The 72,089-nt window shown below is 39.2% G+C and overlaps 1 protein-coding gene and 1 pseudogene across 2 annotated transcripts; both read left to right on the top strand.

The window, feature by feature from the left end:
- The window catches only part of LOC100602530, an 8,609-nt pseudogene extending 7,703 nt beyond the window's left edge, over positions 1-906 (top strand).
- Positions 907-16,497: 15,591 nt separating this feature from the next.
- EXO1 (exonuclease 1) lies at positions 16,498-57,085 on the top strand. 2 transcript variants are annotated; one of them, XM_030812609.1, is made up of 15 exons: positions 16,498-16,660; positions 17,032-17,330; positions 18,394-18,571; positions 20,303-20,422; positions 21,380-21,503; positions 23,944-24,081; positions 25,088-25,300; positions 27,104-27,291; positions 27,996-28,092; positions 33,364-33,589; positions 38,556-38,799; positions 45,279-45,873; positions 48,454-48,555; positions 52,161-52,354; positions 56,611-57,085. In XM_030812609.1, the coding sequence occupies exons 3-15, from the start codon at positions 18,411-18,413 to the stop codon at positions 56,744-56,746; spliced, it is 2,538 nt and encodes an 845-aa protein (XP_030668469.1). In that variant the 5' UTR covers positions 16,498-16,660; positions 17,032-17,330; positions 18,394-18,410; the 3' UTR covers positions 56,747-57,085. The 2 variants fall into 2 exon arrangements, with proteins under 2 accessions (XP_030668469.1, XP_030668468.1); XM_030812608.1 differs by lacking the exon at positions 16,498-16,660 and having other exon boundaries at positions 17,033-17,330; positions 38,553-38,799.
- The last annotated feature ends 15,004 nt before the right edge of the window (positions 57,086-72,089 follow it).

Below are 72,089 nucleotides of genomic sequence, written 5' to 3'. Positions count from 1 at the left end.
CACACACAAACTCTCTTTCCCATCTTGCAAGATAGTAGGTGAAACAATTGAGAAGCCAGATACCAAAGAGAAGAAACCCGAAGCCAAGAAGGCTGATGCTGGTGGTGAAAAAGGGTCACCTCAAGGCTAAAAAGCCCAAGAAGGGGAAGCCCCATTGCAGCGCAATCCCGTCCTTTTCAGAGGAATTGGCAGGTATTCCCGACCTGCCTTGTATTCCGGAAAGACCGTGTATAAGAGGAAGTACTCAGCCACTAAATCCAAGGTTGAAAAGAAAAAGAAGGAGAAGGTTTTTGCAACTGTTACAAAACCAGTTGGTGGTGACGAGAACGGTGGTACGCCAGTGGTTAAACTTCGCAAAATGCCTAGATATTATCCTACTGAAGGTGTGCCTGGAAAGCTGTTGAGCCACGGCAACAAACCCTTCAGTCAGCACGTGAGAAAACTGCAAGGCAGCATTACCCCCGGGACCATTCTGATCCTCCTCACTGGAGGCCACATGGACAAGAGGGTGGTTTTCCTGAAGCAGTTGGCTAGTGGCTTGTTACTTGTGACTGGACCTCTGGCCCTCAATTGAGTTCCTCTATGAAGAAAACACCAGAAATTTGTCATTGCCACTTCAACCAAAATTGATATCAGCAATGTAAAAATCCCAGAACATCTTACTGATGCTTACTTCAAGAAGAAGCTGTGAAAGTCCAGACCAGGAAGGTGAGATCTTCGACACAGAAAAAGAGAAATACAAGATAACAGAGCAGTGCAAGATTGATCAGAAAGCTGTGGACTCACACATTTTACGAAAAATCAAAGCTATTCCTCAGCTCCAGGGCTACCTGCGATCTGTGTTTGCCCTGACAAATGGAATTTATCCTCACAAATTGGTGTTCTAAATGCCTTAAGAACCTAATTAAATAGCTGACTACAAAAAACAAACAAAAACAAACAAACAAAAAAGCTCATACCTTTGACCCATCAATTTCTCTTCTAGGTTTCCATTCATAAATCATATTTTCACAAACAAAATAGAAGTACACAGAAAATCACTGGATTATTGTTTTTTATAGCCAAGGACTGAAAATAATCTAAATGTCTTTCAGTAGGAGACTAGACAAATCAACTATGATACATTCATCTGGTGGAATACTTTGTAACTTACAATAAAGCATACCTCCTTCCTACCTAACTGACCTGAGATGAAGAGCAAACCATATTATGTTAAGTGGTTATCGGTGATGGTTGTGGCACCTTAAGGCAAGATATGGAACAATTTGTATGGCATACTAGCATTTCTGTAAAAAAAAAAAAAAATCAGACATACCGATGGTAAGAAAGTGGCAATGACAATTAACTGTGGATGGTGACACTGGTAGGTGAGGAAATGGGAATGGGCTTAGGAGAGCAGAGTGCTTTCCAAAGAAACCCCTTAGTTGTGTGTGCATTTTCTATCTTGTGCACATACTTCTTATAAATGAAAATAAATTTAATTCATCAAAAGTTAAATAACTAAACTTTGTGAAATAACATATGGTATTTTTCAGTCCATCCTTGTAAATGTGCCCTTCCTGCTGTATGTACTTTATAGGTATTAAATCAAAAGCCAGCAGAAAACATATTCATTTGGAATATGTTCTTTATAATACAACTTGGCGTGTCTAAGATGTGTTTCCATTGATTTTTAAAAATTTTACCTTGTTTTCAATGCAAACGTAAATCTTTTATGCATTTATTTTGATTGATGTAAAAATAACTTCTTTTTATAGCACAGGCTTTCATATTAGATATGACGTAGCTGCCCTACTTATGAAAGGGCACCCAGAAGCCAAGATCCCCGCTGACAGATGCACCTTTGTAATAATAATAATAGTACCTTGCTTTTTATAGTGTTTTGCGTGTGGGCTATCATTTAATCGTGATCATTTTTTTCCAGGTCTAAATTATAAGCACCTCTGTCTGTATGTAAAGAACTGTTTTTTGCAGTTCTTTACGTTTTCATAGATAAGAGAATTGCAGTCTTGGTATTGGCCCACCCTTCCTCCTTCCCTCCTTCCTTCTTTCCCTCCTTCTCTTCATCCCTCCCTCTGTAGATATGTCTGCTTTTGAGTGATAAACATGATTTTAAGAATAAGCCTCAGAGAAGAATCAACTTTCAATGTCTGCTTGTAAGCCAGCTTGGTTCTTAAGCATGGTTATTTCCTACAGATCACCTCATTGGAATTAAAACAATGGATTTTTTTCAGTTTGGGAATTCTTTTCCACCCAGTTATCTGTGCAGGAACCCTACAGAATGGGAGGCAGGTTAGCCCCATCTCCTGGTTTTTCAGAGCAAAGAGGAAAAGGGAGAAAAAGCATTATTGTTTGCTGTTTCTTGTCACCTACTTTTTTGTTTGTTTGTTTTCTTTTTTTTTATGGAGTCTCGCTCTGTCACCCAGGCTGGAGTGCAGTGGCACAATCTCGGCTCACTGCAACCTCCGCCTCCCAGGTTCAAGTGATTCTCTTGCCTCAGCCTCCCGAGTAGCTGGGACTACAGGTGCCCGCCACCACACCCGGCTAATTGTTTGTATTTTTAGTAGAGACGGGGTTTCACTATGTTGGCCAGGATGGTCTCGATCTCTTGACCTTGTGATCCATCTGCCTCCGCCTCCCAAAGTGTTGGGATTACAGGCGTGAGCCACCGCGCCCAGCCTCGTCACCTACTTCTTATTTAATGACACTAAATGTGTATCTTGAGTAGAAGCTGGACCTTTTTTATTTCTATTTTAGTTTTTTCTTTCTTCTAAGTTAAATTTTTAAAACATTTTAAACTGTTTTAATTGGATTTTCTGCTTTCATTTTGTTTTCCACTAAAAACAGCTTTGAATCCTCTTTATATAACTTATTGTCTTTGAAAATAGCCTTTCTTTTTGTCCAGATTCTTCTTTCTATATCATTTCTAGACATCTAATTTAAATAGAAATTAGTTATTTTCTGTAAGGCTTTTTTTCAGCCAGTTTCTTCCCATTCAGAGAGGAAAAAAATAGGAGATTTAGGAAGGCATGCCAGTTTCTTTCAAGCAAGTGTTGGCCTCTAGTGGATCAAAAGTGCAACACACTTTCTGTCTACTTTGGCATTCTGTGAAGAACTCCATATTTTGAGGAAACAATAAAACAGATTGCTAGTACTGAAGAAAAAAAAAGGAAAATACACTTCCTTTTGACAAATAGCATAAATTAATTGATAAAAATGACAAAATAGCCTTAACAGAATCTGCTACCTGATAAATTTAAAACTTAGAAGTATAAAAATACATCATAAATAAAATTCTAAGTCAAATAACAAACTGGAAAACACTTCTAATAAATATGACCTACAGATAGCAAAACATTTTTAATATATTCAGAGTTTTTAGAAATCAACAAACTATAAGAATGGATAAGCTTTTGCATGGTTTCTACTTATAAGATCAACTTACAAAAGCCATAGCATTTCTCTGTAGCAGCAATAATCAACTAGAAAAATTTAAAAGGAGATACAATCTACAGAAATAAAACAATAAAATATATGGGGACTAACTGAACCAGAATATACAATATCTCTGGGGTTGGCGAAGCTTCTAAATGCCAGTAAAGGACACAGATGATTATATAAATATATGATTTAAAACAGGCTGATTTAATTTTCCAAGATGTCAAAGATTTTTGAGTTAGACTTAATTCACCTAAATCCAATTCAATCTCATTCAAACTTCCAGTTTTCTTTTAGATAAACTAAATAAATTTATTCTAAAATTTACCTGGAAGAATAAATGTCCATAAATAGGTCAACCCTTTAAAAAGAAGAGTATAAAAACAGGACGTGTCCTGTCAGATACTAAGACATAGAACAATGCCAATAATAAAAAGTATGAATTGTGAAGAACAAATAACTAGACCAATGAAACAGAATAGAGAGTTTAGAAACAGATCCATACACTCATGGGAACTTACGTATAATAAAAATAGCACCACTAATCAATGAAGAAAAGACATAGATTTTAAAACAGACAATGTTAGTGAAACTTATTCACGTATGGAAAAAAATAAAACTAGATTTCTACCTAACACCAAATAACAAAGGTGAACTTCAACAGACCAAAAACCTACATATAAAAGGGAAGAAACTATAAAAATTAGTGGAAGGTAACATAACAGAATATACTGGTGATCTAGGGTGGGAAAAGACTTCTTAAACAAAATTTGCAAAGCACAAATCATAAGGGAAACAATAAATGTATTTCAATCAAACTTGGAGATTTCTATACAATAGAGGAATAATGAGCAAATTTAGCAGACACATGACAGAACAAGAGAAGACATCTCAAGGTCTAAAACTGATCTGCATCTAATATCTAGAATAGTTTTCTCCAATGGAACTTTCTGCAATAATGAGTATGTTCTAAATCTACACAGTCCAATATGGTAGCCACTAATCACATGTGGCTATTGAACACTAAATGAAAATAAGAAGCAGAATTAAATGTAATACACAGTACCGTTTGATTTATATAAATTGAAAATGCATGTTTACAATAATACACATTTAGCAAGAACTCTTATAACTGAAAGAGTATTCATTGAACACACTAGGAAGCTTGGAAGCTTGCATGTGTGTCTGTGGGGCAGCGGGAGAGGAAAATGGGAATCAGGAATCAGGATAAAAGGGAATGATGCTGATAATTTCCAGGAAAAGAGGATATCATTTAACTCAATCCTCTGTAGCTGAGGTCTAACAAAAATGAAAAGAAAGAAAAGCCTTAAGAATCTAATAGAAAAAAAATGAACAGAATATAAAGAATTAACATACAAAATAGATGTAAATAAGAAAAAAAACACATGAAAGTCAATGTTCAATTTCTTATTATCCAAAGAAATAAAATGGAAAAGAAGAGTGAATAACATTTCCACCCATCATATAGTAAAAAAAAGAAAATTAGTAAAAATATTGTTCATTTTTGGGAGAATTTTCAAAGAAGCAGGCCTAAGACCCGGTATTTAAATTGACAAGCCCTTCCTGGAGGGCGATCTGTCAGTATATATCAAGAACATTAAAGATAAAAACAATCAAAGCTTTTAACTCTGCAATTCCTCTTCAAGGAATTAATCCTAAGTAGATTACTGGATAAGAAAAACAAATGTAAGTATGCCTACCATTAACAATAAAAGATAAAGACAAGCCGAACACCCAATAATAGGTGCAGAGTTAAATCATTATGAGTCATTCAAAATGAAGGAATACATAATAGGACATGTTCAAAGAACATGTACTGCACAGGAAAACACTCATGAAATACTGACATATGAGAAAATATGCAATATTTTATTTATATCTATTATAAAGCCAAGTTTTTTTTAAACATGCACACACACAGGCCTTAAAAACAGTGCCAGGAAATACAGAACATGTTAATAGTAGTTATTTCTGGATATAACAGTAGGATTACTAGAGATTTTTGTTTTCTTCTCGATACATTTCTGTATTTTCCTGTGGTCACTATCAAAAATATGTGTTTGTATTATAATTAGAAGATACACGTTGATTTAGGGCGCATGGAGGCATCTTAACTTGCAATAAGTGGGTAATTCGAGAAAGAAGGACGTGACATTTAGTCTAAGCAAAAATACTACCTAAGGATGACAAAGTAATTCCTAGCATCAGTAGGAGCCAGACCTTTACAAACTACACAGGAGAAAAGAAAGGTGGGCAGGACCCGTGGTCCACGAGGACTCCCACTGCTACAGCCAGATCTTTCAATGGGGCTGCAACGTGCCAGCAAAACCTAAGCCATAGATGGTCTGTGTTCTGCTCACGTTCACTCTCAAAAGGTCACCTAAACTGAGGATTTTTTGATGAATAGAGCCAGTGCCCTTTTCAAGAATGAAGGTGCTTTATATATAACTACAATTTCTACCCAAAACAAGATTTCTAAGTAGTTCTGATCATTTCTAGGAAGCTGTATAGCAGCATTTCACAAGTACGAGTTACAGATACCTGAAGGTTACCTGAAGGTTTGAAAAAGTCATTATAATAGTTGCAGAGTTACTGAAGATTGGCTTATAAAGATAAAATGGCAATGAGATTAAGGGACTTATATCTGAGTTACGCAAGCCCAGAAATGCTTTTGCCAAAAAGGATTTACGGAATTTCGCACTGCCTTACAGGAATTTTGATGTGGAAAACCTAAGTTTATGCCTAAGGGAGACAGATACACAGTGGAATGTAGTGGGTTCACTGTGACTAAGACATTTCTTGACCCAAGCCTCTGAGGTGACGATCTGGTCTCCAGTGAGCAGAAATAGCCTAGAGAGATCAGCTGTAGGTGGTGTGTATAGAAAAGGAATACAACTCCTAAACAACTCTTGATAGTTAATGAGCTCAAATTTTCATTTTAGAAGAGTAATTGAGTTTATCAGCAGTGGTAGAGGACAAAGGTCCTACCAACAAGGATACTAGACATCATAAAGGTACTCACAAAACAGTAGTGGAAGCCAGGTGTGGTGGCTCAGGTCTGTAATCCCAGCATTTTGGGAGGCTGAGATGGGAGGATCACTTGAGGCCAGGAGTTTGATACTAGCCTGGTCAACATAGCCAGTACCCCATCTCTTCTAATTTTTGACTTAAAAAAAAATAAAAGAACACTGAGCATCTCTTAGATGGAAAAGGGAGATTTCAGAAAGTAGGGGAGGGAACAGCAAGGAAGACTAGAGGGCACCAGTGTGAGAACAAGTTAGCTACCCATCCTAGTCTTGTGATAAAACTGGATCATAAAAAATTAGTAGAATAAATGAGATTTGCTTCTAGTTTCATTTTAAAAAAGAAAAAAACAATAGAAATTAAAAATACGTATCACTTTATTACAGACTGAGACACAAAGATTTATGAAAACCTATATATTTTATAAAATTATATATTTTTTAGTTTATGAAAACAAAGCAGAGTAAAAGTGAGCTCTATTACAACCTGGTAAGATTTTTTGAAAGCTAAATGAAACAAATGTTTAGAAAACGAATTTTTATTAATACAGGGAGATGATTCATAATGAAACAGCTCAAAAAAGCAGAAGAATGTTGCTCAAAGTTCAGAGGAAAAGACAGTAGGAACTTTAGAGCTATGAGTCCCTCTGTTTGCAAATGTGGAGCAAAAACTCTGGAGCAAAATGGCACCCTTGGATGTCATGACTGCCCACAAAGCTGGAGGCCAGGACCTGTAAAGCAAGATCATGTCCAGTGACATTTAGTTTGGTCGAGTAAGACCTACTTCATCCTTGTAATCACTCACTCTATAACTGTCTAATAAACACTTTCCATGTACCGGGCCCTTTCCAAGGTTTAACGAGATCACTGTTTCCCAGTGCTCTGATGTTGGAATTTGCCACAAGTCTAAGAAAGGTGTTTTTAGGGTGTGAAAAAAACCTTTCCCAATGCCCGCTTCCATACTGGGTCTCTCTTCCTGCCGAAGCAGATTTAATTGTTTTCATAGTACTATGTTCCCATTTCTGTTGTGATACACTTTTATTTCATAGTAAGCTGTTTGGTGCTTCGGGTCTGTCTCCCCTCTAAGCTGAGCTCCTCAGGCACAAGGACAACATTCATCCTTGTATTTGTGGATCTTAGGGGGTGTCTTGCACATTGTAAGCACTCTGTAACCATTTGGCAATATTCAGCTCTGCCTATAGGCCTGTGGCTCTTCCAGCCTCAGTTTCCTGATGAGTGAAGTGGATCTGACAATACCTCCTGCTTCACAGAGTTATAATGAGAATCGAGCAAGAGTCCTGTGGCAGCCCTTGGCACAGGCAGGTACTTGTGGTGACACAGGTCTTCTGGGCATTCAGCCCTTCCTCTCCTGGTAAAAGCACTTTGTTTTCTTTTGGGAAATCCCCTTTTTATTATTCTTATGCCATATGGTTTCAGTGTGCTGAAGTCTACCTGCCCCTTCCCCAGCCCTGTTTTCCAGAGTTGAGTATGTGCAAAGCCAGGTCAATTACAGCCGGTGAACATTTGCTCAGGGCCTTCTGCTGAAACAATTGGGAAAAGGTTCTCTGGAGTCACTGGGTAACTTAGATATTAAACTTTGAGCTGCAAATCTGCCCACATAAATAGCCTGCCTATGAACACCCTAAGGTTTCCTAAGATGCCATTAATTACAAGATATACCATTATTTTCTACACTTCTAACAATAAAGAAATGTAATAAGAAATTGTACATTGCATTTTGATTTCAGACATGTGAAAAAGGAAAACATGCATTTTAAAATTGATGAGACATGGTAAAACCAGCACAGAAGAAAAAGAGATGAAGAGACGCCAGTCCTAACAATATCATTTGATCCCTCAAGTCCATCTAAGCCTAAATTCTTGAGTTATTCCTGCACTTTTCAGGAACAAGAGAGTGTATTTGTTTGTTAGGGCTGCTGTAACAACCATAAACTGATTGGCTTAAACAATCAGAGTGTATTGCTTCATAGTTCTGGAGGCTAGAAGTCCCAGATCAAGGTGCAGGGTTTGTTTCTCCTGAGGGCTGTGGGGAAAGGATCTGTTCAACGCTTCTCTCCCTGGCTTGTAAATGGTTGTCTTCTCCCTACGTTATCTCACAGCTTCCCTCCATGTATATCTTTGCCCAAATTTTTCCTTCTCATAAAAACATCAGTCAAATTGGATTAGCTCCCCACCCCCAACCCTCCAGTAATGACCTTATTTTAACTTGATTACCTCTGCAAAGACCCTATCTCCAAATAAGGTCACATTCTGAGGTACTGGGGTTGTTATACAACCTATAACAGAAGGAATGCATTCCCTTTATACAAAAACCAAGTTGAGGTAGGTTTCTGTCATTTACCACCAAGACTTCTGCTCAGTAAAATTTAATTTCCTTCCCTAAGGTAACTAAAAGTTCTTTAAAATCCCAGCAAGTTTTCAGAAATGAATGATAACATGCATGAGCAAAATTTTAATTTAATCAGTTCCGTTCCTTCTGAGTCATTCTTGAGGGAGACCAGAGGTTCAGGACGAGATACAGTAGGATGAGACATGGGCTCTAATTTTGATTCTTCCATTACAAATGAAGTTGGCCAAATCAATTAAAAAAAAGAACAGCAATTTCATTTTAAAGGAAAGTAGCATGAGATTGTGAAGAGGACATTAATCTAAGGATGAAAATATCTCCTTTAGATAAAAGTTTCTGACTCTACCACTTGTTCTGTGACATTAGGTGAGCCACTAAATGATCCAGGCCTCGTCTTCCGAAGACCAAATGGAAATGCATGTGAAAGCTCTTGACAAACTATACATCACCGTCCATGACTACGTTTTGGAGGCTTTTTCTCACTTCACTACTGAGTGTCACAACACAGACACTAGACTCTATACAATTTAAATAGACTATCTCATTTAATCTTCATGATCTTATGAAGCAGTTCAATTAGATCTATTGTTCTTCCCAGTTTTCAAATAAGGAAAATGGAAAATAATTTATTTATTTTCATTTTATTCTGTTGATCAAATTATTGGGTCAATGTGCAATGGCTCACTTAGACTACTGTGGTCTTGGTTTAAGTCGTTTCAGAGGTTACATTATGCTCCGAGGTCACCCCAATCAAATAAAGAGTTGGGGAACTTTTTCTAAAGTCAGCAAATTAACAGCTAATACATTACACAGCCCAGATTTGAATTCAAGCAAGGTAGGCTTAACTGAGCTGGTATATAAGGGATAATGGAAGCTATCTATGGAGATATACTGATAGATGTATATATAGATATACGAAAGAACAATGGAAAAACTGGCCACAGATGTTTGTTAAAAATACTTATTAGATTTTAAATGATGGAATTAAAGCATGTGTTTATCCTCTGCTTCTGAAAATAGAACTGCTGGCTGGGTAAGTCCCCTGGAGGCTGAAAGACCAATAAGTGGACAGAAATTCATTACTCTTTTATTCTGAGACCAGCTGCTTCATGCAGAATCTGGCACTCACCACACAACGACCACTCTTAGCTTTATAATCAATGTGACACCTTTGTTTAAGCTGAGCCTCTCCATCTTGTATTTCTCCTCACTAAGCATTCTGTTGCTGGTTGTATTTCTCACTGTGTTGATGTATTGATGTCTGTTTCATTGTTCCAGGTTATATTTCACTGAGTTTTCAATAGAAATGTCCCTTTTTGCTACCTAGTGAGTGGGTGTCCTTCAGCAGCTTACCACTTTGGAACCATTATTCTTATATCCCATTGCAAGTCACACTTTGTCATTAAAGTCAAAAGAGCAATATCCATTTCACGCCTATGACTAAGTCCCAAGTTCACCAAGAAAGTGGGTAGCATTCTCTGAACTTTTTGTATTTTTAGTTTTTTTAAAAAAACAAAAGCAAAAAGTTGAAGCATGGAGATAAGCAAATTCACTTGGGCCATGAGAAAGTCATGGTAACACTGAAAATCATGACAGAAGCAAGTGCTGCTCCAACGTAAGAAGAGAAGCTTCCTCAGTCTGAACCACTGGGCCCAGGATGTATAATTTATTAAAGATCTCATACAAGAATGAAGAGTTAGCCTGGCTGTGATTGCAGAGGCCCTCTCCCACTCATTCACCTTGAGCTCACCTGGGAGTAGCTTTGAAGGCCAAGGTCAGAAAAATGTATCTTTGGATCCAAACATTCTCAGGATTGTGCCTATTGTCTTTTTGATTCCACAACTCCATGACAGCCTGCTACCAGCTGGAACTATGTATTCCTCCTCCTCTCTCGATCTTTGCTATTCACTGGGTACATTCTTCCCACTATGTGTCATAGTGAAGAATGTAGCCATTTGGAGTCAGACAGATACTAGCTTGAATCACATTTGAATCACATCACATAACAGCTTTAGGTCTATGACACTATTACCTGCTTCTCTCTGCTTCCGTTTTTTTCTTCTGTAAATGAGGGTAGCAATAGTTATCTTCCAGAGCTATTACGAGGATTACATGAGGTAGCACATGCAAAACACAGTAGATTATAAAAAAAGTTGTTCCTTTTCTTTCTTTTTCCCAAATCACCCAAAGGGGATTTAGTCAATTGGTAACTTTGAAAATGTTAACATAATATCTATCTATCCACAGATAAATACATATGCTAGCCATCCAAAGGTAAGTTAAAAGCACAGATTCCACAGCCAAACTACACAGGGTTCAGATCCCTTTGTACTTCAGTTGTCTCACTTGTAAAATGGGGATAACAAATGTGCCATCCTCATAGCATTGTTATGAGTGGTAAATAAATTAAGGATGTAAATATATACAACTAACCTGAAAAATACTAATTGTTCCCTAAGTGTTATAATTCAAGACTCTAATAGTAATGCTTATTATTTAGATAGATAGGTAATGTCAATGCTAATATATCAGTCACCTCCAAGACAGCTTTGCCAAAGACCTATGCCAGTTCCCCTAAAATGTATATTTTGGAGCCAGAGATAATATTTTTTCGAAGTGTCATTCTGCATAAATGCATTTCATAGGTTTGTTTTGGTGAAGGACAAAAACAAAGGCTATTTAAAATCATTTTCCCTCTGCAGTAGGGAATGAGGACAGCATTTATTCTTTCTGCATTCTCTGTCCTAGATTATTCAAATAATACTCATCCTGATAACTTTGGAGTTGTTTCACTGTAAAACAGCTTTGAAAATAGCTATATTGCCCAAACGTCTAAGTTCTAAAAACATCAGTGTCTATTTTTGATCCAGGCTGTTAGCTAATTTCAATATTCATTTGTCGATTCAACCAGAAGTTTACTGGAGTTTACTATGTGCCAGACAACGTTATAGAAGATAGGCAAAAATCCTTGCTCTTATAGAGCTTTCATTATTGTGAGGTGAGAGATGTTCGATAAACAAATGGATAACTAGAATACGTAATTTGTCCAATTATGGTATGTATCATGGAGAAAAATAAATCAGGGAAAGGAAAATTAGGTATCCCAAAGTAGGGATAGGAATTGCAATTTTAAATAGCATAATTGGAGAATATCTCACTGAGAAGAAACCTATCCGTATTACTGAGCGAAGTAAAGGACCAAGCTACGAGGCTATCTGTTGGAAGAGCATTCTGGGAAGAAGGAACAGCATATGCAAAGCCCTAGAGGTGGGAGTGTACCTGGCATATTCAAGGAATGGCACAGAGGCTAGATGGCTAAAGTAGAGTGGGCAAGAGCAAGAAGAGTGGGAGTTGAAGTCACATGCACATGAAATTACAAGAATGTTCACAGAAGCAGTAGTAATAGAATCTTGAAACCACTCAGATATCTGTCAGTAGTAGAATCAATAAATTATAATGTACTTACATAATGGAATTCTACATTGAAATGCAACAAAAAATAAACTATGTCAATAGTAGAATCAATAAATTATAATGTACTTACATAATGGAATTCTACATTGAAATGCAAACAAAAAACAAACTATAGGTGCTCTTGATAATACAGATGAATCTCACAAACATGATGTTGAGTAAAAGAGGCCAAATGCTAAAGGATAAAAACTGCATCATTTCTTTTATATACATTTCACAAACGAGGCAACACTTGCAGTAAAAAGGCAGATTAGTAGTTAGGACAGAGATATCTGACTGGAAACGAGCTACAAAGTGTCTTCTGGGAGGGACCGAGTGGAGGTAATATATGTTCATTTTGTGATAATTTGCTTAGGATTTATGCTTTCTGTATGTTTTACATATATAATATAATGTAATAGTAATATAATATTACTATTTATAATAGTAAATGGAGGAATTTGAGATAGGAAGTACAGGCTTTTTTTTTTTCGAACAGTTTTACTATAATGGGAGCAGAGAAATGAGGGGAATGCTGAAGGGCTATTTTAAAGATAGGAGAAATGACTGTTATGGAAAGTTCACTTACTCATATTTACCATTGCTGCAAAACACCTGTTCTATTGTTTACTTAATCGATTTTCAACTTAAATTTACTTAAAAAGCAAGTTTCATGTTAACACTGTGTCACTTGCCATAATAGAAATAACCATAAAAATACAATGGACACAAAGTCATTTGATTAAAATAATTTAAAAATGTAAAAATAATTGAATGCAGATCAAAATCAATCAAATTGAGCTACAAAAATGAGCGCATAAAAATAAGTTACTTAAACAGAAAACCAGAGCCGTTGATGGTCAGAAGAAAAAGGATATTCTGTTCCATGTATATGTAATAGTCACCAGCACTGTGCACAATTCCTTCATCTTTACCTTTACACTGCATACATACTGTTTTGAACACCTATCCACATTCATTTCAACAGAGGAGCAAAATAAAAACCTAGTCCCATATGAGGTGACAAGAGGATGCTGACTTGCCCAGCACTTGAGGTTGTCCCCTGTTCTCATGTCTCTGATTTGGAGGGAAGTTGGGCTTTAGAAAAAGCCTCCTAATGCTGCTAACTAAAAAGAATCCCCACTCCTATGTCTCTTCTTAGAAATTACTGGTGTATGCATCAGTGTGTTTGTGTGGGCGGGGAGGGGGGAAGGTGCTGCTCAGCTGTAGTTCTAGCAACCCTGCCTGAAACCAGGCAAAGGCAGGAGGCCATCCAGGGAGCACCTGCAACTGTCACTAGGCCCCCAAGTCATTGGCTAGGTTCCATACTTTAGAAAACACTGCCCTATAACAATGGAGACAGTATCTTCCAAATTAAAAATCAGGCAACCTGATACTTCAACAAGATACAGTATTTAAAGATAAGAGCTGGCCAGGCACGGTGGCTCACACCTGTAATCCCAGCACTCTGGGAGGCCAAGGCGGGCGGATCACCTGAGGTCAGGAGTTCGAGACCAGCCTGACCAACATGGAGAAACCTCATCTCTACTTAAAATACAAAATTAGCCGGGCGTGGTGGCGCACGCCTGTAATCCCAGCTACTTGGGAGGCTGAGGCAGGAGAATCACTTGAACCCGGGAGGCGGAGGTTGCAGTGAGCCGAGATCACACCATTGTGCTCCAGCCTGGGCAACAGGAGCGAAATTCTGTCTTAAAAAAAATAAATAAATAAAAAATAAAAAAATAAAGGTAAGAGCAGCCCAGAAAACCCATAATAATAGTGCCATACCTAGGACATTCATGTATTGGTCCACACATTTGAAATGTTTAAAATCAACACTAGTGCTACTGGGATGTGAAAATTCATAGACATAATCCCTGCCCTCAAAGTAAGGTTGCCAGATAAAATTACACAATGCCCAGATGAATTTAAATTTCAGATAAACAGGGAATTCTTTTAGTATGTGTCTCAAATATTGCATTAGATACATTAAAAATTTATCTGTTGTTCATCTGAAATTCAAATTTCTGGGTGTCCTACGTTATTATTTGCTAAATCTGGCAACCCTACCTCCAAAGGTTTTCAGTCTATTGAAGGGCAAAGACAATTCAAACACAGTGAGAATATGAGAAGTGTCAGGGCCAAAGAGCCATCACAGAATGCTTGTGCATATCAAACAAATATCCAACTTAGGGAAGACATTTAGAAACTGGTAACACTGGAACTGAGTCTTAAGATGGAAACATATGGGATATACCATTTATTTCAGCATTTAATAACATGCCATCATGATTTGTGACTTAACTGTTTGATAAACATGTGTTTTGTCTACAGAACTAGATCTTAAGTTCCTTGAAGACACAGGTCATCTCTTTATGTCCCCCATGCCACCTGGAACTGACAGGCACACTTAAGGCAGTAGTGAATTACTGCACACATTGACGCAAATGGTTTTGTCCTCCCAAACAGTAAAAATACTCTGTTAGTGAAATGTATTGTAACTAGTGTTTTCTTTTTCAATTTTAGTCTTTGAACACTGCAGCCAAGAAGCCAGTTTGAAACCTTGGGAGTCAAATTCATAGTAAATACATGAGCTATTCACAGTGCAGCAAACTCTCATGTTAGTTTTATGACAGATTCAGTGACACTGGAATGGACACCTTTTTGATTTTGGGGTTCCTTCCTAAGACCCCCACGTGTGACATATTCACGGTTGGATTCTAGGTACTGAAGCAGTTACTACAGCTGAATAGTCCAATGAGTATAAGAAGGCTTCTCTACAAACACGTGCTGCCGACATCGAAGTTCCTCTTTAATCTACTGCAGTTTGAAATTGTCCCCCACTTTCTCCAAGGGTCCACTCCAAGCTAGTTTAGGGTGAGGTCTGCCTTTGGAAGAGGGAGGGAAGATAACTTTTCTCATCTCTCCTAGTCCCAGCTCTGAAGACCAGAACTAGGGAGGAAGCAACACTGCTTTTCCAAACACATTCCCCAAATGTGGCACCTTTTCAACAATTTTAGTAACAATCACAATATTCCTAAGAGGACAGCGACGAGGTCCGGGCTGTTATGAGGACTGGAAACCTAGCCACAAGTGACCATGAAAGTCCAAAATGCCTTTAAAGTCTTTGTCTCTAAGGCCCATTTTCAAGGTCTTGTTATATAGCTAATTTTTCCCCGACTTATGTCAAAAACAAACGAAGCTGGGTTCTAGGTAAAATGGTGGGGACAGATTTTAATCACTACTACTACTGCAATGGGGAAAATTGGCATGATAGATGTTAGACTGATCATGAAAAGACTTTAAAAGAAGAGAGAAAGATGTAAAGAAGGTAATCAAATGGGGAGCATTTTTAACAATGTGCTCACTTCTTCCCCTTCAATTCCTTGAATTGAGTCTGAATTGTCATTCCTATTGATCTCTGAGCCCAGAACATTACTTTGTGGTCTGGCCTAAGGTTTCTTCCAATTTTTTAAATCACAATATTCCTAAGAGGACAGCGACGAGGTCCGGGCTGTTATGAGGACTGGAAACCTAGCCACGAGTGACCATGAAAGTCCAACATGCCTTTAAAGTCTTTGTCTCTAAGGCCCATTTTCAAGCTCTTGTTATATAGCTAATTTTTCCCCGACTTATGTCAAAAACAAACGAAGCTGGGTTCTAGATAAAATGGTGGGGACAGATTTTAATCACTACTACTACTGCAATGAGGAAAAGAACCCAGCGTGAAGTGAATTCAATTTCGATTTGTACAGAGGCAACCGGGCGTTTTAAAGAGAAAGGAATCAGGATGGGACTGATGACACCGAGGGGGACTGAGCAACTTTTCCAGGTTTGAAAAACCTCCACACAAACGCGCGACGGCGCTCTTTCAACCTCAGCCTCCCGAACCGGGCTACAGCCAGGAGAGAACTACAAAGCCCAGCAATCCCGGCGGGTGTAAACACTCCCAACTTCCGAGGCGTTGCTCACCATCGGCCAGCAGAGCCAGTGCCACTCACGCCCTCAAGAAGCCGCAGGGGGTTCGGGCCGGCAGCAGCGGCTGGAGTCGTAGGGCAGCGGGCCGCTGTCTACCCAGCCAGACGAGGCGCTCAGGACGCAACTTTATGAGTTGGAAGCCGCAGGAGGCGGAACCGGGTTGCGGGGTACGCGTTGACGTCACATCCTCTGGGCGGGACCGCAAGGAACCCGCGCAAATTGAAAGGTCGGCCTTTCGCGCGCTGTGTAGCCAAGTTGCCCGTATTCTGCGTTGCTGGCTGTGGGTGCTCTGGCCACAGTGAGTTAGGGGCGTCGGAGCGGGTTTCTCTAACCCCAGTCGGCTCCGCTCAAGGGGAGGAGGAGAGTCCCTTCTCGGAAGGTGAGAGGAGCGGGCTGCGCGGAGGCTAATGGGTGGGTTCCCTTGGGAGTCGACCTGCGCGTCACCTCCGACCCTCCTCTCGGGATTCGGGTCTTCCAGGAAGGGAAGGAGGGGGTCTGGCGTGATCTTCCCAACCCAACAGCAGAGCCCTTAGCCTGAGTATGTGTTTTGTTCCGAGGGGACGTCTGGCCACGAGAGGTCTGCAATTCAGTGAACGGAGGGAGACAGAGAGCAGACGATTCCGGGCTGGAGCAGGCGCCAGAGTTGCCAGACTTATTTCATTTTTCCGCAGAAGCTGGCAGTCCAGGTTTTACATGCAATCTCTCCACCTTTAAATGTTGACAAATACATTTTCCCATGATATTTTGCAGACCTAAGGAAACATGTCGTCTGGAATGGGCTTGGGGGCCACGCCTGCACATCTCCGCGAGACAGAGGGATAAAGTGAAGATGGTGCTGTTATTGTCACCTCGAGTGCCACATGCGATCTCTTTGAGATACGTACACAGTCATTCTTACTATTGCGCTCAGCCATTCTTACTACGCTAAAGAAGAAATACTTATTCGAGGATATTTGCCTGACCCAGAAGAAACTTATGTAAATTTCATGAACTATTATATCCGTTTTCCTCGGAGTGACAGAAAACTCTTTTTAGATACCATCTGAGAGGTAAGAGACTGTTTTTCTGAAACTGTGGCTTGAGGACCACCTGCATCCAGATTAACTGCTTTGTTTAAAATTCATTCACAGCAGAACTAGTGAATCCCAGTCACTGAGTGGAGTTGAGAGTCTAAGAACCTCTGAAATTTGAGAACTGCTGGACTAGAGCCTTTAGAGCTCTGTAAGGTGTCAACAGGATAAAGCTGCCTCCTGATCCTGAACTTTCTTTCTTCCCTTCCTTCCAAACTTAACGTTTGGTAGGAGAGATTTGTATTATGAAGTGCTAAGCAACTGCTCAGTGCCCATTACTGACTTTTTACTGTAGAGAGGGGAGAGGTCGTTTCATCAGAAAGGGTTGTGACAGTTCCAGAATCTCTGTATAGAAAGGCTTAGGGGGCTGCAACCGGAATGGAAGGGGGTGGAAAGTTAAAGCATTTGTCTTGAAGCTGTATTTGCATAGCAGACGCAGTTTCACAGTTCTTTGGGGTAGCTTTCAGAGAGAGTGATGGAGTTGCCCCTAGGCGCCACCACTGTTTATTACCAGAATGTTCATTCTTAGAATAATGCATTCTAATAGCAGTGAATTTCAGTCCTAAAAAAGTACAGGATCATTTCTGTAATTCTTTTTGAATTTTTCCTTTGTTTTTTTAATTGAAATACTTACCTTCCTACAAACTTTTGAGTTTCTACTCCTATTTGAATTTGCACGTTGACCCTTATAATTAATGCCCTTTGTAGAGGCAATGCGATGCCACCGCATGCATGGTTTTGTTTGTGCCTGGCTCCTTAAAGCATGTGTTAGGAGTGAAAGTGCAAAAGCACTTTGGAAAGAATAAACAAACATTAAGCAACTGTCAAGTAGCATTAGAGGTAGTTTTAGTGATTAAGGTAAATTCTACCGTATGGAAATTGTTTGACAGGGAGGAGCCCAGCTAAAATATTAAAGAGCAGTGATTCTTGAATATCTAAACAATTTCTGCATTGGACTACAAGTTTTCTCTTTGTCTAAAATGTTTTGATAAATGTATTTTTCTTTAAATGTTACTGTTCTCCCTGTCTCTTTTCATATCAGGTAGTTAATTTGGCACCATGGGGATACAGGGATTGCTACAATTTATCAAAGAAGCTTCAGAACCCATCCATGTGAGGAAGTATAAAGGGCAGGTAGTAGCTGTGGATACATATTGCTGGCTTCACAAAGGAGCTATTGCTTGTGCTGAAAAACTAGCCAAAGGTGAACCTACTGATAGGTAAGTCTGGACCTTATGTTCATTCTTTGACAATTAAGAATGAGACCTACAGAGCCTTTTTCCCTGCCAGAAACGGATTGTTTTCGCTCAATGCCAGAACTTATCAGGAAGTGAAAGTTGTATGTTTTAGAATATTCCCAAATCAGGGATGACTTCCTTCTGTGGTAATAGGCCTAGTTTTCTTTCTTTATAATAAGCCAGAGTATCAAGACACTGATGGACTAAGACTATTAATATGTCCTTTATTCTTTTGTTTTTTGTTTTTTGTTTTTTTTTGAGACGGAATCTCGGTCGCCCAGGCTGGAGTGCAGTGGCATGATCTCGGCTCACTGCAACCTCTGCCTCCCAGGTTCAAGCAATTCTCCTGTCTCAGCCTCCCAAGTAGCTGGGATTACAGGCGTGCACTACCACGCCTGGCTAATTTTTGTATATTTAGTAGAGACAGAGTTTCACCATGTTGGCCAGGCGGGTCTCGAACTCCTGACCTCAAGTCATCCGCCTGCCTTGGCCTCCCAAAGTGCTGAGATTACAGGCGTGAGCCACCGTGCCTGGCCCAAGTCTTAACCTAAGATAAAGTTTTTAACAAATGCTTTGAAAATCCGTGATGATTTCTGACTCCCACATTCTTGGGTACAGAAAACATACTGCTAATCCTGGTTAGCAAAAAAACAAATGTGTTGTAAAATTCATTATAATTTCTTATTTGCCTTCTCCTAAATTTTGCTTTGTGATCAGCAGGTCCCAATCATTGTTCCATACCAATGCAAGTTCACTGTCACTGATCTGTAACAAATAGAAAAAATAAGGATAACAATGTAGTGAGTCTTTCATCAAGATGACTAGATATGATTTAAAAGGTCATCTTTTTTTTTCTTTATTTTAGCTGCTAAGTTTGTGTTATGCAAAAAGATTATCTTTAAAGATTCTGTTTTCCCATTCCTGTTTTTGAGCTAAAATGTCCTTTTCTTTATAAAATGATAGAAGTTGTAAATGCAGTTGTTTTTGTCACAATACCTAATGTAATACCTGACCCTTGATTGGATCCTGGATTTGGAAAAAATAGTAGCAGTGGTGTCCCGGAGCCAACTCATATGAGCTCTTTATATACCATGTCTTCTCAGCTCAGCATTCATTGAGTTCACGTAGGTAGCTCATCTGCCATTGAGGAATATTTATCTCAGGGAAATCAGGCACCTCTTCCCCCAGAACTGGTTGTTAAACATTTACCAGGACACCACTGAATATAAGAAACATTACTGAGACAGTTGTACCAATTATAATATAAACTGAGTATTAGATAATATTATGTCACTATTAAATTACTTAGCTGTGATATGGTATTGTTGGAAGAATCCAGTGTTTATTGTACTATTCTGTCAACTTTTCAATAGATCTGAAATTTTTTAACATAAATAAATGGGGGGAAAAGACCAGATTTGAAATCAAAGATGTCAGAATTAGAAGGGATATCAAAGCTCTTTAATTCACAGATAAGGAAACCAAGGCTTGGAGGGTCAAGTAGTTCACCAGACATCACATGGCTCGTGAGTATCCAAGGCAGGATTTGAATCCAAGTCTAGTAAGTTAGTTCCAATCCCTATGAAAACATTTGCTTCAAATAACAAAATAAAAAACCTTCTCTTTTCATAGTTTTCTCATCTGGCTTAAAATAGAGCAGAAGTATTACCTTAAGAAAGGTGAAGCACTGAATGTTTTTCTTTTTTTCCATAGGTATGTAGGATTTTGTATGAAATTTGTAAATATGTTACTATCTCATGGGATCAAGCCTATTCTCGTATTTGATGGATGCACTTTACCTTCTAAAAAGGAAGTAGAGAGATCTAGAAGAGAGTAAGTTAATTCTCTACTTAATCTCTAACTTCATTGCACTAAGGTCAGACGCTGTAGTCTATATGATACCAATTTTTAAAATTTTAAGCCAGGCTCAGTGGCTCGCGCCTGTTGTCCTAGGTACTCGGGAGGTTGAGGCAAGAGGATCACTTGAGCCCAGGAGTTCAACACTTCAGTGCCCTATGATCATCTCTGTGAAGAGCCACTGTGCTCCAGCCTGGGCAACATAGTGAGACCCGGTCACTAAAAATTTTTTTTTTATTTTTATTTTTTGACAGTCTCACTGTCGCCCAGTCTAGGGTGCAGTGGTGCAATCTCGGCTCGCTGGGACCTCCACCTCCCAGATTCAAGCAATTCTTGTGCCTCAGCCTCCCAAGTAGCTGGGACTACAGGCGCGTGCCACCACGCCCAGCTAATTTTTGTATTTTTAGTAAAGATGGGGTTTTGCCCTGTTGGCCAGGCTGGTCTCAAACTCCTGGCCTCAAGTGATCTACCCACCTTGGCCTCTCAAAGTGCTGGAATTACAGGCATGAGCCACTGTGCCTGGCCTAAAAAAAAATTAATAAATACAATTTTAATTTGTTGAGGCTTATTTTATAGCCTAGTATGTGAACAGATTTCCTTAAATGTTATGTATCTGCTACATTATTACCACTTTTGTTTAAAAGTATCTTAGTTACTACATTTTCTTTGACATAAAGAATTGCTGTGGAAAAGCCTAATGGTAATCTTGTGTGTGTGTGGGTGTGCGCATATAATCATTCTAAATCACTTGTTCTTTTTGCCTTAGAAGCCCAAATCATCTGGGTTAATGTTCTCAAGGGCCTGGTGTGTACTTTCTAATGAGTCAAAAACTTTTTTCAATTCTAGGAAAGCTTCTTGAATTATAGTTCTGTTACAGTTTCTTGAGTCAGCCTCTTAAATGTTTTATATTTAAAAAATGTTCTTCCCTTGCAGAAGACGACAAGCCAATCTTCTTAAGGGAAAGCAGCTTCTTCGTGAGGGGAAAGTCTCAGAAGCCCGAGAGTGTTTCACCCGGTCTATCAATATCACACATGCCATGGCCCACAAAGTAATTAAAGTAAGCCAATAGAAAATGAAGACAGAGGGGCAGATGGGCAAGTTCACCAAAGCTAGTTACAACTTGTTTATTAATGAGAGAGGAAGAAAATCAAGGGTGGAAAATTGTTCTAGGCCTAACCTCAAGTAAAGGGCAGATGTCAGAAGAAGAAGGGAACAGCATCATTAGATAGAGAAGACTTCACCAATTTCCAAGGAGAAATCCTAAGGCATAAGTAAGGCTCTCTCTTTAGTCATGTTGTTCCATAGCAATGGAAGGAACAGGGCCAGGCACGGTGGCTCACACCCGTAATCCCAGCACTTTGGTATTCTCAGGCAGGAGGATCATTTGAGCTCAGGAGTTTGAGACCATCCCGGGCAACATAATGAGATAGGGTCTCATTTTTTATTTTATTAAAAATAAAAAAAAGAGATGGAAGGAATAAATTCCTGGAGGCATCGGTCTCACCCAACTCTCCTATAGTCTTCAACACTTACTGTAACTGGTACTCTTGAATGACAGATCTGTGATTTAGCTTCGTTGCCCCAGGCACCCTACAGACTTCTGTTCCCTTTCACCTCCTCCTCACAGCAGCTTCTTTGCTTATTCCTGTAAATCTTAGTGTCAAGGTGCCCGCATTCCCAGCCCTCACTTTCCTCTTTTGAGAACCTGCTTGGTAAAAGTGTTGTGGTTTTTTTGTTCGTTTGTTTGTTCTGAGGCGGAGTTTCACTCTTGTTGCCCAGGCTGGAGCGCAATGGCGCGATCTCGGCTCACTGCAACCTCTGCCTCCTGGGTTCAAGCGATTCTCCTGCCTCAGCCTCCCAAGTAGCTGGGATTACAGGCATGCGCCACCATGCCTGGCTAATTTTGTATTTTTAGTAGAGATGGGGTTTCTCCATATTGGTCATGCTGGGCTCGAACTCCTAACCTCAGGTGATCCGCCTGCCTCGGCCTCCCAAAGTGCTCGGATTACAGGTGTGAGCCACCGTGCCTGGCCTGTTAAAGGCATGATGATAAAGGTGGAGTCAGCTTTTTATAGCTTACAGTTCTGTCATCCAGTTCCTGAGCTAAAATAGGAGCTACAGTTCTGAATTTGGCTTTGTCATTTGAGTCTCTGGCTCTTTCTGTATGGGTCAAGCTAGAAGGAAACAATGGGATGCAGGAAAGAGTGTGAAGTATAAGGAAATATGTGCTCTGTGTAGTCAGGAGAAGAGAGGCTGCACTGTGTGCGGAAGCAGAGGAGAAACCCTGATTGGACACAAATCGTGGTGTAAAAGGATGAGAGTAGGACTATTGCTGGACCAAAAAAAAGGAAAAAAAATGAGAAAAATAGCAAATTGCAAATTGTCACCAAAATTGATAGCAGCAGGATCTTGATACCTCTTTCCTCTTTTTAACTTCCCAAAGCCTCTCTTCAGGCCTTGGGAACCATTTTCCCATAATTTAGAACATGGAAGTTCCCATTCCAACTGCCTAAATTTTGACACAGAGGCTATGATAGGGGCTGTTTTTCTTGGCAAGTTTATTTTAAAAGTATTTTCTCATAATGCATTGGTTTAAATATAGTGCTATAGTTTATAATATATATGTAAGATATATTATTAGAGGAGAGTTATATATGTGTGTTTATATACACGTGTGTGTGTGTATATGTATACACACATATACCTATGTATATATTTTCCCCCCAAGACATTGCTGGATATGGTCTATAATTTTATCAATACTGTGTCAGTACACTGACTTTCGTAGCCTGACAGGACAACCTGTTATTTTTATGGGGAGCATATATTCAAAACTCCAAACAAATATATATTTTCAGAACATAGCCATTCTTAAGATGGAAGCTTTCTATAATTTAAAATAATTGGGCCAGGCACAATGACTGAACGCTTACAGTGCCAACACTTTGGAAAGCTGAAGTGAGTGGATCACTTGAGTCCAGGAGTTTGAGACCAGCCTAGACAACATGGCAAAACCTTGTCTCTACAAAAAATACAAAAAAATTAGCTAGGCATGGTGGCATGCACCTGTAGTCCCACCTACTCGAGAGGCTGAGGTGGGAAGATCACCGGAGCCCAGAGCCCAGGAGGTCGAAGCTGCAGTGCACCCTGCCGGCTGGCACCACTGCACTCCAGCCTGGGTGACAGAGCCAGACCCTGTCTCCAAAAACTAATTACTTTTGTAGCTCGTAGGATTCTTTTTTCCTCTGGCTGTGTAGCAGTATTTCTGTTCTCCAAATTTTATAAATTGATTTTTTAAAAATGTCTTAGTGGCTATATAATTAGTTCAACATATGCTAAAACTTATAGTAGAAAAACTCTACTTCAAAGGAAATGATTTCCCAAAGTAATATTAGCATGTGCCTGCTGAGGCTAGTAATAAAGTGGGTTTGAAACAGGAAGTTGTTTAGTACTTTCCAGGTGCCATGCTAGAGATTCACTGTGATTCTCTCTTCCAGGCTGCCCGGTCTCAGGGGGTAGATTGCCTTGTGGCTCCCTATGAAGCTGATGCGCAGTTGGCCTATCTTAACAAAGCGGGAATTGTGCAAGCCATAATTACAGAGGACTCGGATCTCCTAGCTTTTGGCTGTAAAAAGGTACTCAACTCTGACTACTATATATTACCTTTCTATGTAGATAGGAGTAGTGTAAATCAAGGAGCTGAAGTTTTTCCTGTCCAGGAAATTATTATAATTTATAATATTTATAAAATATTTAAATGGTTTTATTTAATAGAATATTTGCAGCTGACATCTATTTTATAATGTTAATAATTATTTAAAATGAAAAGAAGGGTTTTGCTGCTTGATGTTTGTGTAATCTGGATACTTTTTCAAAGTAAGCCCTTAAGGTTGGAGGGGTTTGTTACTGTTTTATGCAAATTCTTTAGTAGAATGTGGACGTACCAGTTTTATTTTTTAATAATGACAACATATGCTTTGTATTTCTTGATTAGGTTAGATATACTAACTTACGTACTAATGGGTTGCTATGCAGTTATTTAGAATTATGTATAAAACTGTTTCATGGAAAACTTTATTTAGGGGAGAATTAAGATGCAAAACTACAGGATGTTCTCATTTTTGTTAATGCCTATATTTATGACTAGAAGGGTCTCTATCAAAAGGTTAATACTAGGTTAAAGTGATAAATGAGGGAATAGGGATGACTTGTTTTCTTCCTGAATTTCTATATTTTCCAAATTTTCTACAATAAACATGTATTGTTTCAATTATAAGGAAAAAGATTACTTAAAAGGTACAAGTGACAGAGAAAGAGAAAATGTTTTTCGTATGCATTACTGTTTGATTATCACGACAACCCTGTAACACAAGTAGGAAATAAAGAGATGCAAAAAGAGCTTGCTTTATACCAGAATTGTGACAATTGAGTCCTGGCTGTATAGCCTTGTCTAGTCGTATCCTATGCTTCAGCATACTTTATTTGTAAACTTAGTAATCATCAGCCTGTCTATCTATGTCTCCTCTCTTCCAGTGTTATGGTGAAGAACAAGAAAGATTTCTTAAAATTATTGCAGTGGATTAGATAATGACAAATGAAAGTGGCCCTTCTAGGTATTAACAATTTCCCTTCCTTTTGAAGGTGATTTTAAAGATGGACCAGTTTGGAAATGGACTTGAAATTGATCAAGCTCGGCTAGGAATGTGCAGACAGCTTGGGGATGTATTCACGGAAGAGAAGTTTCGTTACATGTGTATTCTTTCAGGCTGTGACTACCTGTCATCACTGCGTGGGATTGGATTAGCAAAGGCATGCAAAGTCCTAAGACTAGCCAATAATCCAGATATAGTAAAGGTAGGAGTGATTTGCTAAGTGTCATATTCAATTTCTGAAGCATTTCCTTAATAAAATAATAAATCATAATATGGATTTAAATATTCTGTTATGTGAATAACCTATATTACATTATTAAAAGGAGCAAATGACTGAGGCACTAGAACTTTGCCTTAGCAACTAACATATATTGGGAAAATCATGTTTTCTGCAATTGGCAAAAAAGTAGTGATTTTTAAAATAAAGACTAGTATAAAGAGGCTCAAGGAGAAAATATGCCAGGGTAAAATTAAACTCGAAGTCTTTTGACTTCTGTGCTATAACTCTGTAGTAGTGGTTCTCAAACTTTTTGGTCTCAGGATCCCTTTACACTCCTCAAGCTCCTTTATGGTAATATTTTTTGTTTATGTAGGCGATAGCTATTGATATTTACTGAATTAAAAATTAAAACAAAAATTTAAATGTTTATCAATTCACTTAAACTTTATAATAAACTCATTACATGTTAGCATAAATAGCATGCTTTTATGAAAAATAATCACATTTTTTAAAACAAAAATTATGAGAGAGAGGAATCATACATTTATGCAAATCTCTTTAATGTGGCCTAATAGAAGACAGCTGTGTTCGTATACAAGTTGAGCATCCCTAATCCAAAAATCTGAAATGTTCCAAAATCCAAAACTTTTTGAGTCCCAGCAGGCAAGTGAAAAATTTCAAACCTGATCTCATGTGAAGAGTACACAAAATAATTAAAAATACTGTATAAAATTACCTTCAGTCTATGTGTGTAAGGCTTATATGAAACATAAATAGAGTTTTTTTTCTTCTTCACCATCTTGCTGTCAGTGTGTGGAAACGTAAATGAATTTTATGTTTAGACTTGGGCTCCATCCCCAAGTTATCTCATAATGTGTATATGCAAATATTCCAAAATCTGAAAAAATTCAATAGAAATACTTCTGGTGCCAAGCATTTTGGATAATGTGTTCCCAACCTGTATCTGCTGCTCATTAAGCCTCATTTGATACCATGCGTCATATATCATCTGGAAAATTCTGAGACTCTGGACGTTGCTACTTTGTAGTTTCTCTTAAAAAATAAACATCAAAGAAGCTCATTTTCCCCCTTGGATATTCTCTAAATCCTTACAGTTTGCAGAGCAGAAATTCCATTTTTCTATTTCCAAGAGTACAAGACCTGAGTCCTTAGGGCTAAGAGTGCTGTCATGTAATGGAAAGATCTCTAGGTTGGAAGATAGTGTCCCAGGTGGGAATAGGACCACGTGCCTTAACTAGTCTGTGACTCCAGGATCCCTTTGGTTCTCTGGGCCTTCCCTTTTTCATCTATGAATTTACTGTGCAATGTTTAAGATCCTTTCCAGCTTTAAGCATCCGTGACTCTCACAGAAATCAGAATGTCAATTTGGTTTAAAAATATGATCTAGAAATATTTGGATTTTTTTAATTCTCAGGTTTTGGATGTTCTTTGCTTTTTCCTTTCTTGATAAAAAGGACTTTGAAGATGAATGAATAATGTATCTCAGAGTTACACCTAGAAACACAAACTTGATGTACTATATAACTGTATTTTTTTATCCTTCAAATTAGTAATAGAAAAACCAAAGAAAATACTAGTTATGAGACTTAGAATTTTAAGTGATATAACATGGTTGTATTAGCTGGTAGAATTTTTTAATGTAGATGAAAGCAGTTAATGTTTCAATCCCTCTTCATGACCCTGCAATGTAAATCAATCAGCCTTGAGGATAATATGTTCCCTGTTCTTTAGTTGCAGATAAAATATTTTTGCATGCGTTGTTAGGTTATCAAGAAAATTGGACATTATCTCAAGATGAATATCACGGTACCAGAGGATTACATCAAAGGATTTATTCGGGCCAACAATACCTTCCTCTATCAGCTAGTTTTCGATCCCATCAAAAGGAAACTTATTCCTCTGAACGCCTATGAAGATGATGTTGATCCTGAAACACTAAGCTACGCTGGGCAGTATCCTTTCTGAACCAGAATGGTAGAATTTGTGCATTTTTCTTCAGTATTTTTATGGTGATATTCTTTGTGAGGCATTTAGTAAAAAGCTTGCAAATTTTTTTTTGCTTTTCTTTTTTTATAGTGAAATCTGTATATTGTTCATTTAAATTACCATGTTAGTGAAAATTTAGAACAACTTTTTGTTCATAAACCCGAGGCTCATCCGCTATGCATCCTGATTACTTAGATTGACTGACAGAGCATGCACAGGGTCCGTCACTTACGGTACACATTCCAAAGGTGGCTCTTGAGAGGACCTCCTCATGGCAAGCAAGCTCGACTTATCAGGAGGAGCATTCTGGGCATGTGAGTGCACCAGGAGAGGATGCCCTTCCCATAGCCACTGGCCATGTTCATGCAGGCTGATGCAGAGCCCTGAGTCACTTAGGTGGTGGCTAGGACTTTCCCCTCTGTTTCCCTTAAAGGGAGGGAGTCAGTGATGGCCTGGACCCTTGTCAGAAGACACCAACTCCTGCAGAGACAGATAGAGACTAGCAAACTGTGTGTGCTTTCAGTAATGCTTATGTGTAAAGTAAGGAGACTCCATTTAAGTCATAAACCTATGGATTTTCTGTGACAATAGAAAACATTTTTCCATCTTAGTATAATATCATTTGGTTGGTTGTTAATAAATACATTTTTCCTTAATCTTACTAACCTAGATATGTTGATGATTCCATAGCTCTTCAGATAGCACTTGGAAATAAAGATATAAATACTTTTGAACAGATCGATGACTACAATCCAGACACTGCTATGGTAACGTTGTGATGACCACTCTATGAAAACACATTTTGGTTATGTCTCGAGCTGTGATTAAAGGCAAATCTTCATACACTAAGCTTCTTTTAAGTGTTTCTATATCCAGGCTCTGTGCAGAATGTACATTAAAAACAACTTGATCCTAGATAAATTACATGTATTAGAGCATAGGTACATTGGTTAATTTTTTAAAATTAAGAAGTGACTATTATTTATTATCAAACCCTTATCCTTGAGCATTTCATTTGAATATACCAAGCATTTGATGCCTTTTTTTCTCATCTGACTCCATTCGGCTTCTGTGGCATTTGGCATCATTGAAGACCCAAGCCTAGGAATGCTACAGGAGTTAAAGCTGTTTTTTCACTCATGCACAATTTAACAAATATTTAATGCACTCCCCTGCTGTTTCTTTAAACAATTTGATGTTTTCTTTTCTTTTCTTTTTTTTTTTTGAGACAGAGTTTGACTCTTGTTGCCCAGGCTGGAGTGCAATGGTGCGGTCTCGGCTCACCACAACCTCCACCTCCCAGGTTCAAGTGATTCTCCTGCCTCAGCCTCCCAGGTAGCTGGGATTACAGGCATGCACCACCACACCCGGCTAATTTTGTATTTTTAGTAGAGACGGGATTTCTCCATGTTGGCCAGGCTGGTCTGGAACTCCCGACCTCAGGTGATCTGTCCACCTCGGCCTCCAAAAGTGCTGGGATTACAGGCCTGAGCCACCGCTCCTGGCCACAATTTGCTGTTTTCTTCTGCTTCTTCAGTATTGTATATATTCCTTAAGATACTGCCTCCCATCATTCTCTTTCTCTTTGCATTTCTGTTTACCCTCTGTTCTCTTTTCTGTTTACATTTCTTCCTTAGGTAAGTCCTTAGGGTTTTAATCCCATTTATGCAAAGAACTCACGTCTCCATCTTTACTCCAGTCTCTTGCCTGTGCACCAACCACAGAATTCTCACTGTCTCTTGCGTCTCTGATTTCCTGTAGCCTCAAGTCTGTTTATAGGCAAAACTAAACTCTTCATGTTTTTAATCAACTTTTAATCACATTTCTTTTATTTTCCTACTTAGCACTTATTACTGTATAACATTATGCTTCTATTCTTTTGACTCTTTCCAATAGAATGTGGTCTTCAAAAAGGCAGAACGTGGTGATCCTCACTGCTGTATAATATTTACTATGTTTATATGTTGAGCGAATGAGCGTCAGCCACAGGTCTCTTGTTCTCACACTGGAAAACTTGGAAATAAACTTTGGCTTCCATTTTGTTGCTACATTCTCTTGCCTCTTTGAGTTATCCTCCTGGTTAACATTTTCTTCTTTCCCAAAGCTTCCAGTTTAATTCTTGCTCACTAATTTATTCCTTTACTAAATATTTATCAAGTGCTGAAACAATGTAATTAGGTTAGCTAGGGTTCTGGAAGATGAAGAAAAATAAGAAATATAGGAAAAGTAAGATCCTTGCCTGTCAAATGCCCATTGCCTAAATAGGAAGGAGATGTGATTCTATAGAGAAAAATGCGGTAAGTGCTATACTAAAGATATATTCCAGGCTCTGTGGAAATAAAAAGCATGCCCTTCACTCCACATAAGAGAATGCTTCATAATTATAATGGCAAACATTTTCTGAGCATTTGCTATGTTCCAGGTGCTCTTTTAAGCACCTTAGACATAGTAAGTCATTTACTCTTCAGAAAGCCTCTGGAGTCAGCACCATTCTCATTTTACAGATGAGGAAACAGTTAGAGGACACTTAAGTAACTTTTCCAGCTCACCATTTTCATAAATAGGGGAGCTGTGATTCCAAGCCAAGTTCTCTACTGTCTGCTCAAAGAGAAACTGATGTGTATCCTGTTTGCAAGGATTAGTAGTTTTTCAAGATGGGTGATTCCAGGCTAAAAAAAAAATGTATGTAGAAAAAAGTGATATATTAAGAGAACTCTTAGATTGTTGATGGACTAAGAATGTCTTAGGGTTTACCATGTAAAGGAACCAGATCTTGAGAAAAAAAGGAGTGAGCCTGGAAGAGATGACCACTAACAAACTGGTGATCCATTCAGCACTGAAAAGTAACCATTACTGTAAGCTGAAATAAGCCACGCCTACCAAGAGAGCACAAATCCATAACGGCACTAAAAAATGAACCTTATCAACTTCAGTGATGTAAACCTTACACTCAGGTTGCTATTCCCCTATTTTCTAACCTTGCCCCGTCTAGTACAGTAGCCACTAGCCGTGTGTGGCCATTTAAATTTGTTAAAATTAAATACAATTGCTATTTTACTTCCTCAGTCACAGTAGCCACCTTTCAAGTGCTTAGTGGTTAGTGGCTAACATATTGGACAGCACAGAGCTTTTCTATCAGTGCAGGAAATTCTGTTGAATTTTTTACTTCTACTATCATATTTTTATATCTAGGGACTCTTTAATTGTACTTTTTTTTTTTGAAGATTTAGATGTCATCTCTCTCTCAGAATATAATTTTTTGAATGTTTTTTTCCACTGTCTGTAACTGCTGTGTACTTTTTTCCTGTGTTGATATTTTCTCCCTCATGGTGGTAACTTCTGTCCAGTCATACTTGAAGGGGCCCCGAAAAGCTCATGGGGAACATTGTGTGAGTGAGTGGGGCTTATGATGTTGGACTTCATTCTTGGGTGATGTGGTTAGTAACACATTGGATTTGATTTGTTAATTCTCCAATATTGGAATGTTCTCTGCATAGTTACATTTTTCCAAAAAGAGATGTCTGCTTAGGGTATCTAAACTTTGGCTGTCTGTATTTTGAGAGCAGGATAGGGAAAGTGAGGTGGGGCAGGCCAGGAAAGAGTAGCATGGTTCCTTGCCATTCAATATTTAGCCTTTTGTTTCATCTCTGTTTTCAGACAAATGAATCTCTCTACCTTCAGAAATGCCTGCTACGTCTGTTACTCTTTGTGGGTTTCAAAAGTTCAATCGTTCTGGTTCTGAAGGCAGGTAGATGTTGGTTGACTGTATGGTCAGGTTGGAGATGGGGACACAGGGGTCAAATAATTCTCTCTTTAGTTAGTCATCCCCCCACCAGGGCCTTCTGTAATTCCAAGACTTTAATTCTTGAGCCTTTCTCCAGGTTTCTGTAGGTGGAATTGGCTTCTCTTTTATATTCTCTTCTGCAGACAAAGTCTTTTAATTTCTTCCATCTATATTCTATCTTCGCTGTGGTTTAGAAGTTACAGATTATCTCCCAATTTTTTTGCAGATTAAGTTTGTGTTTCTTATTGTTTTGAGGAACGATTATGGAAAGAAGGAGACTGAAAAGTGCTATCTTTACACAGCTGAACTATTGATAGTATTTATCATTTCTTTCTTTTTTTTTTTTTTTATTTCAGACAGGATCTCTTTCTCTGTCCTCCAGGCTGGAGTACAGTGGCACCATCAGAGCTCCTGGGCTCAAGCAATCTTCAGTAACTGGCATCAAGCCTCCTGAGTAGCTGGAACTACAGGCACATGCTACTATGCCTGGCTAATTTTGTGTGTGTGTCTGTGGGGTCTCACTATGTTGCCCAGGCTAGTCTTGAACTCCTGGCCTGAAGCAATCATTCTGGCTTGGCCTCCAAAACTGCTGAGGTTACACATGTGGAGCCACCACACTTGGCCACAGCATTATAATTTTTTTTTTTTTGACTTGGAATCTCGCTCTGTTGCCCAGGCTGGTGTGCAGTGGCATGATTTTAGCTCACTGCAACCTCTGCCTCCGAGTTTCAAGTGATTCTCCTGCCTCAGGCTCCCAACTAGCTGGAATTACATGCGTGTGCCACCACGCCCGGCTGATTTTTGTATTTTAGTAGAGATGTGGTTTCACCATATTGGTCAGGCTGGTCTCGAACTCCTGACCTCAGGTGATCCACCTCCCTCAGCCTCCCAAAGTGCTGGGATTACAGGTGTGAGCCACCACGCCTGGCCTATAATTTCATTAAGAATGATTCTTAAGCTTTTCCTTTGTCTCAGAAACTCAAAAATAGTTGACAGTGTTGAGTATGTCCCATTACCAATTGCAATGTTATGGAATGCTAAGATGGCCATCCTTCATCAGCTCAAATCCCTGTCAAAATTTTGTTCTTCTCATAGAGCAATTTCTGTAGGAACTGTAATTGTACACCAAATGAATTATTTTTACTTATCTAAAATTTATTTAGTCTGTTTTATTTAGTAAAACCATCAGCGGGATCTAATGCCTTGAGCCATACTGATAAAGCTATATTCATTCCCTCAATTAAATTACCTTCCTTATTAATTCTCAAAGGGTATTCTGAATAATGTCATCTGTTTTATTTATTTTTATTTTTGTCCTTTCTTTAAGTGAAAGGCTTTGATTAGATTCTGAGTTCATGTGGGATATTTGTCAGGTGGGATTGTAATTTTTTTTTGTATCTTTGCTAATTTTTTCCCTTTGGCTGTCCTTCTCTATTAGAATACCATTGACATCCTCTTAGCAGATCATTGTCTTCCAAAATATGTAGTAATTGTGAATAACTTATATTAGCATTAAAAGTGATTGCTTTCCTTTTTTTTTTTGTTTTTGTTTTTGTTTGTTTTTTGTTTTTGAGACAGAGTCTCCCTCTCGGCTCACTGCAACCTCTGCCTCCTGGGTTCAAGTGATTCTCCTGCCTCAACCTCCCAAGTGGCTGGGATTACAGGCGCATGCCACCACACCTGGCTAATTTTTGTACTTTTAGTAGTGGCAGCGTTTCACCATGTTGGCAAGGCTGGTCTCGAGCTCCTGACCTCAAGTGATCCACCTGCCTCAGCCTCCCAAATTGCTGGGATTATAGGCGTGAGCCACCGTGCCTGGCTGCTTTCCATTTTAAAGACACCTTTTTCCTGACCACATTTCTTCAGTTGTGGTCTTATTTCTTGCACCATTTGCATTAGGAAGATTTTTATTTATTTATTTACTTTTAATCTTTTTTTTCTACAGCTGCTAGCAACTCTTGATTTTTTTTTCTTTTTTTTTTTTTTTTTTTTTTTTTTTTTTTTTTTAGAAATGAGCTAACAAAGTTGCTTGACTCTCATCAGAAGAAAAACAGACCTAGGAATATAAGACACATTTAATGGAAAAGTATAGGACCAGCAAAGTAGGAAATGTTATTCAAGGACAGCTGTTTCATCAACAGCTGTTGTTTTTAAGGGTAACTTAAGATGTTTATTTATAATTTATGTCGATACAGAAGGAAATAAATTGATTATTTTCTTTCTGCAAATAACCTTTTTCCTTTTCCTTTTCTAGCCTGCCCATTCAAGAAGTCGTAGTTGCGATGACAAAACATGTCAAAAGTCAGCTAATGTTAGCAGCATTTGGCATAGGAATTACTCTCCCAGACCAGAGTCGGGTATTGTTTCAGATGCCCCACGACTGAAGGAAAATCCAAGTACTGTGGGAGTGGAACGAGTGATTAGTACTAAAGGGTTAAATCTCCCAAGGAAATCGTCCATTGTGAAAAGACCAAGAAGTGGTACGTATTTCAGTTTTGCAAAATGTTGGTGAATATTGGTCATATTTAAGAAATCATTGCCCAGAGCAAAGTCGTGAAGATTTTCTCCTGTTTTCTCCTAGAAGTTTTATAGTTGTATTAGTCCATTTTCACCCTGCTGATAAAGACATAACCCGAGACTGGGCAATTTACAAAAGAAAGAGGTTTAATGGATGCACAGTTCCGTGTGGCTGGGGAGGCCTCATAATTATGGTGGAAGGTGAAAGGCACTTCTCATGTGGTAGCAAACAAGAGAAGAGTGAGAGCCAAGTGAAAGGGTTTTCCCCTTAAAAAACCATCAGATCTCATGAGACTTATTCACTACCACGAGAACAGTATGGGGAAAACGGCCACCGTGATTCTGTTATCTCCCACCAGGTCCCTCCCACAACACATAGGAATTATGGGAGATACAATTCAAGATGAGATTTGGGTGGGGACACAGCCAAACATTGTCATTAGTTTTAGCTCTTACATTTTACAGTTTTAGCCTGTGAGCCATTTTGAGTTAGTTTTTTTAATATGATGTGATGTAAGGATTATGGCTTTTTTTCTTACCTTGTATATATGGCTGTCCAATTGTTCCAGCACCCTTTGTTAAAAAGTTTTCCTTTCCCCATTTAATTGCCTTGGCACAGCTGTTTAAAATCAGCTGACCACATATATGTGGATCTTTTTCTGAACTCTTATTCTATACCATTGCTCTCCTTACCTATCTTTACATCAGGCACACTCTTGATTACTGTGGCTTTATAGGAAATCTTGAAGTAGGGCAGCGTAAGTCTCTTAAGTTAGTTTTCTTTTGAAAAGTGTTTTTGGCTGTTCTGTGTTTTTCACGTTTCCATGTACATTTTAGAATTTAGCTTTTTAATTTCTAGAAAAAAAAAAAGATCAGGCATGGTGGTTTGTACCTATAACTGCAACGTTTTGGGAGGCCAAGGCAGGTGGATTGCTTGATCCCGGGAGTTCAAGACTAGGCTTGGCAACATACTGAGACCCTGTCTCTACAAAAAACATTTTTAAGGCTGGATGCAGTGGCTCACGCCTATAATCCCAGCACTTTGGGAGGCCGAGGCAGGCAGATCACTTAAGTCAGGTGCTCCAGACCAGCCTGGCAAACATGGCAAAACCCCATCTCTACTAAAAATACAAAAAATTAGCCAGGCATGGTGGCACACGTCTGTAATCCCAGCTACTTGTGAGGCTGAGATAGGGCAATCACTTGAATCTGGAAGGCGGAGGTTGCAGTGAGCTGAGATCACACAGTGCACTCCAGCCTGCGTGACAGAGCAAGACTCCATCTCAAAAAAAAAAAAAAATTAAGAAAGCTGTCAGCTGGTTATTCTCCAAAGCTGCAGCTTCCCTGCTCAAAGGGTCTTACTAGTTCAGAATACACTATCGTAAAACAAAAAATAAAAACAAAAGAAATTTTTAAAAAATTAGCTGAATGTGGTGACGTGTGTCTGTAGTCCCATCTATTCAGGAAGCTGAGGTGGGAGGATCACTTGAGCCTCGGAGTTGGAGGCTGCAGTGAGCCGTGGTCACATCACTGCGCCCCAGCCTGAGTGATAGAACAAGACCCTGTCTCAAATTAAAAATAAAAAGTCTATTGAGATTTAGTTAAATCCATACATCAATTCAGAGAAAGTTGACATTTTAACAATACTGAGTTTTCTGATTCATTCAAGTCTTTAATGCTTTGTAGTTTTCATTGTATAGATCTTAACATATCTGTTGTCAAATTTATCTTTATATTTCAGATTTTTGATGCTGCTGTAAATAGTATTTTCAGTTTTGTTTTCTAGTTGTTCATTGATGGTATATAGAAATACCATTGATTTTTGTGCATTAATCATATATTTGCAACCTTGCTCACATCACATATTAGTTCTAGTATCTCTTTTGTGGATTATGTAGGTTTTCTATATAAATGACTGTGTCGCCTGTGAATAAAGACAATCTTGCTTCTCCTTTTCCAGTTTAAATACCTTTTATTTATTTTTCTTAGTATAAGAATCTGAGCTTGTTTTCTTTTGAACTGCCTGATTTCAAGATTATACTGCCTGACTTCAAGATTTCCTATGAGCCACAGTGTGTGATGTAACAGTGTGTCTGATGTAAAGATAGGTAAGGAGAGCAATGGTGCAGAATAATAGAGTTCAGAAAAAGATCCACATATATGAGGTCAGCTGATTTTGAACAGATGTGCCAAGACAATTAAATGGGGAAGGGAAACTAGAATCTCTCGTACAATATTGAACAGAAGTGCTGAGAGGAATATACTAGGTATTGGGGAAACGTGGGAATTTTTTCACCATAGAGGATGTTTAAAATGGAAAGAATGATTATAATTGCTTCCTTCTCTCTTAACTTCCTTCCCTCAGACATCTACATCAGTGAATGAAATAGCAACAATAAAAATAAAACAAAGACTTGCAAATTTTAGTTCATGCTTTTATTTTTCAAATTTAAGTATAGATTATACATATTCGGCCGAAATATCCTGATTCCTTATGAACCTAAATGATTTTCATGATAATTATCTCTGAACCTTTGTTTCTTCATATGAAATAAAAGGTTTTTGTGTATGTTATATAAGATAATATATACTCGTTATATAAGAAGTACAGTGTACATACATCTTCCTTCCTTCCTTCTTCCTTCCTTCCTTCCTTCCTTCCTTCCTTCCTTCCTTCCCTCCCTCCCTCCTTCCTTCCCTCCCTCCTTCCTTCCTTCCTTTTTTGAGATGGTGTGTCACTGCGTCGCCCAGGCTGGAGGGTAGTGGCGTGTTCTTGGCTCACTGCAGCCTCCATCTCCTGGGTTCGAGGAATTCTCTGCCTCAGCCTCCCGAGTAGCTGGGATACAGGCGTCCACCACCACACCTGGCTAATTTTTGTATTTTTAATAGAGATGGGGTTTCACCATGTTGGCCAGGCTGGTCTTGAACTCCTGACCTCGTGATCCACCCGTCTGGGCCTCCCAAAGTGCTGGGAATACAGGTGTGAGCCACTGCGCCCGGCCTGTACATGTTCTTTCATTTTCTTCTGCTACAATCAAGATACGCTGTCCATTTTATGTAGATAGCTCACTATCAGCAAGTTTGCAAGTTCTTTATGTCAGACTAAGTCTACTTTTCTATAACTACAGCTTATCAATAGGTTTTGTCCCCTTTCTACACACACAAACACAAATACAAAACAAAAGAACTATAGTAAATTTAATTCCTATTTCATATACCAGCCCTTCAGATGATTTAAAGCAGCCCTTCACAGCCATTGTGACACTCCTAAATTTCTCTTCCAGGCTATTATGTTCCTTCGCCATTCAGGTTGTGCTCTGGATGTAATATAGGTTTTTAAGAATTATGTAGTTGTTACAGTGAGTATGATTATTGAAATGTGGTCTGCTTACCACAGAATGAATATTTAGAATTGTGGCACTATTTCAGTCCTGTGCTTTTATTGTTGCAAACTAAGATTGCATTCACATTCTTGGAATCTGGCATTTTGCTGGAATTTGCTGAGTTGATAATTGATATTTGCCAGTTGCTGTTAAGCCAGGTATAGTTACATTTTAAACTTAAATGCGGGTTAACTCATTCCTTTTACAATAATCTTAATTCATTTTAGTTCATTGTTCTCTCTGTTAATTTTTTTGTTTGAATCTTTGTATTTTCTAACAAATGGATATTATGTATGTCATCTGGAAATTGATGAGTCTTTAAGTTTTGGTTACAGTATGTTTGCTTATATAATGTTTAACTGAATCACAGCAAGTACGGAAATCTGGAGTATATGAGACAGGCTTCCTTTTCACTAACAGTTGCCAGTAGTAGTCTTCCAGGCCTGCGCAACTTGCTGCAAATCCCCGTAACTAATATACAGTGGACATGGCCTTGCATTGTTGCTAGGATGATATGAGAGACACTCAAGTGTCTTGCCAAATTCAAGATATGCTTAATTTATGGAGTCCCCAAATAGCTATGCTAATAACCTTATTGAGAAAAAAAAATGAGGTTAATCTGGTGTGGCTTCTGAAAGCCTTGTTGGGGACCCTGGAGCACTTGTTTTTCTTCTTCTGCAAGGACTCACAATTCCCTGCCTAATAAACAGATTTCACTTTTGCTGGGAATCAACATCTAATTTGCTGATACAGCTTTTTAAAAATCTGTGCCTTTTAAAAATTTGAGACATCTCGTTTCTGGTATTTTGGTAGCCCCAACCTATCTTATCAACTTCACAAAGATTACGGTAGTGTGCACTTACACCTCTGTGGGGAAGAAGCTGTTCAGACTCAGAATTAGTCAAAGTAATTCAAAGAACCTTAGTGCTGTCTCTATGTACTTACCTATCTCAGACTTTAAACTTTTGTTATTATTTAGTCTTATGATTTATTTTAATACCACAGAATACATTTGACTCACAGCAATCTTCTTGGGCCTCATAGTGAAGTAATAAGGATCAGAGCTACAGCACAAACTATTTATGACTATATGACATTCACAATATACATCAAAACCCAGAACACATAAACTGTATCAATAGCTGCTGGTTTTATTGGAACATTTTAATGATTGATCATTAACCATATATTTACATATAAATTTTCCTGGAGATTTTTTTATATTCAAAATTAGACCCTTAGTATAATGAATACATCACCACACAGGATTGATTATGCTCTGAAATTTTGATTTGGGTTATTTTAACATGAAATTGTATAAACAACTGATATTAAATCTTAAACTAATGTGTGAAATTATAAAATAGACCTAAGGGAATTTTTTTGAATCATCCTTATCCATAATGTTTTCTTTTCTGAGGCATAGTTTAAAAAAAAAAAAAAAGTCCTTATTTTTAGGACAATGGGATATAGACTGAAGTTAAGGCCAAATCTCTAAGTACGCATGAAACAAAGGTTTACAGATAATTTTGTTTTTATTTAGAAGAGCTGTCAGAAGATGACCTGTTGAGTCAGTATTCTCTTTCATTTATGAAGAAGACCAAGAAAAATAGCTCTGAAGGCAATAAATCATTGAGCTCTTCTGAAGTGTTTGTGCCTGACCTGGCAAATGGACCTACTAACAAAAAGAGCGTAAGCACTCCACCTAGGACTAGAAATAAATTTGCAACACTTTTACAAAGGAAAAATGAAGAAAGTGGTGCAGTTGTGGTTCCAGGGACCAGAAGCAGGTATAGTTATGTCTCCAGAATGTTGTCTGTTGTATTATGTACTCTGTTGGTATTTATTTTGTCTTTTTTTAAAATTAATTTATTTATTATACTTTAAGTTCTGGGGTACATGTGCAGAATGTGCAGTTTTGTTACATAGGTATACATGTGCCATGGTGGTTTGCTGCACCCATCAACCCATCACCTACATTAAATATTTCTCCTAATGTTATCCCTCCCCTAGCCCCCTACCCCGCCACAGGCCGGGGTGTGTGATGTTCCCCTCCTTGTATCCATGTGCTCTCATTGTTCAACTCCCACTTATGAGTGAGAACATGTGGTGTTTGGTTTTCTGTTCGTTTATTAGTTTGCTGAGAATGATGGTTTCCAGCCTCATCTATGTCCCTGCAAAGGACATGAACTCATCCTTTTTTATGACTGCATAGTATTCCATGGTGTATATGTGCCACATCTTCTTTATCCAGTCTATCATTGATGGGCATTTGGGTTGGTTCCAAGTCTTTGCTATTATGAATAGTGCTGCAATAAACATACGTGTGCATGTGTCTTTATAGTAGAATGATTTATAATCCTTTGTATATACCCAGTAATGAGATTGCTGGGTCAAATGGTATTTCTGGTTCTAGATCCTTGAGGAGTCGCCACACTGTCTTCCACAATGGTTGAATTAATTTACACTCCCACCAACAGTGTAAAAGCTTTCCTATTTCTCCACATCCTCTCCAGCATCTGTTGTTTCCTGACTTTTTAATGATGGTCATTCTGACTGACGTGGGATGGTATCTCATGGTGGGTTTTTTTTTTTATATATACTTTAAGTTTTAGGGTACATGTGTACAATGTGCAGGTTTGTTACATATGTATACATGTGCCTTATTGGTGTGCTGCACCCATTAACTCATCATTTAACATTAGATATATCTCCTAATGCTATCCCTCCTCCCTCCCCCCAATTGTGGTTTTGATTTGCATTTCTGTAATGGCCAGTGATGATGAGCATTGAATAAACATTGAGTCTAGAGGGAAGCAGGTGTAGAACCTGCCTTAATCTGATTACAGTTTTATCATGTATTGTCTTAGTTCTGACATAAACCCCTTTAACTTCCAGTACTTTTGTAATCTCTCCATACAGAATCAGAATAAAAGAGGATTGTAGCCCCTATTATTAATTTTGCTTCACAGAAATTCTGTTTTTTGGGGAGTTCCCTTCCCCTTCTTTTTTTTCCTACTTTTTTGTTTTCTTTGAGGGCTTCATACAATTTTGCAAAGTATTTTCAGAAATATATTCTAATGTAGATGACTGTGGAGCCATAATATTAATTGAGAACCTGATGCCATGCTAGGTGCTATAGTTCAAAAATGAGAAAGACAGTTTTTGTTTTTCAGAAGCTTGTAGTCCAGTTGGAAAAATAAATACATGAACAAAAATCTTTCCATACAGTATGGTGAGTACAGAGATAAAGGCATGAATACGGTGTTTTGAGGGCGTTCAAGGGGCATCTAATGCTGGGGCAATGGTTGGAAAGGGTAAGAGGGAAGGGATGAGTGTTGGGTGTCCCTGCCTAGGTTTAAATGACAGGTGAAGCAGGCAAAGACCAGCACCAAGTACCTTCCCAGTACAGTCAGACAGCTGGAGGAAAGGTGTAAAGATGGGGGGCAGCATCGGGCCCAGGACAACTCCTTGCTGTCTGTCAGTGCTGTGATGACCTCTGCCAGAATTCAAGCTGGGGAAAGGTGGGTGGTGAGGGGGGGCAGAAATAGGCAGGAGACCATTCACTGAAGGCTTGTATGCCAACGTGGGAACTTTTAGTCTTTAGAGGCGATAGAAACATTGAGAGGGTCGCCGGGCACGATGGCTCACGCCTATAATCCCAGCACTTTGGGAGGCCAGGTGGGTGGATCACTGGAGGTCAGGAGTTTGAGACTAGCCTGGATGAAATGGGGAAACTCTGTCCTTACTAAAAGTACAAAAACTAGCTGGACGTGGTGGTGTGCACCTGTAGTCCCAGCTACTTGGGAGGCTGAGACACGAGAATTGCTTGAACCCGGGAGGAGGTTGCAGTGAACCATCATGCCACTGCAGTCCAGCCAGGGTGAGACAGAGCAAGACTCCGTCTCCAGGAAAAAAAGAAAAGAAAAGAAACTTTGAGAGGGTTTTAATCAGGGGAGGTGGTGTATGATTTGATCTCTGTTTTAGATCAACCATTCTGAGCGCCCCATGAAGAGTGGGTTCAAGAGGGCCACAGATGGGGCACAAGGACCAGTTGGGCTGTTGCCATAGTCCCTGGGAGCAATCATGAGATTCTGAAGAGTCAGTTTAATTTGTGGATTAGGAATTTAGAACCTGGAGTCAGGCTCCCTGGATTTGAATCCTATTGTGTTCATTATGAGATGTGTGACTTGACAAGTTAACTTCTGGGTACTTCAGTTTTCTCCTTTTAAAAATTGGGGCTAACAATTATAACAGCCTTAGGGCCGATGAGAGGATTAAATGAGTTACTATCAGTAATGCCCCTAAAGCAGTGCCTTATAGATAGATGATAAACATACAGTAAGTAACTCCTATTATGTTGACTTTAGATGGTGGTGCCACAACATGAAAAAGGAAATGTAAGTGTCAGAAGTGATCTAGGCTGATAGAGTAACACTAAGAGAGAAAAGTTACCAGCTCCTGTATTCCACTAGAAGACTTCGAATGAATAGTCTTTGTTTTTCAAGTTTTTTATTTTTTTATTTTTATTTTTACTTGGGATAGAATTCCACTCTTGTTGCCCAGGCTGGAGTGCAGTGGCACCATCTTGGCTCACTGCCACCTCCGCCTCCCGGGTTCAAGCGATTCTCCTGCCTCAGCCTCCCGAGTAGCTGGGACTACAGGTACCCGCCACCATGCCCGCCTAATTTTTATGTTTTTAGAAGAAACGGAGTTTTACCATTTTGGCCAGGCTGGTCTCGAACTCCTGACCTCAAGTGGTCCACACACCTTGGCCTCCCAAAGTGCTGGGATTACAGGCATGAGTCACCACACCCGGCCCTGTTTTTCAAGTTTAATAAATCAGGCAGCAGTCAGCTTTGTCTAACCATGATGATGAGAGATGAGCATGAAGGAATGAGCCACTGGTAGTTTCTTAGTCTCACCTCAGGTGATATTTCAAACCCTTCTCCCATGGAGTCTTCTCAAGGAAACAGTTGCAATACAATATGATTAAATGATAGTTTTGATTTGTCTTTTGCTAGTCACCCTTGTTAAAGGTGCTTGTTAACAGTGGAATGATGAAAAATTGGCCACAAAAATGGAACACAGTGTTCTAGATAATATACACTGATTGGGTCGGCCGCAGTGGTTCACGCCTGTAATCCCAGCACTTTGGGAGGCCGAGGTGGGCGGATCATGAGGTCAGGAGATCGAGACCATCCTGGCTAACATGGTGAAACCCCGTCTCTACTAAAAATACAAAAAATTAGCCGGGTGTGGTGGTGGGCACTGGTAGTCCCAGCTATTTGGGAGGCTGAGGCAGGAGAGTCACTTGACCCTGGGAGGCGGAGGTTGCAGTGAGCCAAGATCACGCCACTGCACTCCAGCCTAGACGACAAAGCGAGACTTCGTCTCAAAAAAAAAAAAAAAAAAAAAAAAACACTGATTAAAAAGTTCTAGAAAGTTGACTTCTCTCACTTGGAACAGTTTTTCTAGCTTGGTTTTGTTTTTGCGCTGGGGTGAGAGTAGAGTGTCCCTGTGCTGCTGCTTCATGTTGAGTTCTGCTTTGGAGACAACAAATGAGAATGTTTGTGTGTCTCTGCAGGGCTTGCTTATTTAGTCATTGTAGAAGCTTAAGGAAATCTTCAAGTTTGAGACTGTACATCACTGCTTTATGTAGTTTAGATGTTTCACTAGTAACTTGTTCAGAGGGTGCATTAAGAGATACCTACAGAAATAATTTTTTCTCTCTGTCAGCTTTCTGTGAGAAATAATTATCAGGAGTAAGTCAGTCTTTGATGTATCATTTTATGGCTTACATTATACAGCAACATATGATAATGACTAGACAGGGTTAGGCTCATGCCTATAATCTCAGCACTTTGGGAGGCTGAGGAGGGTGGATCACCTGAGGTCAGGAGTTTGAGACCATCCTAGCCAACATAGTGAAACCCCGTCTCTACTAAGTATACAAAAATTAGCTGGGCGTAGTGGCAGGTGCCTGTAATCCCAGCTTCTCGGGGGGCTGAGGCAGGAGAATAGCTTGAACCCAGGAGGAGGAGGTTGCAGAGAGTTGAGATTGCACCCCTGCACTCCAGCCTGGGTGACAGAGCGAGACTCCATCTCAAAAAAAATTTCTTTTAAAATTAACTGGATATTATTAAATTAGTTTTCAAAGTTAATTTTCAAGGTAATTTTACATGTTTTTCTATTTCTCACAATATTATGAGATGCACAGGATTGATGCTATCTTCACTATTTGAAGTTAAGAGATTGAGGCTCTGAGAGGTTAAGCATTCTCAGAGTTGTATAGTTAGTACTGGTGATAGGAAGATTCCTAGTCATAGTTGATATAATGGATTGGAAGCAGCATACAGTCCAATAGGCCTGGATTTGAATTCTCACTCTGTCATCTTTTTAGTTGAGTCATCTTTCACACACTGTTCACCTCCCTGAGCCTGTTTCTTTATAAAAGATGAATGATTATATACATAAGGCTGTTGTGAAGGTAAATAGAAACTCTGCGTATCAAGCACCTGCCATAATGCCTAGTCATTAATATATGTGCAAGCTTTCATTACCACTCCTCTCTTTTTAATAGAATGCAACTAAAAGGAGATACTAAACGTGTAAAACATTGTCACCAATTTGCCTGCATTTTGGAAGCCTGCTTTAAGTCTTAATTATTTTTATTACGTAGGTAGTTATCACAGAGACATGCCAGTTTTATTTTTCGAGATTGGGAAATACAAGTCAATTAAGTAACAGTATAGGCCAGTTGGGAGGAAGTAGCCATGAACTGGGAAGGGTTCTGAGTTTTAATTCTGTTTGTTGCTAGCCAAGTAATTTTATAACCCTGGGCATTGTCACTATCACTTCTCTTACCTGTGAAATGATATGTAGGAGAATAGTTGGGCATCATAGGAATTGCTGTTGATTTAAAAATGAATTTGCCATCATATCTAGGAGCTCATGTTTTCTGCTTACTGGAAAGCCTAGTAAGAACTTTTCTTCCATGTACTGCTTCCTGCCCCCTCCCCATACAACTAATCTAGGGATTTGGTGAAAGGATACAAAGGATTTTTACTCTCTAGCATTTAGTAAATATTCTGTCCATTATCTTGGATTTGAACTAATGCTTATTAAGGAGGTAAATTCTCTTTAAGTTTTATATTTATCTGATCATGTACACTAGGATATTTTTTTAAACCTAAAAACTCTCCTTGCCTCCTCAATAATAATACTGATCTTTCATTTTTATTGGAATGTTTTTTTTAAAGCTGCTATACTAAATAAGTAATACCTCTTTAGTAATATAGAATTTAATGATTGATTTGAAAGAAAATCTTAACCTGTATATTTAAAAGAGTATAGAAGTTTATAGGGTATATAACTGGTAGATTAGTATACTACTACAAGTTCCCAGATGGTGTAATGCTAGGAACAAAGCTAAGATGAAGGGTAAATAGCTAATTTCTTTAATTTTGCTTCCTACAAAATATGAGAGAATAGTTGTAAATTGTCCTTTTGGTTGCATATTTCTGTATCTGTTCATATGTTTAACCATCTTTTAGCCCCATCCTAGGTACTGTGGAAGATACAAAGACATGGAAAGTACCTGCCCTCAAAGAGTTTATCTTCTACTTGAGAGTTTAAAAGTCTGGGGAAAGAACACCTATATGATGATTAAGTATAAATAAAGTACAGAAGTTCCAAATACATGTGTATATAGAAGACTGCTTTTAGAAAGTCCTCTCTAGGCCGGGCACTGTGGCTCACGCCTATAATCCCAACACGTTGGGAGGCCAAGGTGGGCAGATCACCTGAGATCAGGAGCTTAAGACCAGCCTGACCAACATGGAGAAACCCCATCTCTACTAAAAATACAAAATTAGCTGGGTGTGGTGGCGCATGCCTGTAATCCCACCTACTCAGGAGGCTGAGGCAGGAGAATCGCTTGAACCCGGGAGGCGGAGGTTGCAGTGAGCCAAGATCCCACCACTGCACTCCAGCCTGGCGACAGAGAGACTCCATCTCAAAAAAAAAAGAAAGAAAGTCCTGTCTAAAAATTCATTGTATAAATAGAATTCTAAATGTGTGAATGTTGGCATATCAAAATTTGAATTTTGACTAAAATTTAAGATTTTTTATGCCTTTATGAAATTAGGTATTTATGAGACTTTTTTCTAAAAGAAACTAATTATTCCATTTTGAATCTTGACACCCCTTGAGAAAACTCTAAAATACTTATACTTACTTATTGTTTCTATTGCTTTTTTTCTGTTAGGTTTTTTTGCAGTTCAGATTCTATTGACTATGTATCAAACAAAGGGAGCAGCCAGCCTCTGGATGAAACTGCTGTCACAGATAAAGAGAACAACCTGCATGAATCAGAGTATGGAGACCAAGAAGGCAAGAGGCTGGTTGACACAAATGTAGCACATAATTCAAGTGATGACATTCTGAATAATCATATTCCAAGTGATCATATTCCAGACAAGGCAACAGTGTTTACAGATGAAGAGTCCCACTCTTTTAAGAGCAGCAAATTCACAAGGACCATTTCACCATCCACTTTGGGAACACTAAGAAGTTGTTTTAGTTGGACTGGAGGTCTTGGAGATCTTTCAAGAACGCCAAGCCCCTCTCCAGGCACAGCATTGCAGCAATTCCGAAGAAAGAGCGATTCCCCCACCTCTTTGCCTGAGAATAATACGTCTGATATGTCGCAGTTAAAGAGCGAGGAGTCCAGTGATGATGAGTCTCATCCCTTACGAGAAGGGGAGTGTTCTTCACAGTCCCAGGAAAGTGGAGAATTCTCACTGCAGAGTTCAAATGCATCAAAGATTTCTCAGTGCTCTAGTAAGGACTCTGATTCAGAGGTAAGTCAAATCCTGAAGGCTTTGTTTTCAAATTTATGTGTAAGAAAAAATAGGTTGTCACTCAAATAATTGAGGAAATTTTTCCTACATGTAAATGATGAGCTATATTAATTTTTTTCATTCTAAATTCTACTGTGCAGAAAGTTCACATTCTATTCATTTGAAGGACTTCTCTGTATCTTTCACATTTTAAACTCCAATACATTTAAATTAACTGTATATTTCCTGAATCACTCTATGTTCCATTGGTGAGTATCTCAAGGTGTGCCACAGTTAAAACCTAGGCAGAATGATAATCTATGAAATGAAAAATTAATTTCAACTTACTGTTTAAATCCTTAATATGCTCTTGGATTCAGATAACATTTAAGACCTTGTAAGGGGTCAGGTGTAGTGGCTCATGCCTGTAATCCCAGCACTTTGGGAGGCCGAGGCGAGTGGATCACTTGAGGTCAGGAGTTTGAGACCAGCCTGGCCAGCATGGTGAAACCCTGTCTCTCCTAAAAATACAAAAATCTTAGGCAGGCATGGTGGCGGGCGCCTGTGATCCCAGCTATTCGGGAGGCTGAGGCAGGATAATCGTTTGAACCTGGGAGGCGGAGGTTGCAGTGAGCCGAGATTGAGCCACTGCACTCCAGCCTGGGGGACAGAGCAAGACTGTCTCAAAAAAAAAAAAAAGAAGAAAAAAAAAGAGACCTTGTAAGGAAATAGCCCTGTTAATGCAATGGTATCCATCTTAAGTTTTAGTACTTCAGAAATATATTTTCATTTACTCTTCTTATTCCTGCTAAACTTCTCCTTATGACAAGACAAAACAGTAATACAAGTGTGCATACTGGTCTACTCTCTGTTTCTTTTACTATGAACCTCCATCTTTATCTCATCTTTTTCATTTCTGCTTCATACTGCATCTTCTCTTACTGCCACTTGGGTACCACGGCAGTGGCTATCTTGAACATCTTTCATAAAAACATCACTGTCAATTTGTGAGGATATTAAGTCTGCTGAGCTCCTTTGGGGTTATCTTTTTTATATTTCCAGCATGCATCTTACTATTTCATTTACTTTGGAAGCATTCAGCCATGTTTTCCTGAGAAGCCTTATCAGTTTACACTGTAGGCTGGTAGAACTCCACATTTTGTCTTCTGGGCCAACCTTTTTTTATATACTAATGGTTATAGAAATGTGAATCCTCCTCTGCTAGCCACGCCCCCCAAAAATAAACAAACTAAACAAAACTAGGAATAATTTATGAAGTCCCCTCTATTGCTGCCAGATGTAGTAAACTCCTACTAGAATAGTTAATTCTCAAAGAATTTGATGCTGACAGTTGACATAAAAATGATATAATCTTTCTTTAACTGAGAAAATGTTTCAGAAACCTGTGATGCCATTGGGGCATCATTTTGAATATCAGTTTTTATCCTATAGTTCAGAAGAAAGTGCTTCAATATTCGAGCCTTCTGTTGGTAGTTCACTGTGAAAAGCAACAACCATAGATTCTGTGTTTAGTTCATTGACCATATTTGAGGTTGAAATCTTCTTAGGACCTTCCTTGTGATCTTCAGGAAGTGATTTAGCCCAGAGTCACCAATACTGTTAGCTATGAGCAAAGAATGTTAGAGTTTCTGTAAGGTATAATACAAGTTAATGGAGTGCTTTTCACTATTGAGTTTTTTTATTGCTCTTTTTTTTTTGTTTTTTGTTTTTTGTTTTTTGAGTCTGCTCTGTTGCCTAGGCTGGATTGCAGTGGTACAATCTCAGCTCACTGCAACCTCCACCTCCCGGGTTCAAGCAATTCTCCCCCCTCTGCCTCCCAAGTAGTTGGGACAACAGGCATGTGCCACCATGCCCAGCTAATTTTTGTATTTTTAGTAGAGACAGGATTTCACCACATTGGCCAGGCTGGTCTTGAACTCCTGACCTCAAGTGATCTACCCACCCACTTTGGCCTCCCAAAGTGCTGGGATTACAGGCATGAGCCACCGCACCTGGCCTCATTGTCCTCTTTTATTTGACTTTCATGGGAATGCAGATTATAAGAGAACTCTCCATCTATAGAAAAGTCTTATCTGATAGAATTGGGGGCAGAGGATAGGTCTGAAAGTCATTGCTAAAGGTGAAGTGCATTTAATACAATACTACTCCACTTGAAAGTGGATGCCTTTTTTCTCTTTGAAGTTGAACATGTTACATGATTAAAAGAAGGGATGGAGCTGCACCAGTTCAACTTATTTTAGCTAGTAAGATGAAAACTGTTAACCACATGTGTGTAACACAGCGTTTTTACAGGAGACTCTTGTTTTATCCGACTCAGCATTTTGACATCCTCTTCTAACAGTTCAGAAAAGACTTTAATTTTAAATAGATATTTTATATAATTTACCTCTCCAGCTGAAACATCGTTACCTTCTTCAATGAAATTGGCAAACATCATCCTTTCCATATTAGTCATTTTCTTTTATTAATTCTATCCCATGTTCTTATTTATTTTCCATTTTGTTGAATATTGGTTTGTTGTCATAAAAATTCTACAGTAAAAATCTAATTTTATTTTATTTTTTGATCTGGGGACTCTAGGAATCTGATTGCAATATTAAGTTACTTGATAGTCAAAGTGACCAGACCTCCAAGCTACGTTTATCTCATTTCTCAAAAAAAGACACACCTCTAAGGAACAAGGTAAAACATTTATTTAATTTTTTTTAATTTCAGAAGCAGTGTATGCTTACAACTAGAAAATGAGAAATACAAGCAGAATTAAAAATCAAAATACCTGTAGTCTCATTTATATAAAAATGTCTACTTTAAAACTTCATGTTTGACTGTAAGTATTTAAGTTGTGAAACTTATTTTCTCTTGCAGTGTATATGAAAGATCATTTTCCATGTACTTTTAGCCATTAATGTAATGGCTTTATAATATGCAATTATATAGGTTTGGCCAATCCCCTTATTTTTGTCATTTACCCTAAATTTTTTTGCACTAGCAAATAATACTGCAACCAAGATCTTGTGGATAAATATTTGAAGACATACTCTTGATTAGTTTGTAAGGATGAATTGCATGGAATGGTATTACTGGTCCCAAGGCATGTATGATTTAACATTGATACATGCTGCCAAAAGGCCTTCTAGAAACTGTGTACCCATAATAAGCTAGGTTTGTTAAATCAAAATGTATAAATATTTGTGTTACTACATAGTAAAGCATATTTTATATATTAAGCACAAATTAAAGCATATTTTATGTGTTAAGTGTTCTTATTCATCAGTATAAAAACTTAATCCTAACAAAAGATGGATAAAGGTCATAAACAGGTCACAAAAGGAAAAGTACCAATGGTTGATTAATATATGTTTATATATTAATATATAGGTTTATATATTAATATATATGTTTATATACTATATATACATATATATGTTTATATATTTATATATTAATATACATATATATTTTTTATAACATACATAAACATATTTATATATGTTTATATAGTAATATATATACATATATGTATATATAAATATATGTTTATATATTTATATATACATATATATGTTTATATATTAATATATGTTTAGCCTCATTTGTTTAACCATGTTTAACCTCATTAATAATCAAATAGTGCAAATTGAAATAATAGTTTCTTGCCTCTTCATATTTCAAAAAAATGTTTTTAATTATACTCATTTTTTATGAGCGTATAGTGAGATAATCACATATTTTAAAAAGTAAGTATTGGTCTGCCATTTCTAGAAAAAAATTTGAAAGAGTTCAAATAATTTAAACCAGTAAGTGCATTCTAGAACTTTAGCGTAAGGAAACATTGAGAATTTAAATACAAGAATACTTAATACTGCATTGGTTATAATAGTGAAAAATTGGAAGTAATCTAAATAACAATATGGGAGTGAGTTATTAAATAATCATTAGTTTTACCTCTTTCTGGTAGAAATATAGGTGAACTTTTTTTTGTTCTTTTTCTTGTGTTTTTCTACCATGAGCATATATTATGTTTCTAGTAGCATAAAAACTTTTCAAAATTTTAATAAATGGCCCTGCCTATCCATTTGAAAGAAGATGTAGTCTCACACAATATAAATGTAAATTCTACCGTAGTCAATATGGGTTGCTATAACAGAATACCAGAAACTGGATTTGCTTAAATGATAAATATTTATTTCTCACAGTTCTAGAGGCTGGGAAGTCCAAGGTCTGAGTGAGAGCCCACTTCCTGGTTTGCAGACAGATGCCTTCTCACTGTGTCCTTACATGGTAGAGGGAGAGAATATCTCTTTTGTACCTCTTCTTATAAGGGCACTAGTCTCATTCGTGAGGGCTCCACTCTCATGATCTAATCACCTCTCAAAAATCCCACCATCACATTAAGAGTTAAGGGGTTAGGACTTCAACATGAATGTGGAGGGGACACAACATTCAGTCCACAGCAAATTCCAATACATTAAAGATACAAATATAAAATATGTAAATATGAGATTATTTTTTAAATTTTTGAGCAAGAAGGCTTTTGCAATCATCTACTAACTTGAAAAGACATTCATTATTAGTGAAAAGGAAAAATATGTTATTAACAATATGTATAGTGATGTTTTTGTTTAAATACTTTAAAACATTCATGTACACATTTGCATGTTTGTGGCATCATATTAAGAAGTTTGGAAAGGTACATGCAGAATTATTTACACTGATGGATAGAACTGGAGATGTAGAAAGTACTTTTCCTAAAGGAGTTATGTCTAGATAGTAAACCATCATATTATTATTCTCAGAGGTTTGCACTGTCAGGGATTTAACTACCACTTCTGTTTTGGTGACCCTCCAGGTGAGCTCTCCCTGATACCCATCTTTAATACCTAAAATCAGACTCGTGTCTTTTACCTCTATTTCTTCTCAGAACGTTTTTTGTTTTATCTATTAAATAAAATTATATTATCTGCCACTTAATTTCAAAATCCTAAGGTTGTCCTTTTTCTTGATAACTGTCAGTTTGATCTTTCTACAGCAGTTAGAGAAAAACAACCAAACATCGATATCTCTCCAAATTCTAACATTTATTTCTTTGTCTTCTTTTTTCTCCCTCACTTTTTCCCCATCACAACACATATTTAAGGATTTCATCTTTACTGTGTGAACCTTTTTTTTGTTTTAACTTTTTCATTCTTCATACACACACTGCCAGATTCATATTGTAAACCTTTTTTAATATACCTCATTCTTACTATCCTAAGAAACAATAAGAAAACTTCATTGTCTCCATTCTGTCCACAGGGTAAAAAATCAACCCTTAGTAGAAACAGCCTAAATGTCAATAGAGGTTTGTTTAAGTAAGTTATGGCATATGTATACAATGCAAGAACAGGCATCCTATTCAAAATAAAATTCTATTTGCTGTGAACTGAAAAAAATCTCTAAGTTACATCATTAAGAGGAATCAAGATACATTAAGTGAGAAAAATGAAGTGCACAACAGTGTGTACTATGCTGCCAGTGTGTGTGTGTGTGTGTGTATGTGCGTGCGTGCGCGTACATGCGCATAAGTCAGTGGATGCACAGGAAGCTGGGAGCAGCAATTGCCTCTGGAAAGGGAGGCAGTGAGAGAGATTTATTTTGCTCTTTGTTCCTTTACAAAAAAGAGAACTTTTAAATTTTATGCCAGGTTTACATATTACCTGTTAAAATAATTTATGATGACTTCTGTAATAGACGTTTATAAATAGCACATTTTTACCATTGCTTATGGGTTATTTTGTTCTTATGTATAAAGAATAGTTTGGCCGGGCACGGTGGCTCATGCCTGTAATCCCAGCACTTTGGGAGGCCGAGGTGGGTGGATCACAAAGTCAGGAGATCAAAATCATCCTGGCTAACAGGGTGAAACCCCATCTCTACTAAAAATATAAAAAATTAATCGGGCGTGGTGGTGGGCGCCTGTAGTCCCAGCTACTCGGGAGACTGAGGCAGGAGAATGGCGTCAACCCGGGAGGTGGAGGTTGCAGTGAGCCGAGATTGCACCACTGCATTCCAGACTGGATGACAGAGCGAGACTGCATCTCAAAAAATAAATAAATAAATAAACAAACAAACAAACGAATGAACGTGCCACTGCACTCCAGACTGGGCAACAGAGCGAGACTCCATCTCAAAAAATAAATAAATAAATGAATGAATGAATGAATAAATAAATAAAGAATAAAGAATAGCTTGAAATTAAAGTTAGTTGCTTTAACAGAATGGTCTTAAAATGGGTGTTTAATCTTCAGGTTCCTGGGCTGTATAAGTCCAGTTCTGCAGACTCTCTTTCTACAACCAAGATCAAACCTCTAGGACCTGCCAGAGCCAGTGGGCTGAGCAAGAAGCCAGCAAGCATCCAGAAAAGAAAGCATCATAATGCCGAGAACACGCCGGGATTACAAATCAAACTCAATGAGCTCTGGAAAAACTTTGGATTTAAAAAGTGAGTTGCCTTGTTTCTTATTCTGCAACAAGATAAACTGTTATTTTCTGTAATTTCCATCCCTTTCTCCCAACTCTTCCTAGTTTTGTATGAGTCAGTTTTTGTTTCTCTCACCGTAAAATAATTATTTTTCTCTTTTCCCTTTAGCTAACTCTTTATACGTAATTTCAATTTCTATACCTTCTTTTCATAAAAAGATGGCAAACTAAAAACCAGTTTTCAGTCTGGTTTTGGGGTCTCTCTGATGTTAAGCAAATTACTTTCCTAGGCCTTAAGTCTCTTGCCTTCCTTTTCTTATCTCAGGATTGTAAAGAGAATAAAATTTTATTTGTCTTTTTTGTTTTTTTTTTTTTTTTTTTGAGACAGAGTTTCACTCTTGTTACCCAGGCTGGAATGCAATGGTGCAATCTCTGCTCACTGCAACCTCCGTCTCCCGGGTTCAAGCAATTCTCCTGCCTTAGCCTCCTGAGTAGCTGGGATTACAGGCATGAACCACCACGCCTGGCTAATTTTGTATTTTTAGTAGACACAGGGTTTCTCCATGTTGGTCAGGCTGGTCTCGAACTCCCAACCTCAGGTGATCCGCCCGCCTTGGCCTCCCAAAGTGCTGGGATTATAGGTGTGAGCCACCACGCCCAGCCGAGAATAAAATTTTAAAGAAGGGGTAGAAGTACAGTGCTATATCGTACTTCTCTAATTTATCACATCTAAAATGGGGAGACTCATTGAGTTTATATGATGAATTTGCCAGATTTGCAGTGTATGCGGCCAGCACTGTTTTAAAAGAATTCATCCTCTATATAGTTAAAGTTTTGTTCACCATAATACTTCCTTCTGTTAGACCACAAAATTAGCCACAGAGTAGCATTATCTTATAGCTATTTTCTCGTTCTCAATAAAAGAAATGTGCTAAGTTTAATAAAAGTTTTTTTTTAATTATATGGAATGATAGGATTAAAAGTTACCTAGTAGAAGTATTGTCATAGATGAGGTGGTATGAGCAGGAAACACTTTGTAAGTAAGTGCTGGACAATCGTTTCTTATTTTACATTGTGTAAAGTCTAGGATTAAACCATATGACAGCAGTTTTCAAACTTTTTCTTTTCAGGAATGCTTTATACTCTTAAAAATTATTAAAGGCCCCAAAACACTTTGGTTTATGTAGGTTATATTTGTCAACACTTAACCATCATAGGGATTGAAATAGACATTTAAAAATACCTGTTTTAAAATAACGATAAGCCTATTACATGAATGTAGATAGTACATTTAAAAAATAAATAGCTATATTTTCCAAATCCCCCCAAAAGTTGAGAAAAGTGGCATAGCTTTACATTTTATTTTGCAAATCTTTACTGTCTAGTTTGCAAATCTTTACTGTCTGGCTTAATAGAACTCAGCCGGATTCTTGTATCCACTTCTACACTTGATCTGTTATGATTTGGTGTTTTGGTTGAGTATATGAAGGAAATAGACATATTTGTTGTTAGAAAATATATATTTTGATAGCCTTTTTAGATAGTGGTAAATTTTCTTCTTTGCTGTTATGTCTAAATACAACAACTTGTAGTTTCCTTAGGTCAGTTATAGTGTAGAATATGAAACCATATCAACTGCCTTTTTGTACTCTGTGTTATATTACAGTCCACTGGTGTACCTTTTTTCTGTTGCCTAGGCTGGAATGGCACAATCGTGGCTCACTGTACCCTCAATCTCCTGAGCTCAAGCAGTCCTCCTGCCTCAGCCTCCTGAGTAGCTGGGACTACAGGCATGTGCCACCACCCCCAGTTAATTATTTAATGTTTTATTTCAGGTATGAGCCACTTTGCCTGGCCTACACTGGTGTACTTTTAATGCATCTTTTACATGTAACATCATGAGTTGGTCATTTGGAAAATATTGGTTCATTGAGATGTACTTCTAAATATTGATATATTTTGTTATACAATATAAGAAAAAAGTCACAATCAACAAAGCCTTTAATATTGGAAAACTGTTGTGTGGCAGATACGTTTTCCAAAATTTTAATTTTCATTTGAAAGCTTGAATTTTATCATTAGCAACAGATACTCTTAGTTGTTTTTCTTTAAAGTAACAGGCTCTCTTTGTTCATTTTATTTGTTTGTTTCTTTATTTATTTATTTATTTTGAGACAGAGTCTCTCTTTGTCACCCAGGCTGGAGTGCAGTGGCACAGTCTCAGCTCACTGCAGCCTCCGCCTCCTGGGTTCAAGTGATTCACCTGTCTCAGCCTCCTAAGTAGCTGGGATCACAGGCGCCTGCCACCATGCCCTACTAATTTTTGTGTTTTTTGTAGAGATCGGGTTTCGCTGTGTTGGCCAGGCTGGTTTTGAACTCCTGACCTCAAGTGATCCACCTGCTTCAGCCTCCCAAAGTTCTGGGATTGCAGACATGAGCCACCAGGCCTGGCCCCTTTCTGTTCCAAATTTTAGAGAAGTCCTGAATGACCTTAGTGTCACACATGCTTTTACTTGAGATAAACTATCATACTTCCACACACAATAGAAGTGTTTTGTTTGTGCTTTCCATTTTGTCACAGAATATTAAAAACTATACCAAAGAATTAGCTGAGCGTGGTGGCATGTGCCTATAGTCCCAGCTTCTCAGGAGGCTGAAGTGGCAGAAGTGCTTGAGCCCAGGAGGTGGAGGTTGCAGTGAACTGAGATTGCGGCACTGCACTCCAGCCAGAGTGCAACAGAACGAGACCTTGTCTCAAAAAAATTTAAAAAAAATTTTTAAGTATACCAAAGGGTTGAGATTTAATAAAATTAGTGATTTTTACTGCTTCCATCAAGAACATTTTTGAGACTTTTTTTTAACTGCAAGTGCGCAGAGGTGGAGAATACAAATAGTCCTGGTATGACTCATATGGTGTGATGCCACTGTCTTGATTCACACTGAGTTGTCAGCAGTTTCACTCCGTTCTGCTTTAGCAACATCCGTGCAAGTGTCAGCACAGTGGAAAGGATGAACAAAGTGAATATTGTAAGAATAGTTTTGGTCTTGGAAACCGTTGAAAGGATCTTGGGACTCTCCAGGGGTTGTGGAACATGCTTTGAAAACTGTTGCTAGAGATAAATTAAGGGTGCAACAGTATTCTTAAATACCTTTGAGAAAAAAAGATGTACTGGTATTTAATTTTTGTTGACAGGAGATAGAATTACCTGTAATATCTTCATAACAGGATTAATTTTTATAGATAGCTTCCTTCCAGAAAAGAAAAAAGAAAAAACAACTGAGAGGGGAATAAAAGATAGGGCTTAGGCCGGGCACGGTGGCTCATGCCTGTAATCCCAGCACTTTGGGAGGCTGAGGCAGGCAGATCATGAGGTCAGGAGTTTGAGACCAGCCTGGCCAGCACGGTGAAACCCTATCTGTAGTAAAAATATAAAAATTAGCCAGGGGTGGTGGTGCATGCCTGTAGTTCCACCTACTCGGGCTGAGGCAAGATAATCGCTTGAACCCGGGAGGTGGAGGTTGCAGTGAGCCAAGATCGTGCCACTGCACTCCAGCCTGGGCGACAGAGCGAGACTGTCTCAAAAAAGAAAAAAAAAAAAGATAGGATTTAACCAGGGCTTAACCATTTGTTCCTGCTTCAGTTATTAGTTCTTAACCAGACTTGAGAAGGGCACTAAGGAGAAAAGAATTAAAGTATTGGAATCATCCTGCCTTAGCTAATATATCTAGTGGTGGCCCAGCACCTATACTGAATGGTGATTTTGAAAGCAAGAAGAGGCCAGGCGCGGTGGCTCACGCTTGTAATCCCAGCACTTTGGGAGGCCGAGGCGGGCGGATCATGAGGTCAGGAGATCGAGACCACGATGAAACCCCGTCTCTACTAAAAATACAAAAAAATTAGCTGGGCATGGTGGCGGGTGCCTGTAGTCCCAGCTACTCGGAGAGGCTGAGGCAGGAGAATGGCGTGAACCCAGGAGGCGGAGCTTGCAGTGAGCCGAGATTGCGCCACTGCACTCCATCCTGGGCGACAGAGCGAGACTCTGTCTCAAAAACAAACAAACAAACAAAAAAAGCAAGAAGAGGCACTAAGAAGTGAGACTCAGCATGTATTGGGAGTGCTCACAGGAGAACCTGATTGTGTTATATAATGAATCGAAAGAGATCATACAGTAAAGGGTCTTATCCTCTTCATATCCCTCTATTTTGTCCAGGTAGAATATTTCTTCTCTAATAATCAGTACCTTAAAAATACCAAATTTATTTTTTTGTATTTTGCAGAGATTCCGAAAAGCTTCCTTCTTGTAAGAAACCCCTGTCCCCAGTCAGAGATAACATCCAACTAACTCCAGAAGCGGAAGAGGATATATTTAACAAACCTGAATGTGGCCGTGTTCAAAGAGCAATATTCCAGTAAATGCAGACTGCTGCGAAGCTTTTGCCTGCAAGAGAATCTGATCAATTTGAAGTCCCTGTTTGGGAGTGAGGCACTTATCAGCATGAAGAATTTTTTCTGATTCTGTGCCATTTTAAAAATAGAATACATTTTGTATATCAACTTTATAATTGGGTTGTGGTTTTTTTGCTCAGCTTTTTATATTTTTATAAGAAGCTAAATAGAAGAATAAGTGCATTTCTGACAGGTTTTTGGAGGTTTTAGTGTTAATTGGGAAAATCCCCTGGAGTTTATAAAAGTCTACTCTAAATATTTCTGTAACGTTGTCAAGTAGAAAGATAGTAAATGGAGAAACTACAATCCTAGAGGAAGTCACTGTGTTTCTCCAGGCTTTAAAGTTTTCCACTTGCCTTTCCCATCTGTCCTTCGGGATTGAATTGAAAATAAAGTTGTTGAGATGGGAGGGGTAGTTGGAAGGGTTAAAGATCATTACACAAATGAGACAGTGCTCTCTTATCCCTGAAGGGTTTGGTTGGATTATAGGTTGACACTGAAGGAAAATTTTCAGCCTCATATGAAAGGAAGTACTTCTTATATCATTAATATTTTTAAACTTCAAAATAGCCTCAGTTTTAATATATATATTTTGAAGTGTAGGCTAAAGCTTTCTTAACATATATTTAAAACTAGTCCCTTAAACACTACATAAGATACTAAAGCTGCAAGGTCCGTGACACGTACACTCTGCAAAGAAATGGGTGGATACCTGGAAAGAGAACCAGTTGCACAAGTGAGGATCTGAAGTGACAGGAATTAAAAGGAATTATAAAAGTGTTTGTGATATAGAGGATAAAGGAAAGAGAGCCAGATTATTTATATTTTTGAGTGAGACTTGGTAGAGGACTCTAGGAAAATGAGATCAGAATGGAATAAAAGCTAACTAAAGCTATTACAAAATAAAAACTAAAACCCAAAAAGGCCCAATCTGGAAAAGACCTAATCCAAAGAACAAAAGCAGATTTGAATTCTCCATGCATGTTTCCTGTTATAAAACAAATTAGGAATGTGAGTCAAATGTTGTCTACAAATATTTATCTCTTCACTCACTAAAAATGCTGCTTAAACGACAGAAAAGGAATAAGACAAATCCACAAGCGTTAACGGAATGGAAGAAGAGACATCAGGCAAGGAAACTGATGGATGAGTGGTAAGTGATTTCACAAAGAAATGATAATTGTCAGTAGCAGAAGACTAGAAGAGGTAAAAATCTGATAAGCTTGACAAATGGAGACATGCAGATTCCTCTAAAGCCAGAGGTGCAGAATAAGGCTGGAAATAAGATTGGTTTTGGAAATCTTTAGAAGTAGTGTGGGAGAAGGGGCAGATGGCAGCAGTGCCATAGTTTTCAATCTCCAAATCACCATATAATAGCAACTGGATAGCAAAATAAAAATCCATGAGCAACGTAAGTGGGTGAAGATAGCCACAAGATCACAAGCTGGCACTGGCATCAATTCAGGTGAAGTAGAGTGAGGAAACGGCATCTAATGGCCTGAGAACAGAACCTCATGGTCATCACTGAAACAGCAGGCCAGGTTGAAAGCAGCACTCAAGGGGGAGAGTCTGCCCATTTCAAAGGTGGGTGAGTCCAAGAGGCTTGTATTAAGGTCTGGAGGACTGAAGCAAGCTAGCCCCTAGGAAGTATTAGAACTGATAACGCTGAGTTCACCAAGGTTCTCTTCCAGGACAGGGTTCCCCACAGAAGAGAAACTGCTGGGGTGAAGCCAGATTGAAGAAGAGAAGATAAAGAGAAGGCCCAAATACAAGTAGAATAGGGAATAGTCAACCAAAATCTCTCAGCAGAATACTGGTTTTGAACACTTAGAAAGAAACTTAGAGAAGTTCCCATGAATCATGCTTCCTTCTCAAAGTTTAGGAAATGGAATTTTACTTAAAAAGAAACTAAGGAAAGTTTTTAGATGAATCTCATACAAAGTTATTTTAATGAAATGAAAGAGCAGAGATAAGATTTCTGGGCAATGAAGATTTATCAGAAAGATTGGTCTACAGAGCAGAGCAAAACTAGTTCATTTAAAATGTGCTAAAAGATATTAGAAAAATGACATAAAATATGACAACTTTAGAATTACAAGAATCAGAAATAAGATAAACTCAGGAAAACATTGGAAATAAAAGCATACCAGAGATGCAATATAAACACTATGGATAATCCCTTTAAAAAGAGGTAAAAATAAAAAGGAATTAAAAAAACCCAATTTTTGTTTAATTAGAAAATGACAAAGAAGGCCCAACATACAGATAATAGGAATTTGAAACAACAACAAAACCCTATAATCTTAGAAAGTGTTTTATTTAAATATATAAAACAATATTTTAAAAGTGAACTCTGGTACCTAAGCAGCAGCTAACACCAGGACATAAATAATATAATACGTTAAAGAAAGAAAACTTTTTGGCTAGGCAAAACCAGGTGAAATGTAAGATGATGATCAGACTTTCTTCACAATTATACTTTATGCCTGAAGAAAATGGAGTGACCATTTTCGAGCTACCTAAAGAAAAATGTGAGCTGAGGTTTTCATATCTAATAAAGTTGTAAGTATAAAAGGCTGGCACAAACTTATCCAACATAGAAAAATTTGGGAAATGGGAAATGTTCCCTTAAACTCTATCAGGAACATCAGAAAATGAGCTCCAGATAACCAAAATGACTAGAGAAATAGTGACAGACTGGTGGTGAGTATTAAGCATGTGTTGCTTATACAATTAAAACAGAGTTAAAGCATAGTATGTAAAAGCATAGTATGTAAAAGCATATGCAAAAACATTTGGTTTAGCTAGTGGTAGTCTGATATTTTGGGACTGTGTGTAGACTGTGGAATAGAATAATTACTATTTATAGGATATTTGAAATCCTGTTTTCTTGAGAATCAGGGTCCTTTTTTTTTTTTCAAGATGGAGTCTCACCGTGTCACAATCTCAGCTCACTGCAACCTCCACCTCCCAGGTTCAAGCAATTCTGCTTCAGCTTCCCGAGGAGGTGGGATTACAGGTGTGTGCCACCATGCCCAGCTTCATTTTTGTATTTTTAGTAGAGATGGGGTTTCAACATGTTGGCCAGGCTGGTCTCTTAACCTCAGGTGATCCACCCACCTCGGCCTCCCAGAGTGCTGGGATTGCAGGCATAAGCCACTGCACCCAGCCTAGAACCAGGGATTTTAATGTGCGAAAAAGGAGATAGAGAATACAGAACATGTAATTTTTTTGAAAAAAAAAAAATCCTATGGCTATGAATTTGAATTGGACATAGTGGTATAAACTCATGAATGTATATGAATACATGTAGATATGTGTGAATATACACATTTATGAGTTTGTGCCAGTATGTTCAATACAAATTCATAACTATCAGGATGTTTAACACATCAGCTTGTGGTTTCAAAGTACCTTTTTGTTTTCTTCATTAAAATGAGGATTTAGGGAAAATATCTGGCAGGAAATGTAAAAGATAAGCCTAGGACATCTTTTCACAACAAATAGAGGGGCTGGGTGCAGTGTCTCATGGCTGTAATCCCAGGACTTTGGGAGGCCAAGGTGGGTGGATCACCTGAGGTCAGGAGTTCGAGACCAGCCTGGACAACATGGTGAAACCCCATCTCTACTAAAAATACGAAATTAGCCAGGCGTGGTGGCGCATGCCTGTAATCCCAGCTACTAGGGAGGCTGAAGCAGGAGACTTACTTGAAACCGGGAGGCAGAGGTTTCAGTGAGCCGAGATCCTGCCACTGCACTCCAGCCTGGGCAACAAGAGCGAAGATCCGTCTCAAACAAAGCAAAACAAAAATAGAGGTTAACAAAGGCTGCTAGGTAATTTCCAAAAGATTCAAGAGCCAGCTTAAAGGGGCCCCCACTGTGCAAATGTGGGAAACTTTGGTCTTCAAAGAAGATAATTGCAATTTATTAAAACCCATCATAAACATTAAGAATAATTGGTCACCTTGGAGGATGATGGAGTATTCATTGTCTTGAAAACTTGAAAATGAAGCAAAAACGCATTTTTCCTGTGGTTCCTCTATGAACAGTACAACTGGGTAACTAAATGGCAGATGAAGGAAATATCTCTTTCTAGTGTTCTAATAATTAAGATCATATCATTTTTCAATACCCAGTGGATCAATAAATTTGGATTTTGTGCATCAATTGCTATAACATCACAAAAAGGCCAGGCATGGTGGCTCACACCTCTGATCCTACCACTTTGTGAGGTCAAGGCGGGAGGATTGCTTGAGCTCAGGAGTTTGAGACCAGCCTGGGTAGCATACAGAGATCTCATCTCTACAAAAAAAAAAAAAAAAATTGTTTTAATTAGCTAGATGCCGTGACATGTGCCTGTATTCCCAGCCACCCCCGTGGCTGAGATGGGAGGATCACTTAAGCCCAACAGATTGAGGCTGCAGTGAGCTGTGATTGTGCCACTGCACTCCACCCTGGATGACAGAGCAAGACTCTGTCTCAGAAAAAAAGAAAACCAGATATTTTGTGCCTGCTAATGAAAAGACTTAATATCACCTATAGTTTTGCCACAGAGATTAGAAATGAGTCTGATTATGCTTCTGGGTTCAGCTGCCTGCTACATTGCAGGAGATCCAGGGGAGGCGGAACGTGTTGAACTGAAGCATGAGTGTACAACTAGCAAAATTCAGGCTCGGGAGGCTCAGATGGGAGGATCGCATGAGCCCAGGAGGTCAAGGCTGCAGTAAGCCGTGATTACATCACTCAACTCCAGCCCCGGTGACAGAATGAGACCTTGTCAAAACAAAACAAAACAAAAACACCAAACAAAACAAAAACAAGCAAACCAAAAACTTTAGTTGAATTCTTACTCTGTTATACAGAGGCCCCATCATCCTTCCATGCTGTGTCCCAGATAAGCCAGTGCTAGCATTGTGGCTGTCCTTGGGCCCTCTCATCTATCCTTAGAGTTCAGGCTACTTTTGCCCTGCAATCTTAGCCCTCTAATGATTTTTTTTTTTTTTTTGAGATGAAGTCTCACTCTGTCACCCGAGCTAGAGTGTGGTGGCATGATCTTGGCTCACTGCAACCTCTGACTCCCAGGTTCAAACTATTCTTCTGCCTCAGGCTCCCACGTAGCTGGGATTACAGGCACCTGCCACCATGCCTGGCTAATTTTTGTATTTTTAGTAGAGACGGTTTCACCATGTTGGCCAGGCTGGTCTCAAACTCCTGACCTCAAGTGATCTGCCCACCTCAGACTCCCAAAGTGTTGGGATTACAGGCCACCGCACCCAGCCCAGCTCTCTAATGATTTAAAGGAAAGTTATGATTTTGTAGATTATCCAGTTTTTCTTGTTATTAATGTGAGAATGAATCTTTTTTCCGGCTTCCTCCATCCTAGGCAGAAATAAAGTCCCAAGTCTTTGTTTTTTAACTGGTCATAGAGGACCCATCATCACCCTTTATTCATTCCTTGATCATCTCAGGCTAGAGAAGTCTAGGGATAGAGCTATCTATAACATGACCAGAAAAATTAGCTGGGCCCTAGCATAATCACGTATTTGAAACAGGCGAGTCATCTGTGGCTAGAGATAAGTCCTGGTCACTTCCCTATTCTACCCCAATACTCAACTTATTACATTCAGATGTTGCTTAACGGCTAGATGCAGCTTTGAGGGTAATGCTTTTATTAAATATGTCAGTTCAATTTTACAATGGAAAATTCTGAAGATGGATGGTGGTGATGGTTGCACAATATAAATGTACTTAATGCCACTTAATCATCCACTTAAAATTGTTAAGATGATAAAAATTATGTATATTTTACCCCAATAAAAAGACTTTTTAAGACCGGGCGTGGTGGCTCATGCCTGTAATCTCAGCACTTTGGGAAGCTGAGGTAGGCGGATCACCTGAGGTCAGGAGTTTGAAACCAGCCTGGCCAACATGGTGAAACCCCATCTCTACTAAAAATACAAAATTAGCCGGGTGTGGTGGTGCGTGCCTGTAATGCCAGCTACTTGGGAGGCTGAGGTAGGAGAATCACTTGAACCCAGGAGGCAGAGGTTACAGTGAGCCGAAATCACACATCATTGCACTCCAGCCTGGGCTACAAGAGTGAAACTCTGTCTCAAAAAAAAAAAAAAAAAAAAGATTTTTTAAATTAAATTTTACAATCCAGTACAAAATAAAAGCATTATCCATCCTTGTTTCTCAAAAACCCAGAAAGACCTTAGTGAACTGGTCAGCCTTCCACATTCTTATTATTCAGTGACTTCTCATACCAGGTACTGTGTGTTGTATAGCACCTAAAGTCTTTCTAAACACAGTTCAGTGTGTTTTATTTATTTATTTATTTATTTATTTATTTATTTAAGACGGAGTCTTGCTCTGTCACCAGGCTGGAGTGCAGTGGCATGATCTCAGCTCACTGCAATCTCCACCTCCCGGGTTCAAGTGATTCCCCTGCCTCAGCCTCCCGAGTAGCTGGGACTACAGGGGCGCACCATCATGCCCAGCTAATTTTTTGTGTTTTAGTAGAGACAGTGTTTCACCATGTTGGCCAGGATGGTCTCGATCTCCTGACCTTGTGATCCGCCTGCCTCGGCCTCCCAAAGTGCTGGGATTACAGGCGTGAGCCACCGCGCCCGGCCACAGTGGGTTTTATTTAACACTCACTGGCTTATGGTTTAGGGGAGGCAGAATAGTTGAAAGAACTCCAGCTAGGAATCAGAAGACTTGGTCTGTAATTATGACTTGCCTAAAACTCTAAGTGACCTTTGGAAAGCCACTAAACCTTTACTGTCTTTTTTCTCACAGGACAATCATGAGGGATTGATCTCTAACTCTGAAATTGGCATTCCAGTGTTCTGTGAATGAAAACACACAGTAAATGCTTTGATTCAGGAGTAAGAACTACTCCAAAAACTCCACAAGAGGGCAGCTCCTCCACACCTGAATGGCTTCAGAGACCTTTCAGGTACCTTTGAGGTTATACAACCACTTTTTTATACAATGTTTTATGTTTATTTATCTTAATTGTACAAGTAGCACACAAATATATTCCCACATAAAAAGTTCAACATTGCAGATCAATTTCAAGTCTCTTTTGATTAGTACCCCTAATCCTAGTTTCCTCCCCTGTGGGCAGGTTGTTTTCTGAGACTTTCTGAAAACACGACTTCTGCAACTAATTTTTTCAATCTGCATATAATTTGAACATCATTAATATCTATGTATGTATAAGAAATACATAGATATTGATATACTTCTCTTTACTCTCTTTAAAATGCATGTGTCATAATTTACTTGTTTCTTAATGACATTTAGATTATTTATCTTTTTTCAGTATTCAAACAATGCTGCGTTGAATATTTCAGTACTGTTCTTTGAAAAAAGTGAAGAGCCTCACAAGACTTCATGGTAATTAATATTTTATTTAATTAATTAATTAGTTTTAAATTTTATTATTATTTTTTGAGACTCCACCCAGGCTGGATAGCAGCGGCGTGGTTTCAGCTCACTGCAACCTCTGCCTCCCAGGTTCAAGCGATTCTCCTGCCTCAGCCTCCTGAGTAGCTAGGAGTACAGATGCATGCCACCACACCTGGCTAATTTTTTGTATTTTTACTAGAGACGGGGTTTTGCTATTTTGACCAGGCTGGTCTGGAACTCCTGACCTCAAGTCATCCACCCACCTCGGCCTCCCAAAGTGCTGGGATTACAAGCATGATCCACTGTACCCAGCAATAATTAAGATTTTAAAGCTAATTTATTAAGCCAAAGGAGGAATGTTTTAATAATTTTACTAGCCAGAAAAAAAATATATAAAGTCAATTCATAGAAAGGGGACTGAAAGAGGGGACAATGCTTGGCAGTATTCCTTGGAAGCATTAGGTTACTCCATTCCATGATGTAAATCATTCTGGGATACCATTTCCTGCGAGGGCATTTTACCAGGTATGCTTTTGACTTAGATCAAATTAGACACAAGTAGCAAATGGCTCAGCGAATGCAGATAACTGAAACAAGAAAAGAATGATCCAGTGTTGCCACCCAGGAAGGGTAGGTGCTGTGTCCTGGTTACTTCTTTTTTTTTTTTTTTTTTGAGACGGATTCTCGCTCTTGTTGCCCAGGCTGCTGGAGTGCAATGGCGTGATCTCAGCTCACTGCAACCTCCACCTCCCAGGTTCAAGCAATTCTCCTGCCTCAGCTTCCCAAGTAGCTGGGATTACAGGCACCCGCCACCGCGCCCGGCTAATTTTGTATTTTTAGTAGAGACGGGGTTTCTCCATGTTGGTCAGGCTGGTCTCAAACTCCCGAGCTCAGGTGATCTGCCTGCCCCAGCCTTCTAAAGTGCTGGGATTACAGGCGTAAGCCACTGCACCCAGCCTCCTGGTTACTTCTGTGTGCCCCACAGTGGAAAGGAAATGTTGACAGGTAATGAGCCAGAGCAATTCAGATTCCATGTGTAGAAGAAAAGTTCAACATAAACATGTCAGACAATGTTAATGTAAAATATGGTCAGCCTTCCACATTCTTACGATTCAGAATAAAACTTTTATCTATAGCAAATATTCCTGAAGAACATTTGGATTTTTTCAGAATCCAAATGTTGAATGTCCCATTCAAGCTGTCAGGTTCCAAATCCTATGTTTCCTGAAGAGACATGGCTGGGATCCGGCTGGGAAAATTCCCAAGGTGCCAACCTTCAGGTCACAGTGCCTGACTGGTGCTGCATTCTCCTTCCAGCCTTGAAGATTCTGAAAGTGGAGGTTTCTTAAGCAGTTTCAGAGCTAATGGCCAGGTTTCTTGGGAGTACATTACAATAAATGCAAGAGGTGCAGAAAGCAAGAAATTGCTCAGGATCTTAGAACAATGGGCTTGGAGCTCCATTTGTGTCTGCTACCTTCTGCAGCCCAGATTCCACATTGTTTTCCAGACTTGTGTTAGAGTTATTGGTGTCAGGACATCTTTTTTCATCCCCATGGATAAGACACAAACACCTGCAAAGCTGACTCATGAAGGGAGACAAGGCACTACTATGACCGTGGATTGTGGGAGCTGTGAGGTAGGACCTTAAATTTTTTTGGTTTTTTTGAGACCCTCTCTGCTGCCCAGGCTGAAGTGTAGTGGAGGGATCTTGCTTCACTGCAACCTCTGCCTATGGGGTTCAAGCGATTCTCCTGCCCCAACCTTTCTAGTAGCTGGGATTACAGGCACATGCCAACACACCTGGCTAATTTTTGTATTTTTAGTGGAGACAAGGTTTCGCCATGTTGGCCAGACTGGTCTCGAACTCCCAACCACAAGTGATCCGCCTGCCTCAGCCTCCCAAAGTACTAGGATTACAGGAGTGAACCACTGCACCTGGCCAGTAGGACCTTAAATTATCTCCTCTGATAGCCCAGAGGAGCTGGAGGCAGCCTGTTTGCCTTCACTCCAGGATGCCATGGCGTGACTTCTAAAAGGACCATCTGTGATGGCATTTGGTGAATAGGAAACAAGTAGTCTGACATTTGGAGGGATAGAGGGTGCATTCTCCATTTTGATCTGTGACAGTCCATACAGTGGAAGCAACATGGGGGTCTGGGCATGTAAGAGCTTCTGGGAGGAGGAGACTGTTTAGAGAGATGTCTCAGAAAATATTTTCCCTAAGACTGCAAGATTTCCCACCAGCAAGTTTTTTATTTAAAATTCAAGAATGGAACACATGATTTTGTAATGAAATGAACATGGTTAAATCCAGCAACTATGCATGTTATTTTGCTTCTCTGAGTTTCAGTTCTCTTTTTTGGAAGGAATAATTGAGAAAATATATGTGACTAGCACAGGGTCAAGCATACTTAATAAGTACACTTCCTCCCTCTTCCTGTGAAAGTTTAAATGCTGAAGACGCTGATGTTGATGAGCCAAGTCTGTTGTCTGACCCAGCCTTGTCTTGTTCATAGATTCGTGGAGCTGCTCTGATTCTTCGGCCCTTCATCAACATAATGGTGAAAACAGTAACTCACACTTGTTGAGTGGTAGGTGCCAGGCACTGTTCTAAGTCTTTTTTACATAGATCAACTAACCCATTTGATGCTTATAGCCCCACTTCATAGCCCCATCTACATAGGTAGATATTATTATTTTACACACAAGATAACTGAGACAGAGAAAGGAGTACCTCAATTGGCCCAAGGTCACACAGCTAGTAGGTGAGAGAACCGGAGTTCACATCCAAGTAATCTAATTCCAGAGTCCACATTCTCTCTCTCTCTCTTTTTTTTTGGTGGAATGTTAAAATATAAAACCAATAAAGAACATAGTAGTTGCTTGACATAGCAAACAACCATTGTGGAGAAAAGGTGCTCATTCATTATAGGTAGGGTCATGTAATTCATGCTTATCTATGGAAGGCCAGTGGACACTCAATAGTCACTTTAAGCACTTTTAGTTTGGGGCAGTTAAGAGCAAATGTGTTGTTTCCATCTATTTTCTCATCTGAACTTCTAGAAACAAAGGACTCAGATGACAGGGTTGCAAGTCTGAAACAACTTCTGTACCTGAATTTTTCCTGGAGAGGGGCCAAACAAGAGAGACTCCCAGCATGCATTGAACTGTGATGGCGTTTTTATGTTTAATTATTAATTTGGGGGGTTACTTCTTTTTATGTCTTTTTTTTAAGAGACAGAGTCTCGCTCTCTCACCCAGACTGGAGTGCAATGGCACAATAGTAGCTTATGACAACTACAAAGTCCTGGGCTCAAATGATCCTCCTGCCTCAGCCTCCCAAGTAGCTGGGACTATAGGCACAAGCCAACATGTCTGACTAAATTTTTTGTAGAGACAGGGTCTTACTGTGTTACCTAGGCTTGTCTCAAACTCCTGGCCTCAAGCAATCCTCCTGCTTCAGCCCCTCAAAGTGCTGGGATTACTGATGTAAGCCACTGCTCTTGGCAGGGGGTGTGTTTCTTATTGCAGCATAGCATTGCCTATCCTAACTAACAGGGTCATTAAATGTTAATAATAATAATGTTTTTCTCAAATAAAATATAGATAACCATAGATGGAAAATCCCATGAAGCTAGTATTTAAAAATAGAGATTTCTTTCTTCTTGAGCAACAATAACAACAAAACATTATGACAGCTCCAATGCTCAAGCAATTGGTTAAATGTTACTGGGTAAATAAAGGACCCAAGAGGCTGAGAAACGGGTGATCATGTCTTTGTGCAAGATTTGCCAGGACCTGTTTTGGACTTCAGCATTTAGCCAAGCTGGCCAAGCCTGGTGCAGAGCTTTATGAAACAACTTAAGTCACTGTCCTGGCTCACTCCGCTGTGCCTAGGCAGAGTCCAGGAAGACACTGCTCATGGTGGAGTGGCCTAGGATATAGAAGCCTACTAAGAAATCCTTCAGACTGCAGAGGCCAAGTTCTCTCCATTCCCTGGGAGCTCAAGGACTCAGAGTGGGCTCAGAAACCATTGCCCCAGCTTCCTAGGCAGGAGGGAATGCAAAATTTAACAAAAAAATGAGATTTTTTTTAATAGGTAAAAAGCAAGAAACTACTGTTTTTCCTTCTGTCCCTCAACAGACCTGGAAATGTTTGGCCATCTTCCTCTCCATCATCCTCATTTGACTGAAGACTCTTCAGATGTCAAATAACTCAGCATGGAATGGTCCCAGCGCAGTTCCCACAGCAATGAGACCTCTAAAGATCGTGGGCCATCTAGTAACAATGGAACAGATGCTAATGGTTCTGTTTTGTTTGTTTGTTTGTTTCTTCATTTGTTTAGAAACAAGATCTTGCTCTATTGCCCAGGCTGGAGTGCAATGGCAAGATCATGGCTCACTACAGCCTCAACCTCCTGTACTCAAGAGACCCTCCTGCCTCAGCTTCCCAAGTACCTGGGACTACAGTGCATGCCACCACGCCAGCTAATTTTTTTTAACAAATTTTTGTAGAGATGGAATCTCCCTATGTTTCGCAAGCTGGTCTCAGTCTCCTGGCCTCAAGCAATCCTCCTGCTTCAGCCTCCGAAAGTGCTGGGTTTACAGGTGTGAGCCAATGTGCCTAGCCTGATCCTGTTTATTCTCAGAAAAAGGATGGGTGTGAATCATGGAAGGACCACTGTGTTCCTGGATCTGGGGCAAGGAAGTGGTCCACGTCAAGAGCAGCATCTTTTTCTAGACAGGGAAGCCAAGTCCTAAAACCATCCTACATAAAAGAAGTGCACTAGGATGGAACATCCTGGTCTGGGAACAAAGAGAACTGGGTCTGTCTAAGCATCTCTTTGGTCCTAGGCAAGTAAGTTAATCTCTGTGGACCTCAGTTTCATCATCTATTACATGCAAAATCTTAGTTATGATAATGGTCCTACCTACATTCCTGAAACAGCAGAAGTATGACAAAATATGTTGGAAAACTGCAGAGTACAGTGATACTTTGATAACACACCAGGATTTTAATGCTAGTTTCACCTCTTTTTATCTGGGCAAATTACTCAACCTTTCTGTTTCTTACTATGAAAAATGGCAACATATTTCAGGGTAAGGCGACCCAATCTTCTATCCACTTTATAACTGTGGTATTAAAATGTCCTCACTTGAGAATCACTTGAACCCATGAGGCGAAGGTTGCAGTGAGCCGAGATTGTGCCACTGCATTGCAGCCTGGGTGACAGAGCAAGACTCTGTCTCAAAAAAAAGTCTTCACTTGAGACTAATTCTATCCAGAGCTCTTGAGCTAAGGCCTGTAAGACCATATTATAGTGAAGACTAGTATTACAGTGCCACATTGTAAACCTTAATTTCTTTGGCAAAGATAAATTCTTAACTAATAGTGAGCAAAGTGACTTTCTCTGACCAATATACAGATGGTGATTCCATTTCCAACCTCAGAACTGACCTCCTGCTGCCCAGGGACGGGGAGTGGGAAGAGGGGAGGGAGAGGAGAGGCGTGATGTCACTCAGCCCTACAGAGGGGCCTCCTTCAGCCTCCTGCAGGCAATTTGGAAGCAGCTGGAAGAATGAGTTAGGTCCTGGTTGCAGGACTTTTTTTTCTTTTTTAAGTCAGACACAGACACAGCTGTTGAGTAAAATGCTGCCTCCACTGAAAATCCCAAGCCTCACACCTTTCAAGCAGAGGAATAACTTAGTAAAGTTCTAGAGGTACCTTTTTGCCTGACTAGGGGAATAAAAGAATAGAAGCTATGGCTTGCCTTGCCGTTTGCTTATTCTTTTATACTTGAAATCGTCACAGCAACCAGACAAGAGGAAGTTGCTGGAATCTGGGTGAAGTTCCCAAAGAAGATCCCAGTGAGACACCATTGGACTTCTGTTAGGGGGACACCATTGGACTTCTATTAGGGGGACCTCTGATCCTATTCTTGGAAAAAACAAAAAGCAACCAATGGCCTTCTCTCTGTTCTGAGTTCCTAAGACATGTAGAACTCTGAGTCATATTCTTAGGCACTTGTTTCAGAAGAAATTTATGCCGAAATTCTTGACAGGTGAGAGTGGAGCGCTACCCCCAGAGAGACGTTCCTGCTACTGCTGGATGAAAACTAAGTTCCTGGTCCCACGGGAGCTGACTATGGTTTAGGTCCTCAGCACCGTTCCATAGGTGACACAGTGTACGTGCGCACGAGGCTGAGGTGGGAGGGTCACTTGAGCCCAGAAGGTGGAGGCTGCAGTGGGTTTTGATCATGCCACTGCACTCCAGCCTAGGCAGCAGGGCGAGACTCTATCTCAAAAAAAAAAAAAAGAAAGAAAGAGCTCCCAGTGTTGCTGTGACAGCAGGTTCTCCGTGTTATTTTAACGTTTTACTGGTACTGTATTTAAATTATTAAATTTCTGTAATAAGTTTCCAAAATAACCTTTGGAAACTAGTCCAGATAACTTTGTTTCCAGGTATTTGTAAAGCCCACTGACAGCATTTTGCCCCCAAGTGGTTCTTTCCCTCTGATGTCAGGGAGGGAATTTTCAGTAGGAAACGCTCAGTCCACCTGCAAGAATTATTGAGCGGAGGAACCAGGCCTTTCCCTCACCCAGCTTCCGCCTACACAGGACAACACAAGGCAGGCCAAATGCTGCTAACTTGACAGATAAAGCTGAAGGGATTGAAGTTGTCACTTGCCAGCTGAACTCAATAAAAATGATATGGAACTCAAAATAGCTGATAGGGGCTCAGTAAATAAACTTGGCTCAGCTGGGCATGGTGGCTCACACCTATAATCCCAGCACTTTGGGAGGCTGAGGCAGGCAGATCACTTGAGGTCAGGAGTTCCAGACCAGCCTGGCCAAAGTGGCAAAACCCCGTCTCTACTAAAAATACAAAAATTAGCTGGGCGTGTTGGCACACACCTGTAGTCCCATCTACTCAGAGGCTAAGGCATGAGAATCACTTGAACCTGGGAGACGGAGGTTGCAGTAAGCCAAGATCATGCCACTGCACTCCGGCCTGGGTGACAGAGTGAGACTCCATCGCACAATAATAATAATAATAACAATAATAATAAACTTGGCTGGTCAGTCTTCCTGAACTGGACACAACCTCTCCAAGGTTTTGGCTGATGCAGACAGTTTCTTCAGAGCATCTATTACAATATTTTAATGAACTCCTTTAGAACACTCTACATTCTCAGAACTGCTAAGGTTAATGCAGTGGAGACTAAGGATGACTAAAGGAAAACCAAAGTCAGGCTTAGATCCCAATTCCTGTCAGACTCCAGATGCTGTGGGGGCTCTAGTGGTTTCACCGAAAAGTGAGTCTTAATACAACTTACCCCTTTGTTCCCAATAGGTGCACCCCAAACTCCATGCACTCCCCATTCTTCAGCCCAGTAAGATGAATTTCTACATTAATTCATTTAGAAATAGTTAATAATCTCTAATTAGCATAATTAGAAAGCATTAAGAAGCATCCATTATGTATTAGCCACTGTGCTGGGCTATGCGCATAAATATCTACCAAACTGCAGAGTTTTTACTCTTGGGGACTCACCAACCTTAAAAAAATGAGAGCCTGGGCCAGGCACGGTGGTTCATGCCTGTAATCACAGCACTTTGGGAGGCCGAGGCAGGCGGATCATGAGGTCAGGAGATCGAGACCATCCTGGCTAACATGGTGAAACACCATCTCTACTAAAAATACAAAAAAAATGAGCCGGGCATAGAGGCGGGCGCCTGTAGTCTCAGCTACTCGGGAGGCTGAGGCAGGAGAATGGCGTGAACCCAGGAGGGGCACAGGGTAGTAAGGATGGCCTAGAGAGGCAGCCTCAGCAAAGGACACTGAAGCTGTTTCCTGCTTGGTTTCTCTTTTTACGCTCTTTCTTGAGAAGAAA

The sequence above is a fragment of the Nomascus leucogenys genome, chromosome 5 (assembly GCF_006542625.1).
Source record: "Nomascus leucogenys isolate Asia chromosome 5, Asia_NLE_v1, whole genome shotgun sequence".
Taxonomy (NCBI): Eukaryota; Metazoa; Chordata; class Mammalia; order Primates; family Hylobatidae; genus Nomascus; species Nomascus leucogenys.
This window is presented reverse-complemented; position numbering and strand designations above follow the sequence as displayed.

Bases quoted from the DNA above. Each gene is read 5' to 3' on its own strand.
- EXO1 (XM_030812608.1), top strand. From the start codon at position 18,411: ATGGGGATACAGGGATTGCTACAATTTATCAAAGAAGCTTCAGAACCC. The intron at 21,504-23,943 runs GTAAGCCAATAG...TCTCTCTTCCAG, and splicing joins TGGCCCACAAAGTAATTAAA to GCTGCCCGGTCTCAGGGGGT. The intron at 38,800-45,278 runs GTATAGTTATGT...TTTTTCTGTTAG, and splicing joins GTTCCAGGGACCAGAAGCAG to GTTTTTTTGCAGTTCAGATT.